This window comes from Candoia aspera, chromosome 1 (genome assembly GCF_035149785.1).
Source record: "Candoia aspera isolate rCanAsp1 chromosome 1, rCanAsp1.hap2, whole genome shotgun sequence".
Classification (NCBI taxonomy): Eukaryota; Metazoa; Chordata; class Lepidosauria; order Squamata; family Boidae; genus Candoia; species Candoia aspera.
This window is the reverse complement of record NC_086153.1, coordinates 255,752,439-255,824,527: the sequence shown is the minus strand read 5'-3', so window position 1 is coordinate 255,824,527 and position 72,089 is coordinate 255,752,439.

Below are 72,089 nucleotides of genomic sequence, written 5' to 3'. Positions count from 1 at the left end.
TCGTGCTGGCTCTCATGCTGCCCAAGGAGTTTTTTTTTTTCTTCCAGAAACAAATGATACAGGTATCCAAACTGAGTTCACCATATATGGGGTGCCTCTGAGTCAGTGTTGACTCCTGGCGACTGTCTGGACTAATCCCTGCAAATTTCTTGGCAAGGTTTTTCAGAAATGGTTTGCCCTTGCCTTCTTCCAGGGCTGAGAGAGAGTGACTGGCCCAGGGTCACCCAGCTGGCTTTGTGCTTAAGGCAGGACTAGAATAGTCTCCCAGTTTCTAGCCTGATGCCTTAACCACTACACCAAACTGGCTCTCCATCACCATATATAAGGAATGCTTTAGTTCTTGTACATTACAGTAGGCACCTCACCCCTCCCCTGTCAGTCCAAATGGCAGTCCATATGGCAGCAAAAATAATTTAAAAATCCCTAACCCCATTTGTATCGCAAGCATATTGGAAGAACACAAGTATCCTAGATGTTTCGTATCATCATCATTGTTAACATCATATGAAATATTGCAGAAATATCTAGTATTAGAGCTAAGCCACAAAATTATTTAAAGCTGAACAAATATTTTTTTAGTACTTTTTGAAAGATGGTAACTTGTGGGCTTGCCGTATGGCTCCCTCACAACATCATGTTATCACAGTGGAATGTAGAGAAGATGTAGAGGGCAAGGATGAAAAGAAAGAGAAGAATATAAATATCTATTCTGAAAGGATGTTCAGAACATCAATTTTTATGTCTAGTGTTTCCTGAACATTAAACTGCCAAAAGCTTCAAATAGATAATGGGAAAACAGGTACTCTGCTGTGTGTTGTTATAAATCCTCCAGAACCTAGAATCAGTCTAGTCACTGATGGATTACAAATAATCAAACCCAACAGAGCTGTTATAGAGCCACAATATATTAGTTCAACTTTGAATGAAAGATTAATGCAAAGAAAAATACTATCTAGGTTCAGCTAATACTCTGACCCCATCATTTATGTTAGCTGATGCTTAGCCTTTTTCCCACTCTAAGCATTTGATCTGAATATTTAACAATTGTGCTGACTTTTTTTTTCTGCCAATGTAGTTCTAAAGGCAAGATATGGACAATCCATATACTAAGAATGAGACCTGGACCTCTCATGAATCTTTTATAAGTCACCAACTCAGGCACCATTATAAAGGACCAATTTTCTTGTATAGAAAGGTATACAAGCACACTACTAGCAATTTTCCACAATGCATTTTAAGGATGGCCATGGACATCATATCAATAAAATAGAAGGGATTTCTCAATTATTGGTCCACTTGACATGATCAAAATGGGCTATCCATCAACAAATATGCAACCTATAAAATCCCCCCTGCCTAGTAATTGTAGTGTTTTGGATGATAGTTTTCATAATCACATTTTAAATGTGTATGGAAATCCCACCACATGTTAACTTGGAGTGTAAAAAAGGCAGGGATAATGTCCTAGAGATGTAGGCAGGGTAGTTTTTCTTTATGAAAGCAAGACTTTAGTCAATGTCAGGAGGAAATAGTAATCTCAAAATTCAGGCAACTGGACATGATTGCCAAACAACAGATCCAAAGCAAAAAAGAAACAAGAAAGCAAGGCTGAAATGTATGGGAGGACAGTGCTCCCATTTGCCAGCTTTTGGGCTCAATTAAAGCATTCTACTTCAAGGAGGTCACTTGTCAAACGTTTGCACAAAACCTTGCCAGTAGAACAGGAAGAAGCCAGGAACTGGTATGATGGAAAGAGCCCAGGATCACTATTGACTGATTGGGAAGGTGCTCAAGTCACTTCCCATACATATCTGGAAACACATTTGGCAATACCTTCTAATCTGATCCAAGTCAAATCCAACTATTTTCCAAAGCACTAAATTATCAGAACCAAAACTGGTGTCAATGCACATCTCTAATTTTGATGCCTCGTCATTTGCTGTATGAATCCTGATGGGCTGAGATTTTGCACATGAATAATCCTAGCAAACAGAGTGATGATTATAATATGACACTGAAGCAATGACAGAAGTAATAACCAATGGTTATATATAAGACAGAAGCAAGTGTGTACAGTAATATGAAGTGTGTCTTGTTCTGAAAACATTTTTCCTTGAAATCACCTCCTTTGACTCTGCTAGAATGTCAAAATACAAGAACATTTAGTACATCACTAGAATTAGTGGGCAAGGAGGCATACTGAACGGGATCATGGAGATCTGCTTGAAATAGGGAAAGAGTAAAGAAGAACTAAATACATCTGTTTAGGCAGGTGTGAAAAGCTCCAAGGAAATATCCAAAACTACCTCAAGGAAATCATGATTCATTGCATTAACCTTGTGTAAAACTTCAGTTTAATTATTGTCAGTTGCTAAATAATTAATATAACCTGAGTAAAAGCCACCTACATTCTATAAGCAATGACTTACCAGAAGTATGCCCTGAGGAGGTGTATATCTGTTTGATGGAAAGGAATGCTCCTTTCATCTTAGCCTAATGTAACAGAAGGTACAGAGATACAGACTAGATACAGAGGCCACCAGGTGACTCACTGAACTGGGAAAAGTTGTGATCTTTCTGTCACTGCAAACTTATTTATTGTAGTGCATGTTTCATCAGAAACCAAAACATGTAAGCCTCAGACTTTTGAGCAGCAATGGAAACATGCAATGCCATTCCCAAAGCACAGTGACTAATGTTTCCAGTGAGATCTCAGCATTCCCTTGATAGATCAGGTGCTAATGTATGCTGACATTCCAACCCACAGCACACAAAATTAATACCAGTGTGGTAAGTCTAAGAAAGTACATTGCCAAGATGTAAATACTTAATAGAAGAAAGTCCACAAATTCTGAAACCTTTTCTGATCATAATGATTTGTGTTTTTTTTTTAAAAAGACTTGCTCAGATGTATGAGTTTCCAAGATTCTCAGATGTATGAGATTTGGGGTTAGATGTTTCTTTCCTGCTGTTGGTAGTTTTGGCTATTTTTTTTAGTATGATTTAATGACAAAAGCTCAAATTGTTAATATAAAAACATTTTTGCAAACATGTACTGTATATGCATAGACTACCTCAATCCCACTGAAACTGATGTTTGATTTCAGTCATTCTCCTATAGAGCATTAACTCCAGGGGATTCAGAATAAATCCCATCTCTTATTGCAGTTCATTCCAAAATTTGAAGGCTCTGAGATCTCTAACAGCGTTTTTGGAGGATAAACTAGAAATGATAGTAGAGAAACATTTGTACCTCTCCACTCCTCTCTGATGTTTTATTTCATTTTTTTTCTTCCATTGTGAAAAAGATGGGAATATATTTCAAACAGTTCTAAATATTTTTTACCAGTTTGGAGGCATAGCAGAGGTGCAGGATATCTTAGGATCAAGCCCATCCTCTCCCCATCCTCTCTCTCTCACCCCAGATATTCCCAACATCAAAAATCCAGATTTTCCTCCCCTTCTCCAAAATCAAAGTCCTCTGATCCTGGAGTTACCCCTCCAAAGTTGGAGCTCTCTTTACTTTCTACTGGATACAGAAATATTGGCCTCTGAAATGTCCTTGGAAATAAAACATTGCAGCCCAAATTAATTAAAGTAATACTTCTCTCTACTTTAAAGGAAATAGAGACATCTTTTATTTTACTTTTCTTTTTTTCTCTACAGGGTATGAAGTAAATTATAAACCCTACCCTAATCTAAATGTTGCAAATATTCTTTTTTAATACTTAAAATAATCTCTATCCTTTATATAATTTGCAGGGAGTGCAAAGCAGCAAAGATGCTATTTGAATTCAAGATTTGAAGATGGAAGATTTGATTCAAACTTGAGATTTGAAAGCCACCAGATTTAATTTGTTCAAAACAATTTTCAGCCAGAGTTGAAAGTTGAATGGAAAAGCATCAATATGCCTACAGCTGCTTCATATTGTGCCCAAATTGACAGTGGTATGGAAGTGGTTTGCCATTGCTTTCTTCTCAGTTTTTTTCTAATTCCCCAACCTGGACTATAGCTTTTGGATTTCCTAGAGGTTTCCCATCAAAGCACTATTCTATTCCAATTCTGTTTTGCTTCTCAAGATCAACCATGGTTGGTTAGCTACTGCCATTTAGCTGGCAGGGGAGGAAAAAAAATCTAACAGTTAGGTGAATGACAGTTCTTAAAAACCGTGTCTTTGGTTGAATAATGTCATATTTGACTGTAGGCTTCAATGCTGGCTGTGAAATTCAGTCCAAAGGCCAAAGTATGGTGGTAGTTATAACTGCTACACTCATTTTCTTGTCTCTCCTATGTCATTAGAATTACTCTTAGCTTTTTTTTTAATCGACACCTACTTTCCTTCAAAAGCTAACAGTCCTCTTAACCCCAGAAATCCATCTCAGTCACGTTCTTAAATGGACAAAAGGTTCAGCTGTGTTGCACAGGACTACAATTGGCAATTGCCAAAGAATAAATGGCACTGAGTTTATACTAACTTTTGCTAGTAGTTTTCCTTTTCCTTCCAATATGTAGAGGAAAGAAAATTATAAAGCAATTTTGTTTGTTTATCAACTGATTGGGATGTGGTGAATGGATTAATTACTGAAAGTGTGAGGGGATGCAATTAGAGAGTCTTCAAATTGCTAATTGGAAGTTAGCATAATTGCTAATTAGTGTAATTGCCTTTGGAGCCAAAGGAAAGAAAAACCAAGAGGCTAAAGACTGATTTCAGTATTGTGTCTTGCTTCATGGGGATGTTTCACAAAGATTCAATGCATATATACCCAAATGGGAAAAAATATATTTTTAAAAAATGATAAAGTTTTAGAAAAAAAAATTGATCAAGAACCTCTCTTCCTGAATTATTCATCTCTCAGGACAAAATATGTAATAAAGGAACTGATGGTGTTCTTCTTGACAAGTCAGAAAACTGTAGGGTGGACAGAACCAATATTACTATTGGATAGATCCAAAGGTAGTTGCAGAGCCATGCAAGCAACTTCTCATTAGTGGCTTTGCATCAGTCAGGAGGGAACACTCCAGTGAGGCAGAGGTTTCTGTGTGTACAAAAATATAATGTGTGTGTTGGTTGTAAAGAGATTCCTCAGTAATATACTAGCAGCTTCTTCAGAATAGCAGGGATGGCTACAGTGCTTTAACAAAAGTTAGATATATGCAGGCATAAGCATGACATTTACACAAAAAATGTTTTAAAAAAGTTGCCTAGGTTTGCACTTGGAAGAAATAAAGTCAGCCTCCAGAGTTCAAAAACTATTTTGGTTTTATGCAATTGCGGGAGTAGAGGGCTTAGCATTTTTTACCAATTGTCCACACATCCCTGGCAATAATTGTCCCATTACATCATAGAGGCCCTGCAGCCCAAAGAGACTTTTCAAGAAGAACTACAAACTAGATTTAACTAATTTTAATCTCAACAACAATGACCAAGCAAATTTGCTCTGCAAAGTTTTGGCTCTCAGTTTCTTTATGGTGCTGTGATGCCTGCATTTCATCTGATGATGTAACTGAAGGACTTGTATGGATTTCTTTATATATCTCTCTTCCTAATTTCCATTTTCTTTCCTCTTATTTCTAAAGAACTCTGTATCCTTGATGGATTACACAAAGCTAAACAGGACAAGTTACCAGACCTCAAAATGGGAAGATTGAGATAGATAAATGTCTTGAGTGTGATAAAAGGTTGAAATGTCCTCCTATGATTAAACTACCTAATCTAAGTGCAGTGCCATTTTATTTGTTCTTGTCTGTCTTCTGGGTATTGACACACACATTTGCAGTACAAAGTCCAAACAAACATTGTTTTCCCCTGTCATTATCGTATTTACAGGAACATTGGGAGGAAAAAGGAAGCATGATTCATCAACCAATTAGGCTAGCCAAAATATCCCAAGGCATGGATTGGGTCACTGCCACTGTCCAAGAAGCTGCGTAGGTAGACTTTCTTTAAAGAGATCCACTTGCAGCTTATTAGCAATTGATCATTGGTACACATACAATGTTCAATTTGTTATAGAAGATTTGGATTTATTTCTTCCCCTGAAAATGGTTGCTTCTGTCAGTTACATCTGCCTACAGTGCATACTCTGGCCTTAATATTACGTTTCACCAAAGAAGGAGCACCAAAACCTGATATCCAAGCATCCGTACCATGATTGAACATGGTTTTGTCTTTCCTAGGAGGGAAAAAAATGGCACCAAGCCAGAGAACTCTGGCTTTAGCAAAACACTACATTAATTATTGTGCTTTTATTCCTCCTCACTAATTCAAATGCAAATTGGAAAAAATGGGCCTGTTCTTCCTAACCATCCCCATAATTATATGAGAGGTATACCCCCAGCTAACACCACATTAATGGCTTTAATTGCTTTTCTACTTGAAGTGAACATCCAGAATGTTGCCTCTTCCCTCATTATCACTGCCATATTGCAGTATTTGATTATATATTGATTAAAGTGCAAAATATAACCCAACACACACAAATGGACACACATACATTAAAAAGGAAGACAATTTCAAATTATTGTTCTTTAGGAATACTTACCTATTTAGATATGTAATATGTTCCATATTATTTGCACAGTAAGTCTTTCAACAAGGGAAAACACAGATAAATATCCTTTCTGCTCATGTGAAAAACTATAGCTGTATCTGTGAAATATCTGAGACAACTTGCTCTGTGGATCCTACTGTTCAGAAAACTTAGCCTCTCTGATAAAGCTGTAGTCCAAATCTTCCACAGCCAGCTTTGCAAAGAAAGACCAAATCACGTTCTCTGTCATTGGATTATTTTACATTTGCTGCATAATGAGTAGAATTATGGTATACTTTATTGTTTCAATAAAAGATGGAAAGCATAGCTAATAAAGGTTTTGGCTTAAAAATACAATATAAATAACATTGGATATAGTATTCGAGAACATTTTAAAAATCTAGAAATGTTTCAGGTATTCCCACAATATATAAAGCCATGCCCCAACACTCCAACAAATCCTTCAGTGGAAAGAGGTGATCCCCAGATGGTAAGACCGTACAGAAGTAAGCACCATCTATCTATCATCTATCTACAGTATCTATCTATCTATCTATCTATCTATCTATCTATCTATCTATCTATCTATCTATCTATTGTCTTATTTAATAATTCCTTCATTTTTGAATAGATTAGTTTTAAAGATTTCTACATTGCTTTCCAAGTTGGATTTGTAATTAATAGTTCAAAATAATTACACAGACTTTTTAAAGAAACTGCTTTATTTCCCACTTACAATGCAGTATTTTAAAACATTTATCCTGGATAAGAACCTTTTGAACCAACCACAGATAAAACGATGAAATGAAAGCCCCTGTTCACTGCAGGAATCCACACTGAAGCAACGACATCTGGCTATCCAACATCTGTTTTAACACATCCAGTGAAAAGGAGCTTACCACCTGAGTATTGGTTCCACTCTTACAGTTAGGTTCTTTTTTCTAATGTTCAGTCAGAATCTGCCCCTCTTTAAATGTTCTCTGTGTAGTGGTCTAGAATGAAGGAGAATAGGTCCTTTCAGGTGTCTGAATAGAGATATCATATCCTCCCTCCCTCATCTTTTCTTAAGGCCAGTGTTTTTCATCCTTAGCAACTTTAAGATTTGTGGACTTCAACTCCCAGAATTCCCTAGCCAGCAAGCTATATTGCTAGGTTGCCGAATTGCTAGTATGGGCCAGCAACCATAGGTTTCTACCATATGGCCAGGCCTGAGTACAGATTACCACATGTTCACATAATCTGTACCCTTTAGCTTTCTCTGTAATTGCTGTCCTACCACTTTTTCCACAATCTTCCACAAAAAGAGGAAGTGATCCTGCTGTTCACCCTCAGGCCTCCACCCTCAACGCCTGGGCTGCTACTGCTGAATACCAGGTCAGTGTGTAACAAAGCTGCCATCATTCATAATTTGATCCTGAATGAGGGTGCTGACCTGGTTTGCCGTTTCCCATCCTTTTCTTTGTCTGAGTCTGTTTTTGTTGTTTGTTTGTTTCTGTTTAACTGTTTTTTATATTGTTTTGGCATATTGTGAGCTACCCAGAGTCATTTGGAGTCAGGTGACATAAAATCAGATAAATTTGTAGGAAAACTATCAGCTCACATTTTTTTTTACAAGTCCCTGTGATTCCTAGGGAGTAACTTCCCTCAGTAAAAGTTAGCTGAAAGTAACCATGCCAGTGCAAAAATTATATGCATGTGGTGAAATAGAATCCCTTAGTCAGTTGTGATTCACATCCTACTTTTATTCACTGAATACATTTCTGCATGTACTAAGATTAGATTAGGTGAAGTGAAAGTATAAGCAGAAATGATACATTGCATGGGAGATTTCCACATCTGCTTGTCTATTTTAAGATTTTCCTCAGCTGCATTTTCCCTCCAAAAATACAGACTGTTAAGAGTTGTGGAATGTCTGGTTCTGGGTTGTGTTATGTTTCAAAATTACAGATACAGGATGGCTATTAGTCATCTAGTATCAGTTGTTAACTACCTTAAAAATGAGATGTGAAGTGTTGAGAAATAAATATTGGCATCTCATATCACAACATTTTATCCGGCAGTTGCATAAGTCAATTAATCCTCAACTGGTCAGTTTCTTGCTGTAAATAGATAAATTATAGAGTTGATCCATTCCACAGAAGGTAGCAAGCCTTCTATATTTACTTTGTAACATGTTGTTTTCTTTCATATGTAATATGCATTCTTTAAAGCCTTGAAATTGCTATGGCAATGGGTTATCCTATACTTTGTGAAGAAGACCAATTGATATAAAAAGAAGCAAGCAAAAGTACATCTTCATTCAATTATATAATATGCACCTTTTGCTTAAGTATTGATTATTATGGATGATGCATATTATGTTTTAAAAAACAACGGTTTTCATAATTCTAAAATGAATGCGATATCCATGGTATGATCATAGTTTAGCTTTTCCATTAGGCTGAGAGAGATGATTCCCTCTGGCAGCAGATGATAGAAAAGAGGGCTCATGGCTGTTCCTTTAAGACCCTTTACCATTTTCTTTTGCTGCAGAATAGAGCTTGGTTACTACACAGCCTGTCTTGCTCCCTCTAAGCTAGGCGATGATCCTTAGTATGGGCCACTGTCCCCTGTCCTATACTGCATCTTCAAATTCAGCTAGCTTCTACACTTAGAAATGTAGCTCACCATCTTATACTGGTGCAGCTAGGATGAGCGTATCAGAGTAAATTTTCCCATGAATCTCATGCATTCAGAATTTTGCAGTCTTTCCTGAAACAATTCTGATTTTTCTGTTCGCTAGAGTGTAACATGCAACTATCACCCCAATCAAATGTTCCCAGAACATTTGTATCAAACTCTCATCCATCTTCAACCAACCCATGTCAGCAGACTGTGAGTTGCCAGCAGGGAGGGGGAGTTTGACTGGAGTGTGAATTATTTTGTTTGGGTTAGATTCTTCTGCCCCAAGGTTAACGGCCATCATACCGTCTGAGCCAACTGCTGGTATGGGGAGGTGCATACCTTTGAAGAGAGTAATGGGGGGAATAGAGGCTTTTGTAATTTTGAATTGCAGAATGTGCAGGAAATGCCATTCACAACTTTTACCTTGTATCGAACACTATGCTTCATTAAACAGTGAAATGAGCCAAGGCCTATGGACTGTCATTGAGTGAATGCTTAAGCATTCTGGTCATTACATAAAGTTGTGAAACCTTCACCTAGAGACTCTACCTGGTGACTTAATACCCAGTTGAGAGTTGAGGAAAATGTCCAAAAAATTGAGACCGAGGCCCAAGAAGTCCTCACCCTCAGAAGACACCAACAAAACCATCCTTTACATCAAAGTAGTAGAGGAGATGGAGGAGCTGATAGAAGATACCGGGAGCAATGTGGTCAAGGAGAGCCTGGAGGCTGTGACAGATTATGCCACCGAGCTAGAGACTGTGCTTATCACCCTGGATCTGGTCCATGAACCTCAGACACTGGAGACGAAGGGGACATGCCTGGATTCAGGACCAGCTGCAACAGCTGAGGGTGGAGGTGAAGCTGGGATTCCCCATCCCATTGAGGCCCAGGTAAGGGTCCTGAGTCCCAGTTCCCAGGGGTCCATGAGTGAGAAGGGGACTATACCCAAGAAAGTCCAGGGTTTGGAAGGAAGAATGTCAGCTATGGAAGAGATGATGCAGCACATGTTGAAGGCAATTGACTACTTGGTATTCCATCAAGATGAAGGGTCGGCCACACAATCCAGGAAAACCTTGCCTGACCTAAGCATGGGGCACCAACCCGCAACACTGCCCAGACTACCTCCCTCACTGCCTGGGGCCCAAAGGAGCGGAGGCCAGTCAGTGACCTGGGATGATCCAGGAGCCAGACACATAAGTCTAGCCCCTGAAAGGAGCATGCCAAGAGATCTCCAACTTAAATTTAATGGAGATCCTCAGCAATTGTCATTCTTCATGATGAATGTGTTGATCTACATGAGAGCATTTGGGGGCTTCTTCCCAACTGAGTATTCCAAGGTAAGCCAAGTGGGGGCTAAACTAAGGGGTGCTGAGGTGGATTGGTTTGTGTAACTCCATGATGCCATGGCCCCTGAACTACACAGCCTGAAGAAATTTATGAGGGCCATGAGAGAGAGGTTTGAGGACCCATTAGATAAGCTCAGAGAGAAGATGGCATTGCAGCAGCTGAGGCAAAGGGAGAAAAGTGTAGCTGAGTATGCCAAGGCTCTGGTGAGCAAAATACCTGACTGGTCTGAAGCTACTAAAGTGGATTACTTTAAAAGGGGGCCGCAACCCAAAATCCTACAATGGGCCCTCAGCCAAGGTGATCCACTCATGCTAAGAGAATGGATCTGTTTGGCAGGAGAGGTAGAAAATACTCAGTATCAGTTCTGCAGATAGCTGCGAGCCCAAGCTGCTGGCAGAAACACTGTGGCCCCCAGCCAGATGTCATTGGCCCTGAGGAAACCATTCAGATCCAGGGAAGAAGCCAAGGACCAAGGCTGGAAGAGGGGGAGCTGCTACAAGTGGGAGGGACACCCATCGACACTTGGAGTGCCCGTGAGGAGGAGTTGGGGCAGTGGAGAAACCTTGTGGAAAATCAGCCAAGTCCCCTCCAGTGAAGTGCAAAGGGTCAGTGGCTGCTGCTATGGCATGCAAGGGACCAGCACCCAAAATCCCTGAGGACTTCGGAAGAGACTCTGAGGAGGACTTCCCACAGAGAATCCTGGGTGCAAAACTCCCCCCTGTCAGGAAGAAGACAACAAGGACCCAATGGTGAGTGATGACTGTTCCACTTTACTCAATCAGGTTGAGCTAAAAAATACCTAAGAACCTGGCACAAAGCCAATTTAACTGCTATGCTAGATTCGGGGTGCACCAAATGCTTAATCCACCCAGTTCTCATCAATACCCTGAATCTCAAAGTGAAAAAACTCTAACAATCCATAGTTTTTACTCAGGTGAATGGAACTGTGACTGATGGGGGACCCTTAGAGTTCCGTACTGAAACTGTCGCCATGCGTATAGGTGGCCACACAGAGACTTCGCAATTCATAGTGGCCCCTATTGCAAATTATTCAATTATTCTGGGTCTCCCATGGTTGAAAAGCAGGAAACCACAAGTACAATGGGAGACCGGTGGGTTGAAATTCACTAATGGGGCTTACACTACTTCAGAGCAGGAGGTTAAGCACCCCCCAAGCCAGTTCGCCTTCAGCAAAGGATCGTTACCTTGTCGTGGTGCTGGAGCTTGAGCACCTCAATTATGCCATGAGCTAAACCGTGAAGGGCCACCCAAGACGGGAAGGTCATGACAGAGAGGTCAGACTAAATGCAATCCCTGGGGAAGGTAATGGCAACCCACCCCAGTATTCTTGCTGTGAAAACTCAATGGATCAGTACAACCAGAGATATGTCGGTATACCATCGGAAGATGAGACCCCCAGGTCGGAAGATGGTCAAAATGCTACTGGGGAGGAACAGAGGATGAGCTCAACTAGCCCCAGACGTGATGACGCAGCTAGCTCAAAGCCGAAAGGATGGCTAGCGGCCGATGGTGCTGGTGGTGAATGGCGAATCTGATGTTCTAAGGATCAACACACCATTGGAACCTGGAATGTAAGATCTATGAGCCAGGGCAAATTGGATGTGGTTATTGGTGAGATGTCAAGATTAAAGATAGACATTCTGGGCGTCAGTGAACTGAAATGGACTGGAATGGGCCACTTCACATCAAATGACCACCAGATCTACTACTGTGGACAAGAGGACCACAGAAGAAATGGAGTAGCCTTCATAATTAATAGTAAAGTGGCTAAAGCAGTGCTTGGATACAACCCAAAAAACGACAGAATGATCTCAATTTGAATTCAGGGCAAGCCATCTAACATCACAGTGATCCAAATATACGCCCCAACCACAGATGCTGAAGAAGCTGAACTGGAGCAGTTCTATGAGGATCTGCAGCACCTACTGGACAACACACCTAAAAGAGATGTTATTTTCATCACCGGAGACTGGAATGCTAAGGTGGGCAGTCAAATGACACCTCGAATTACAGGTAAGTATGGCCTGGGAGAACAAAACGAAGCAGGACATACGCTGATAGAATTTTGCCAAGACAATTCACTCTGCATAACAAATACTCTCTTCCAACAACCTAAGAGACAGCTTTATACATGGACTTCACCAGATGGACAACACCGAAATCAGATTGATTACATCCTTTGCAGCCAAAGGTGGCGGACATCTGTACAGTCGGTAAAAAAAGGCCTGGAGCTGACTGTAGTTCAGATCACGAACTTCTTCTTGCACAATTTAGGATCAGACTAAAGAGATTAGGGAAGACCCACAGATCAGCTAGATATGAGCTCACTAATATTCCTAAGGAATATGCAGTGGAGGTGAAGAATCGATTTAAGGGACTAGACTTAGTAGATAGGGTCCCGGAAGAACTATGGACAGAAGTTGGCAGCATTGTTCAGGAGGCGACAACAAAATACATCCCAAAGAAAGAGAATACCAAGAAGGCAAAATGGCTGTCTGCTGAGACACTAGAAGTAGCCCAAGAAAGAAGGAAAGCAAAAGGCGACAGTGATAGGGGGAGATATGCCCAATTAAATGCAAAATTCCAGAGGTTATAAGGAATTATTTTTAAACAAGCAATGCGCGGAAGTGGAAGAAGACAATAGAATAGGAAGGACAAGAGACCTCTTCCAGAAAATTAGAAACATTGGAGGTAAATTCCAGGCAAAAATGGGTATGATCAAAAACAAAGATGGCAAGGACCTAACAGAAGAAGAAGAGATCAAGAAATGGTGGCAAGAATATACAGAAGACCTGTATAGGAAGGATAACAATATCAGGGATAGCTTTGACGGTGTGGTCAGTGAGCTAGAGCCAGACATCCTGAAGAGTGAGGTTGAGTGGGCCTTAAGAAGCATTGCTAATAACAAGGCAGCAGGAGACGACGGCATCCCAGCTGAACTGTTCAAAATCTTGCAAGATGATGCTGTCAAGGTAATGCATGCTGTATGCCAGCAAATTTGGAAAACACAGGAATGGCCATCAGATTGGAAAAAAATCAACTTACATCCCCATACCAAAAAAGGGAAACACTAAAGAATGTTCAAACTATCGAACAGTGGCACTCATTTCACATGCCAGTAAGGTAATGCTCAAGATCCTGCAAGGTAGACTTCAGCAGTTCATGGAGCGATAATTGCCAGATGTACAAGCTGGGTTTAGAAAAGGCAGAGGAACTAGAGACCAAATTGCCAATATCCACTGGATAATGGAAAAAGCCAGGGAGTTTCAGAAAAACATCTATTTCTGTTTTATTGACTATTCTAAAGCCTTTGACTGTGTGGACCATAACAAATTGTGGCAAGTTCTTAGTGGTATGGGGATACCAAGTCATCTTGTCTGCCTCCTGAAGAATCTGTATAACGACCAAGTAGCAACAGTAAGAACAGACCACGGAACAACGGACTGGTTTAAGATTGGGAAAGGAGTACGGCAGGGCTGTATACTCTCACCCTACCTATTCAACTTGTATGCAGAACACATCATGCGACAAGCTGGCCTTGAGGAATCCAAGGCTGGAGTTAAAATCTCTGGAAGAAACATTAACAATCTCAGATATGCAGATGATACCACTTTGATGGCTGAAAGTGAAGAGGAACTGAGGAGCCTTATGATGAAGGTGAAAGAAGAAAGTGCAAAAGCTGGCTTGCAGCTAAACCTCAAAAAAACCAAGATTATGGCAACCAGCTTGATCGATAACTGGCAAATAGAGGGAGAAAATGTAGAAGCAGTGAAAGACTTTGTATTCCTAGGTGCAAAGATTACTACAGATGCTGACTGCAGTCAGGAAATCAGAAGACGCTTAATCCTTGGGAGAAGAGCAATGACCAATCTCGATAAAATAGTTAAGAGCAGAGACATCACACTGACAACAAAGACCCGCATAGTTAAAGCAATGGTGTTCCCCGTAGTAACATATGGCTGCGAGAGCTGGACCATAAGGAAGGCTGAGAGAAGGAAGATCGATGCTTTTGAACTGTGGTGTTGGAGGAAAATTCTGAGAGTGCCTTGGACTGCAAGAAGATCCAACCAGTCCATCCTCCAGGAAATAAAGCCAGACTGCTCACTTGAGGGAATGATATTAAAGGCAAAACTGAAATACTTTGGCCACATAATAAGAAGACAGGACAGCCTGGAGAAGATGCTGATGCTAGGGAGAGTGGAAGGCAAAAGGAAGAGGGGCCGACCAAAGGCAAGGTGGATGGATGATATTCTAGAGGTGACGGACCCGTCCCTGGGGGAGCTGGGGGTGTTGCCGACCCGACTCTGGCGTGGGCTGGTCCATGAAGTCACGAAGAGTCGGAAGCGACTAAACGAATAAACAACAAACAAAGCCAGTTCGCTGGGATCCTGATTAAGCCATGCCAGATGCTAGCCACTGAAGCTGAATCTTTGATCCCCAGCCAGTATCGAGACTTTTCTGCTGTTTTCAATGAAAAGGAATCAGATCAGTTGCCTCCCCATAGAAAAACTGACTGTGCCATTGAAATTGACCCTAAAGCCAAATTGCCAAAGCCAGAAATGTATGCCATGTCAGAAACGGAAAAGAAAGAGTTGAGAGAGTTCATAGATAAGAACCTAGCCAGGGGATTTACTGACCCAGCAAACTCACCGATAGCTGCCCCTGTGTTATTCAGAGCAAAAAAAGATGGCACCCTGAGGCTCTGCACCAATTACAGAGGCCTCAACGCCTTTCCTGTAACCGATTAATACCCTCTCCCACTGATGAAAGACATACTGTCACATCTGGCAAAGGGAAGGATTTTCACTAAATTAGACCTATGGGAGGCTTACTTTAGAATCCAGATTAGAGAGGGAGATGAATGGAAAACTACCTTCAACTGTCCCTTGGCTTCTTATCAGTACAAATTTCTCCTGTTTGGATTGGCTGGGGCTCCAGGCATCTTTATGCAGTACATCAATGAAGCCTTACACGACCACCTGTACAAAGGGGTCCTAGTCTACCTGGATGATATCCTAATCCATACAGAAATGGAGGAGGAGGAGCATGTCCACCTAGTTAGACATGTGCTGCAAAAGCTGAAAAATGCCCAGTTATATGCTAAACTGTCAAAGTGTGAATTCCACAAAACTCAGTTGGACTATTTGGGCTACTGTATTTCCACCAAGGGAGTGGAAATGGATCCTTCAAAAATCCAAGACATCCTAGAGTGGGAACCCCTGCAAACCAGGCACCAACTCCAAAGTTTCCTACGGTTCACCAATTTCTACCGCCAATTCATTCTCCAATTTGTGCAAATTGCCTTGCCACTGACTGATCTATTAAAGGCAAGGGGGAAGGGGAAAACGCATAAGGTAACCAGACCCAGGGCATGCTTTGTTTGGACTCCTGAATGCTAAACTGCTTTTGAAAATCTGAAAGCCCTTTTCATGGCTGAGCCCATTTTAAGACACCCTGATCCAGAACTCCCATTTATCATACAAGCAGATGCATCTGATCAAGCAATTGTACATGTATTAATTCAGAAAGATTTGAACCAGGCCCCTCGCCCCTGTTCATATTTGTCCTGCAAATTTACCAAGGTGGAAAGGCACTGGCATGTATGGGAGAAGGAGGCATTCACTGTAAAAACAGCACTGACAAATTGGCAATACCTGCTGGAAGGTGCCAAACATCCCTTTGAGGTGTGGACCAATCATAAAAATCTACAGGCACTGTGCACGCCTAGAAAATTAAATGGGAAACAATTGCGCTGGGCTCAATTTTTCAGCTGCTTTAATTTTACCTTAAATTTCTTCCTAGGGAAGAAGAATTTTTTGGCAGATGCCCTTTTGCATTTACCCAACGAAATAGCAAACAAACTGAGGTGGTAGACACTGTTTTCTCTGAAAAACAATTGGGTCTGGCTTGTGTAACATGCAGACAAGCAGCAGCCCCAAAAGTGAAAGTACAATCAGACTTAAAAGAGGAACTGCTCCAGGTGCTTGCTAACAATTTCTGGCTACAATGTAACAAACCCAATTTAACAGAAAACAACGGGCTCTGGTATTGCAATGAGAGACTTTACGTTCCAGAAAGTCTGTGCCAAAAAATCTTGCAATGATCCCATGACAGCAAAACTGCTGGCCATTTTGCCTTCACTAAAACCCTGCATCTAGTGAGGTGCCAATTTTGGTAGCCCACTTTGAGAACTGATGTAAAAAATTATGTCACCACTTGTCACCATGCCAGCATACCATCCAAGCCATCTGCTGGCACAGGGAGGTGCATCCCTTTGAGGGTAGTAAGGGGGTAATTAGAGGCTTTTGTAATTTTAAACTGCAGAACACGCGGGAAATGCCATTCGCAACTTTTACCTTGTATCGAACGCTACGCTTCATTAAACAGTGAAATGAGCCAAGGCCTGTGGACTGTCATTGAGTGAATGATTGAGCATTCTGGTCATTATACACCAACCTGTGGATTCTTATTTTTATATGCACCCAAAAGAACCTGATTCCAATACATACTTTCTGACATAATTTTTAGCCCTTTCATGTATTAATTATACATTTTCACTTCCTTGTATGCATTTGTCAACTCTGCTCCATAAAATCAGACCACAGACATATAACATCAAATATTTTCCTTTCTTCAATTATTCAGTTTCTTTATCATTCACTCTTCTTGCATTCTAAATTGCAGTCTTCCATATGCTGTGGATGTCACCAGATGGCCTATAAATATTGACCTCTGCTGCCCATCATAGCTTTGCACAATTGAGGCTTTTACACAATTGCTTCTAGCAAGTTAGAGACAGTATAGATTAGATTATTAACTTCTAGTGTTTGTCCAGAGTTTTCAGTCCATATCTGGTAGTCCTGTTCACAGGAAGAACTGGATACTTCCTTTCAGACAGTTAAAGTATGTTAGCATTCTAGCATTCTAGCACCTGGAACATGGGCTGCAGCTTTCCTATTGGTATTGTGATCATGGGAACTCAGTCATCAGTGCTTCAGGTTAACAACAATATTGCAAAATCATTGGGAATTAAACAGATGTAAATTGTTCTGAAGGAAAAAGAAAAAGTGAAACACAAACAGGGACTTGGTAGTCATAGTACTCTACTGCCATCATTATTACAGTAATGATGGCAGTAGCAGCAGTATGTTGTTTTTCATTGGAGTTGAATGACTTATTTATTTATTTATATTTATTTATATTTCAAATTTCTATCACTGCCCATCTCTCCCAAAAAGGGGACTCTGGGCAGTCTGGACTTGTATTTTGTTTTCTTTCATTAGCTGTCCTGAGTGTTCTATGAACAGAAAGACACTTCGTTATTGATAAAACAGAATAAATTGTTTATAGGATACTCACACAGGCATGTGATATATGAGAAAAATATAGATATGGTTCAGCTGCATGGATTAGAAGATCAGATAGGCAATAGAATATTCTCTCAAATAATAAATCTTTCTGAGGTTACAAAGTGAACCTAGTACCATTCCTAGCACATCATGGGGCAACAATCAGGCCTCAAATGAATCTTCCCATGGGCTCCAGTTGACTTAGTTCAGCAGCTGCTATTTAAATTTCCAGAATGTTCGAGAATAACAGTACATGGGAGCTTCAAAGAAATTGATGAAAGCCAGTATGGTGCAGTGGTTAAGGTGTTGGAATAGGAGCTGGGAGACCCATGTTCAAGTCTACCATCTGCTTTGAAAGCTCAGTGGTTGACTTTGGGCCAATTACTCTCTCTCAGCACAAGCTACCTCACCGAGTAATTGCTGTGGGGGAAAATGAAAGGGAGAAATACTAAGCTGCATTGAACTCCTAAATGAAAGGTGAGATATAAATCTAAAATAATAAATTAAAATGCCAGCACCCTATTCCTTGACCTGGAATTTATTCCCCACTCTTATATCAGCTAAAAAAATTGGGGGCATTAACTGCCTCTTGCCCCCCTCCAGAAAATTCATTTTTTTCTACACAATACAGTAATTATTTGTGAACTGAGGAGTAGGTTGATGACCTTAAATTTCCTGATCAAAATTGGAGCTGTTCAAAACAAAGCCATGAGCAAAAGGTGCAAATGTTTATAGACATTGCTGCTGAAAACAGGGACATCTCTAAAGTTTTGCTCAGAGATTAGCTGGTGTATATCAGGGGCATTTTCCTGGTGAATCTACCTGCCTAAGTAGTTACTCCTTCCCTTCACCTCTTTTTCACCTAGCTTTCACATTTCTCATTCCTTCCTTTCCCATCTTTAACCTGTTTTTTTTTCCCCTCCTGCTTTGCTGTGTCTGCTAGAGGAAGAGTATTTGTATGCTTCTGTATATGGAGGTGGTATGTGTGACACAGAATAGTTGGTTTATGAAGTTAAAATACAATTAATATGGCAAATAGACACCCTCTTATATAAACAATCAATTTGAATTAGTGGGTTTTTAATTCAGTTTTCCTGGCCCTACTGATTTCCTGGCCCCTACTGTACCATATTTAGCCATTTATTGTGGGTGAGGGACTGGAGTTGGCAACTCTACATTGAGAAGGTAAGGAAGCTGGGCTACATTTGGCAACATTTTTCTATCTATTTTTCTTTTGGAGGGATTGTCATAAATTCAGGGTCACCTTGAGCTTCTACTTGTTTAGCATAACTTTACTAATCAAGGAACTTGGGAACTTTCCATGCATAATATACCACCACCGTAATTACAGTACAAATCATGTTTAACTGTGCAATTAACCAATAATTTGAACTCAAGCCAAGTTCATGAACAGCAGCTACAGAGTATTAAAGAAAGAACTCATTGAAGTCAGATTTCTACTTTCAATGTAAAAGAACATTGTCTAAGACATGGACCACCTCCATTGTCTAAGACATGGTCCACAATTCATCCAGTACTGCTACAGGGCAGCAAAGAAGGCAAGTGGTTGAATGAAAAAGAAGCCAGAAGTAAGGAAGGTTATTTGTCTACAATTAAAATCTGAAGTTGAAGCAGAACTTTGGGTCCATGCTGCTCATCTCATATTTAAAGAGTGTTATGGCTGTTTGGGATACATATTTTCTACACTAGGAAATATGAAATTCAGTAACATAATTCATAGCAATAAATTTAGGTGCTCAATGTTAAACCACAAAAGAAGGTTGAATATGCTAAAGCCACAAAATGTGATACATGCAGCATTTTTATGTCACTCAGAGTAGGGCTAAATGGACTACATGAGCTAGACTTTCTCTTAACAGTGTGATATGGATGAGAATTTTGTTTGCTCTTTATAAGACCTGATTTTAAAAAGTCACCATTTCTAAATAAACAGAACAAAATCAACCTGGACTTAAAATAAAGGTATATGGGGAAAAATTGAGAGGTTCCAGTCCAAAGAGACAAAGCCCTGTACTACCATCACCTAAGAGGCTTCTGTGACTTGTAAACATGGCTACATACTTACAAGTTGCCATCAATCCTTCAAGTCTTGTTTTTCTCAGGTCCTGTTGTTCCTTCTTTCCTGAAGTTGAAATAACAGAGTGTTAAACCTCTACAGGTTTACACATTTTGTTTTATTTTTAAATCATTCCTAACCCCCCCAAAAATGAAGGAACTGTGCAAAATCCCAGCCCTGCCTTCTCTATCATCACATCACCACAATGGTACCTGCAGCCCTTGGAGACAATAAACAAACAAACAAATCTATCTGCCCCCATCCACCACTTTTAAGTCCAAAAACTAGAAAAATTGTCAGCTCTAAGACTGTATAGAGAGAGCTGGTTTGGTGTAGTTGTTAAGACACCAGGCTAGAAACCAGCAGAACATGAGTTCTAGTCCCACCTTAGGCATGAAGCCGAAGCCAGCTTGGTGACCTTGGGCCAGTCACTCTCTCTTAACCCTAGGAAGGAGGCAATGGCAAACCACTTCTGAAATCTTGCCAAGAAAACTGCAGGGACTAGTCCAGGCAGTCGCCAGGAGTCAACACTGACTCAAAGGCACCAAAAAAAGAAAAGAAAAGAAAAGAAAGGAAAAGAAAAAAGACTGGATACGGTCATAAATGGATGCACCAGTGATATGAAAGTATAAGGCAATCACATATAACTAGAAGATAAAAAAATCCTGGATAGTATATTGCTTCTAGGAAAAAATCTTGCCATCTAAAAACTCAGTTTGTTGCTCTCCAGCTGTACCTGGAGAGACCTATGACTGAACTTAACAGTTTTGGCATGCAAGACACTGTATCTCTAGTTCTGCTAACAGTGGTTGGTGTCCCAAATGCATACCAACCAACGTTCATTGGTTTCCCAAATGTATATCAACTATGCATATCATGGATGCTAAATGATCCAAACATTTCCAAAACAAAGGGGAGATAGAGGCACCTGAAACTTCACCAAATTTTCTTTTGTGTTCATTTTAATGTTTTTCTCTTTTCAAACTCCAATAACTTTGTGAGTCATGCTCACAACAGTAGTCTTCTAACTCCTTTGATGCTTTTTCCCTCCCCTTCAGGCTGTCATCAGAAAAGTAGAGAAGAAACTCACTTCGTTTTCATAGCTGAGCCAGTAAATCTACTTGGGATAAAGAAATATGAAGGTAGTAGTAGCCAGCCAAACCATTTTTAAAGATGGTTAATCCTAATTTTACCCTAAGGGTTAAAGGCAACAAAAGTAATATCAAAATATATCATTCTTTCCAGTCGTCTGTACAATATAATATCTTGTGGGGCAAAAAGAAATTGCGGAGGTCCAGAGAGATGGAGGTGCCTGTCACATTCAATTTACATTGTGATTAGCAGATGGGGGCAGTTTAGAGAATAAAAAGATTGAACACTCAGTTGTAACTAGTATTCAGCAGCCAGAGCATTTCAGAAGTACGAAGCAGAGAGGCTGATAAAGGGAAAATACAAAAAAGAAGATTCAGCCCCACTGACCAGTCATATTCACTATTGTTTCCTGCTCTTACTTGGAAGGCTAATTAAAACTGCATAAACATAATTGCACAGATTGGGGCAGAAATTTGCACATGCATGATAAAAGTGAAAAAATACCATTCAAACTTCAGATGCTTCTTTCAGAAAACTCTGGTTTAATGTAACACTTACTATATAACATGCTTTGAATATACTGAAATATGTGTGTCTCTCCCACCTCCCCCCACCCCCAACAATCAAGTATTTTTTTAAGGACCTTTTTCAAACTGATGTCTAATGGGGGAGATAGGTAGGTAGGTAGGTAGGTGGATGGATGGATGGATGGATGGATGGATGGATGGATAGATAGATAGATAGATAGATAGATAGATAGATAGATAGATAGATAGATAGATAGATAGATAGATAGATAGATAGATATGGGGGCATATTTCTAAGCCTACTTGCATAGAACTTTTAAATGTTACCCCTCTGATTGGTTTTCCCTCCTAGACACTTCTCTAAGAACAAATGTCTTTTGGCATTTGGCTTTGTTGCCATGTTCCATGATTTGTCCACAGAAAATTAATGTTTATTACACTGCTTTCCCTATGCCATGTGTCTGAGAGAACTGGCTAAATATCCCCAGGAGTATTGTTCACAGTGATCTACAATGGTGGAGCAAGAGGAGAGTAATCATTGTCCATTTCTCAAGAGACAAGTTACCTTTCTGAGCAACCAGTCACTGCCTGGAGCCCTGGGCCAGGGGCTATAATCTGGCTATACTGGCTACTGACCAGTATGCTACCTACTGCCAATATTCATACTGACTAAATTGCAGGAAAAGGGAATTAATTCTAGGTAGCAGTTTATAATATAGTTGATGCTGAAGGCAAATGACAGCTGGAGCTTCTATTAGTTTTAATAAATGCTAATATTTATTGCCAAAGAAAACACTTTGTGATATTGTGTCCAGTTACAAGTTCAGTTCATTTCTGTTTCTTGCAGCTTCTTTGCTTCTTTTTTGGAACGTTGTAGCTGCTGCAGTTGACCCTCCTGTTACTGTTTCTTTCCATACCTAACATCCTGCTTTCCATAAAATTCATCCTGCTGATTTTTCCTGTAACATTAATATAAAGATCTTAAAGCATACTCCCCTCTTTAGAATGATTTGGGTATGTGTGTGTATGTGTGCCTTCGAGTCAGTATTGGCTTTGATGCAGGTCCCTGCAGTTTTCTTGACAAGATTTTCAGAAGTGGTTTGCGTTCTTCCTAGGGCTGAGAGAGAGTGCACCCAGCTGACTTCATGCCCAAGGCTGGACTAGAACTCACAGTCTCCCAGTTTCTAGCCTGGCGTCTTAACCACTACACCAAACTGGCTCTCTCTTTATGCACTAGGACTGTACCAAAGGCTTCCTTGCTTTAACAGTGCTTCAAGCATAGCATCCCTTTGAAGGTGCCTTGGGAAGTGATGTGGTCCTCTGCTTCTAAAAAGCAAAGTGATGCCGTCATCTCAATGAGGCAAAAGGCTTTCCCGTAAGGATGAAGCATCTTGTAGATACAAAGGGCAGTCTCCTTTCATAGGTCCTGTGGTGGTGGGGATGTGTGGTAGCAAACATTTGAGAAATAAATAAATAAATGAAATATAGTTTGGCCATCCTTCCATCATAAGCCCCAATGGACAAGATTGGATGTTTCTTGCACTGTAGCACTCAGAAGGAGGAGATGTGCATGAATAAAAATATCTATTACTCTCATCTGACCGGGAACTTGGCAATCTCAGAAAAATATAGTTTGTGACCAAGTTCTTAGTATGTACATTTTCCCTCATTTTACTGATCTACACAAGGAATCTTTTTTTTAACCTATCAGATAGATAGATAGATAGATAGATAGATAGATAGATAGATAGATAGATAGATAGATAGATAGATAGAGGCTCCACTACTACTGTGACTGACAGTACATGCATCTCTGTTAAGAATTTAGCTATTCAATACTACTTAAAAGTCAGATTTTTTGCTTAATGACTGAATTTTAATTCCATATCTGTTTCAAATTTCTCTGATGGCAAAGCCTTTCATTTCAGTCTTAAAAATACTTTCTTTTTAATTACCCTTCACATGCATAACATATTTTGATATGAAGTATTCTTGGGTTTCTCTTATTTGATCTGCCACAAGTATTGTTCCTCCTCCGTCCACTTTTACTGTCATGCTACCACCCTGGCCAAGGGATGGCCAATAGAACAAGCCATGGAGCTTCATGTAAGAATTGTACCACATCAGTACATTGAAAATAATACACATACCAACTCACCACCACTACCACCAAAAATCAAGTGGGGTGAATACTAAGGAAGAGACATCATATGAATATTTTATCCCAGAACCTTTAAAAGGTTTTAAAAGAACTTTGTCATTTTTCCTAATGTTGCAAGCTCATATTATCTATAATATAACACAACAAAATATAAATATAAATAATATCAAATATACTTGTTTTATAGAAGAATAATTTCTGTGGATTATAATATATGTTTATCTCTTATTTCAACTTGTAGTAAACTAGCATCTTACCTATATTGGGAAGAGGCTCTCCTACCTTATTCTGTTGAGTAGAATCTTGGATTTGTCCTTAGAGAGCACCATTAGTAACCAATTCTGCTGGTATCTTGTTATTGCTGACACTGGATATGTCTACTTTTAGGACTGATGTCCTTTCTTAAATATGGTCAGATGTAAAGATTCCATTTTATTATACAGCTATTGGTAGCTTTTTAAATTTTTGCTTTATTAAACTCATATGCCTTAAAGTCTATGAAGTATTGAAGTAATGATTCATTTTTTAATTACAAAAACTTCTGATTGAAAGCAGATTGAAAATAATCCCTGTACTTATATTTAGGAACCTGAAATAAACATAGCAAAAATTGGATGAGTTAAAGATAAATTCTAACAAAAATAAGTGAATGCCACCACGTATTTATTTATCATGTTTATATACCACCGCAATCAAGGGAAGGAAGATAAATATGTTTTCTGTTTCCGAAGTCCATCCTCCATTCTCAATCTCTCAGTTGTCCAAGGAGGGCTTAGGGAAAATGTCCAGAAACTTAGGCTTAGAGCCTTTTTGTAATCATAAGTCTATGGCTTCTGATTGTGCAAAGCACTGCTGACTATTTTCAAATGATACTGTTATAGGTTTCCTATAGACTTTCTCTGTCAACAGAGACAGGTGATTTATTGGAGGGATGGTGTTGGAATTTAACTTTGCACATGCTAGTTTTGTATACCTGTAAAGCTACGTAAAGGCAGTAGATGTAGAAATAGTTCTGCACATTTACCTTCTGACCTTGTCTAAAAGAGTTGGGACTTTCATTATTTCATTCCTGTCAGTTTAGTGTTCTCACTCTTCTAACTCTGACCTGTGAGGTTCAGATTTTTAACTGATGGGCTCTCTGTCCAGAATAGAGGAAAACATACTGTGCTTTCAGCTGTAGATTGACTAAAGTAACACAAGACTTATTTTTTAAAATATTTTTTTTAAAATCCTGCCTTTATTATTTTTATAAATAATTCAAGACAGGGAACATACCTCATACTCCTTCCTCCTCCTATTTTCCCCACAACAACACCCTGTGAGGTGAGTTGGGCTGAGAGAGAGCGACTGGCCCAAGGTCACCCAGCCGGCTTTCATGCCTAAGGCAGGACTAGAACTCACAGACTCCTGGTTTCTAGCTTGGTGCCTTTACCACTAGACCAATCACTATCATGTTATTTGCTAAATGAAGTTTATCTTTATTTCCTTCCATGGAAGCACCGGTCTTTAGAATACTTTTAACTGTACATAGAGTGACTCCACACATTCTTTCCCTTGTATAAAGTTATCTGCTATTCAACAGATGTGACTAAGCACACGCCTTACCTGTCCTTCATAGGTAAAGAAAGTCTCTAGCTTGAGTTCTCCCTCAATTATGAATCTCTAGTAGCCTTGCAGGCTCTTGTTATAGTGTTATGATGTTCACTCTCAAATCCTTCTGCCAAATGAGACTTTAGAGTTGATGATATGAATTACAAAGTGCCTTGGACAAATACATTTATAATCAATGTGCCATGACAAATGCTAGTAGGGTGCATGTCAGTTCTTTGTTAACACCATAACATTAGTACTAATGCAGTATTTGTATTAATAAAATTGTATATTTAGTTACATTACACTATTAATTGCATTAATTACATTAATTCTAACACTGAATGCTTGAGGATAGCTTATATAGACAAAGTAAATATGAGTTCTTAATAGAATTTTGGAACAGGCTTGATTGTACCTATAAGGCAAACACAGAGCAACTTTCTAAACATATCAGAAATATATACTCCAAACCTATGCTTGCACATCCATTCTATTATGCTTACTCCTTAGTAATTGTATAGGTTTGCAATATAGTATTACTACATAAATAACTGCGAACTGTGTCTATGATAACGCATGAGTAACTACTACACTTAACTGCATCATGGAACAATTAGTTGGAAATCCAACAGGAAAGAGGCAAACCTTGACTGAATCCTAAATTAATATGGTGCTAAGTGGACTTGAAAACAATGACCACAACAAGAACAAGACTGTCTCTGAGTGATCCTCTTAGTTGACCATGATGTATGCTTAATGCTAATTGAACAGCTTTGCTGCAGTTTGCTTTAAGGAGAGCAGTTAGTTTCAGAATCTAAGAGCTGGCATTTTGAAGACATATGAACAAGCCCTCTAGGGAGAGGTAAAAGCATATCTATTCATACTGAATACCACTATTTCATAGCAATATTGCTTTACATTTATGGTTTTAAGACCCAGTAAAATATATTATATGTGGATGGCAGCTCTGGCACAAAAAAATATTTCGAAATCTGTGCATGTATGTGCTTTGAAGAACAACTTAGTTCACCCTGAATACAGAGACTATGATTTCTCAACCACGGATGATGTACTATACATCTGATGAAGTGGACTCTAGTCCAGGAGAGCTTATGTTTAATAAATCTGTTAGTTTTGAAGATGACAAAAGGCTCTTTGTTGTTTTTGTTCCACCAAAAAGACATGGATGAATTTCTAGACATTGGCATTCTAAATGGATTCAGGAAACTGATCAGAAAGCAAACAAGCTGGGCAAATTAAACAGACTGATTTACAGAAAAGGGTTTTCACAGATGAACATGATGATGAGCATCCTGAGGAGCAATATTTCTGGAGTAATAAAAACTTGGTGATGTTAATATTTCAAAGAACTTCTGAAGGTCATATCATAAGTAGGAAAATAACGAGTTTATAACCATGTTTGCCGAAAAGGATAATTTCATCATCATCATCATCATCAACATCATTTTTGTTTTCACCAAAATTACATACTTGGCTTCATTAAAAAAGGATCCTAATATTCCGGTTGTGTAGTCTGAATTGCTAAATTATAGGGCTTGGAACAGAAATGGAAGCAAGGTGCAAACTAAGGGTTAAAAAAAGGAATTGAAAATTGAAAATTTTGCATGTTGAATCAGACCTCTAGAGTAAACATGTTGGTTCAGTGTAGAAGTTATAGATGTAAGTAATAGTTTTCCTAACAGTGGTTTATTAAATAAGCCACACTTAGCTGGATTCACATATGGTCAGTCATAATCCATGCTTTACAGACCATACTGATGAGATTCCCCTAACACAATGAACCATGTTTTAAAAGAGTTGAAAACTGCATTCAATCTTCTAATAAACAAAATTTCTCCCTTTTTCTACAAATGTTTAAAAATGTCTACCAGTATAATTTCAGATCACAATTTGGATTTCATATGCCTGTTACGAGTCCCCTTCTATACCACTTCACAAAACATTATTTTGTAGCTGGTTTTGTGTTCTGCTCTGGGATGACCCATTAGTCTTTTTGCTTGCTAAATGTACAAAGTTTAGTGCTTACAATGGTCCTGGAATTTTTATTATTTAATGAAGCGAATGACATTTATAAAGTTCCCCATGAATTGTTCAAAATAAATCAACAAAGTTAGAGAATTTATAAAAAATAATTAATCTGCAGAGATGGTTGTCTTTTGAGAATCATCTAATGCTACCTATTTGGAATTGTCACTTCAGCAACCATTAGTGAAGATTTTCCACTTCGTGATATGTCCAATTAGTATTTTTCCTTTAGACAAGGTAGCCTAATTATTTTTAAGTAAGCAAAAAAGGACAAACATAGAAGAGTCATATAAATGAAATCTATTCCAATTCAAATCTTTTTATGTATTGCATACAGTATATGCAATCCTCATAGCTCAATGGTTGTAATTATTTTCAATTTTCCTAATTATATAGTTCATCAATTTAGGTAAATGTATTTCTATTGCAAAACTGTCCCCTTTTTTACAAATTTAAAAAGAGAATAAAATGTGCTTTACAATTATCCAGTGGGGTACACAGAAAAAATGTTCTATTTTAAAATAATGCTGATGAACATGCATTGTTTAATAGCCACAACCTAATTTCTTTGTCTAATTAGGACTAAACCTTTCTTTAATGGGATGAGATTTTAGAGACCTACAAAAGGTAGTATATACAATATTGCTTCCAGCTATAAATTAGGTTATGCAAGCTGAATTTTCTGTCTCATCTCCATCATAGAGACATGTACTATATAGAAGGAACATTTTTATTTTTTCAGTTTACGTCAAATGAAATAAGTAGATGAGTTAACTATTGGTTCTCCTAACCGTAAGTAAAGTCAGTATTTAAAGAGTTTGAAGAATGGAATAGCACTTGATCAGTTCAGATATAAATTACTTTGCACATTTGAATCTATTAATCTTTTATAAATTACCATGCACTGACAGTAAAATAACTATCACTGTACTGAAGAAAGAATATGATACAATATTTAAGAGCATAATAATATATGCTTTGAAGTCCTAAGGCCCATCTAGCTCAGCATTCAGTACCACAGTAGCTAGAAGTCTGTTATTCAATCATTTTCTAATTATTTTTATAGTAACAATTAGTAAAGATCAAAATGTGAAGTCAAAATGTAACAGCCAAGTAATATATTTCAGATATTGATAGTTTTTCATGGAAGAAATGATGACAGTAAAAATCCCTATCATGTTGACAAGAGCAGAGAAGATAAACAGCTTACGGTGGAGGGAAATCAGATAATTGGACTGGCTCTGGGTCAAGTTATTGATACAAATAAAGTGGAAGCTGTACAGCAGCAGCAGCATCTGTGGAAACTGTTGCAAGTGTCAGTTGATGCCACTTTAAATTCTACAGTCTGCTTCAATTTAATGCCATCTTAGTAAAGTTATGTGAATGGTAAGAATCTGTACTAAACCAATGATTTATTTGTCTATGTAGAAATCAGATATGAAGCATAGAAAGAGCCCAAAGCACTGAATGAGCATGCACAAAGGACTACAATATCTGGATTGTAAAAAATCTGGACACTGATTAGATGGCAGAAAAGAGTTATTTTTTTTTCTGTATCTGTTTGCTGCCATCTAGTGGTCATTCATATTTTGCACCCCATAGAAATCCACATTCTCAGGCTAAGTGGAGGTTTGTCAATACAGACCAAGTGAGCACCAATCTGCATATGAACAATGACAGATGCAGATCTGCATAGGAAACATGAACACATATGTTGCTTATATATTAGAGTATTCCAAACACAAGCAGATCTCTCTCTCTCTCTCTCTTGCTATAGGGGAAAATAAAAGAATAATGGCCCTAAGTGATTAGGAAATATAATTTTATGTTACTATAGTCTTCATAGTCAATATTCACATAACAAGAAAAATCACATGGGGGTGTTGTGTCAAAAAATTCAAGGTGGCAGTTTCAACTGTGCAAGCAAAGCCTCACCCCTTTTTAATGTGTGTGACTCACATAAAAAGGGGTGGGCTTCAACTGTGCAATTGTGGCACCCTCTTAATTTTTTGACCCCCTACAGATGGCCATCAAGCCCTGGATTGCTTAATCATGGTTTATTGACTAAATCACACTTGATTGGGCTTGCATAACACTGTAAGGCATAGCTTGCATACTAAACCAAAAGTAAACAAACCATTTTGTGGCTTATAATGTTGTGTGAAGACTATCTTAATAACAAACCTGAACTGATTCCTCCTGGGCTGAACAATTGGTTTTTTTCTGGTCAGAAAAGTTACAAGGGTTCCTCTCACAGTGTTTGTGGTAGTTCCTTTGTTCCCCTGTGCTCCTCCTATCTTGCCCTCTGATCCTGATCATTCTTCAGAATAAACTCTTGGCTCATTCCAAAGGACTGCCCATAGCCCAGATCTGAGAACAAGATCTGGACTGACTAAGAAGCAGTGACAGTGTGCACATATTGTAGTATGGTGTTTCATTTGTTTTGGCTTACTATGCCCTGTAACCCACCTATTGTACTTTATAAACAATGGTTAGAGTGTGATAGGGGAACCCAGCCATTTGTGGCTTGTTCAACAAATTGTGTCTTGAAAATACTGTGGCCAACCAGTATGTCCTTTTCCAGGAAGGATTTTTAGGCCCCTGCCTGCCTGCCTGCCTGCCTGCCTGCTTGCCTGCCTGCCTGCCTGCCTGCCTGCTTTCCTTCCTTCCTTCCTTCCTTCCTTCCAAGAAATAGCTCTTTTATTCTATAGGAAGTACTTTATTATGCTGGCAGAAAGGGGAGTTAAATCCTTCTTTCTCATCCTTGCAGCCACATCCTCTAGAACAGACTTGACAGCATGTTTTGAGGGAGAGAACCAGTGACACAAGCCTGGATTTTCTCTAGAAATTTACAATAACATAGTAAAAGGTAAAATCTAAATAAAGGAATGGGAAAGTGCAAATCATTTTAGGAAATATTGGTAAATAAGGTCAACTTGGGGGGAAAAAAACGTGTTTTGGTTCCCTAACCTAAATGTAAATGTGGAAAATTTTTAGCATCCTTTTGATTTTTTTTTTTTTGTCTCAATAGACAGGAATATTCATTAAAGCAGAAGGGTGTTGCTTAAAATGAATCATCTTTTTAGCTCATGGAATTCAGGAGATTAGCAAATTCTGGAAATCGTTGAGCTGAGACTCAATTTAATCAATGCTTTATGAGGTATCTCTAATTAAATGTCAAAAATAAGCAAGGCAATATATATATTCTCCTTCTTAGAATTATTTTAGGCATAATTATGGGAGTGATACATTAAAAAAATTAAATTAGTACAGTGCTCTACTGGCATTTTATATTTGGAAATTAAAAGAATTGTAACCATGGACTCCTTTTGAGGATTAAAAATATAAACAATCAAATTTATTTTCCAAAGCAATATTTTATAAGTATATAACTCTGTCCTTACTCTCAGTTTATTATCTACTTTTTGGTATGGCAATAGACCAGAGCCTTTTCTAGAGAAACGATTTATTCTCTACAGCATACATCCAGTATAAATCTGCTCGGAAGTAAGGCATGTTAACTTTGTCAGTGCTTACTCATGCAGCAATGATATAGGATTACAATTGGAGGGTTGATTTTTATTTTTGTCACTCAGAGGAATTAATACAGAATTCACTGATAGGTCACTACAGTATTTCTGTTACTTAAACAGAACTCAGCGAAAATAATCTTGCTTCAGCTACGTGGCATAGTGCCTATAGTATATCATGTTTGATAGTTTTTGCTTAGTGTTGTCTGAGAACCAAAACCACTATGGCTTTCTTCAATGAACCATGGTTCAGAACATGCTAGCTTGGCATGATGCACCCATTTAACCTGTGCATATCATCTTATGAACTGGTCATACCCTTAGTAGATAGTTTGGAGTGATTAGATTAAAATCATTCCAAAATTGTTCATGTTACTTTTGAGATACCTTTGCAATTGAATCTAAAATTGTAAAGTTGGAAGGGACCACAACAATCATCTAGGCCAGTGTTTCTCAACCTCAGCAACTTTAAAATGTGTGGACTTCAACTCCAGAATTCTCCCCAACCAGCATCCTGGGAGAAAGGGGCCATAAAAGAAAGTTGTTGGTAGAGTAAAATCAAGGGGATATGGTGAATAGAAATCAGATGCTTTTTCAACAGAGGTATTTATGTGATGACTTGTATAAGGTGTGAAGGTTTTCCATAGGGCTTCCCAAAATAATCCATTTAACCTCTTAACGAACTGTAGAGATCAAAGATCTGAACATATGGAAACCATAAAACTAGGGTTTAAAAAGTTAAATCTTCTTTATTTAAGGTATTCCTCAGCCACTCATTCTAAATCATATAAATAGTTTCAGTAGTGCTATACCTTTTCCCTGGATCACGTGGCTTCTCTCTGTACCACTATGGAATCCTGGAAAAAGGGTGTCTGCTCTAAAGAGTTTCAGATAGATGCTCCATTCACACTCCTACATGCTTGGAAGAACCTTTTTGAAATCAAATCCTAAAGCACTTCATGGCTTTATTAAATTGTAGTCAATGGGAACAATTCTGTGCGACTTCTCTATACAACATGGAAGCTTCACTCTCATTTGTTCTTTAAGTGACAACCCCATCACCTAAAATTCTGCTGCACATTCCCACTCCTGTTAAGGGGATTTTGTTTCTACACTGCAGTGGTATTAAAACCACACAGTTCTATATTATCATATTCCTACTGTTTTCTTTTTGTAGCTAAACATTTGAACATCAGAAATGTCTATGTAAATAGTATGATCTAGATTCTGTGTTCCACAAACAAAAGGGTTTCTTCCATCCAGGAGACCCGGGTTCATCTCCACCTTTGGCCATTTACTCAGTGATTACAAGCCACTCACTCTCTTTCTGTCCAATATACTTCACAGGTTGCTGTTGTGTTGATAAAATGAAGGGAGATGCCCAAGAAAGCCACCAGATATAAATCTAACAAATAATACCTAATAGTACTTTTTATTATTGAAGAAGAAGAAGGAATCTGCAATTTCTTTTACTTCTTCTGTCTATTATCAATGGGGGTAAAATTATAAATATTTATAGGATAACAGCCAAACATAATAATACTTCTAAACAGTCCTTTTATAATCATCATAATAATTTATCCAAAATAAAAGAGACTGATGTCATAATAGCCCAGTATAATTTATGTTTCAAAAACTAAATCAAGGGTAGTTCCAAAATGTTAGTTGTAAATTCCAGGTCTTTCTAATTTTTCAACCATGTACTTACATGGAAATAAATTCATTCATTCATTCATTCAGCATAGCCGCCCATCTCATTAAGTGATTCTGGGTGGCGAACAATTTTTTTTAAAAAAGAAACAACTAAAATAATACAAAATTAAAAATACATAGCAGCTGGGAATAAAGCACCCATCATAATGACCAAATTAACCACAAAACAGGTACCTGCATACACTCAGGGCCCCAGGCCAGGTCTTTAAGAATTTATGAAGAATCAGCAGGTTGGGGCCATCCTGACCTCTGGAGGGAGAATGTTCCATAAGCCAAGAGCTACAGCAAAAAAGGGACATCTTCTAGGCCCTGCCAACTGGCATTCCTTAGCTGACAGGACCCGAAGCATGCCCCTCCTGCCTGACCAGATGGGATGGGTAGAAACAATTGGGAAGAGATAATCCCTCAAGCAACCCAGTACCAAGCCATGAAGGGCTTTAAAGGTGGCAACCAGCACCCTGAGTTGCACCCAGAAGCACACTGGCAACCAGTGCAGCTCGCTGATGTAATGGAATGCTTTTTGAGGTTTCATATATCCATACCAATAAGCTGCCATGTATAAGTCATTTTTCTTCAGCTTAATACATACAGTATACAGTTTCCAGGCAAAAAAAAAGAGAAAGTGGAAAGATAAATAAAAATTACTTCGTATTACCTCAAAGCCCTTTATTAGATCACAAAAATATTACAATTGATGTCAATGAAAAATGTGACTTGTAATTGACCAACATTGCTTTTTGGTAGCAGCAAGTTGAAAATATGAAGGTCATTAACATTTGCCTGCAGAATGTTAGTTCTGAAAGGATAACAAGTTCCTCCTCGCTCTGATATTTAAACCCTGTTTGTCAAACTCATTGTGGAACTTGCAAACTTAACAGGCCAATACTGGTGAAGTGTGATTTGGAGTTTTTAAATTATAGTTGTTTTGTTAAATATTGCATTGTTTTCATTAACCTGATACTGCTAGTTTACTAAACAGCATACTCCCATTCCTTTTCTATGACAATATAATTGCTTAAGAATCTAAACATTTTGCATTTTCCAAAGACTATTCAAGCAGATGACATTGAGCTATACTTCAGCTAAAATGCAATTAATTCGAGCTTTTCTGAAATTGCTAAGAACCTTCAAAACTCAATCAATGCAGAAAGGAACTTGCAATTTCATCCATCAGGTTTGGATGCTAGGCAAGGAATCCAGGTTTCTCAGACTGACAGGCATTTTTTACAATTCCAGTCCTAATTCTGTCACTTTTTACAGTTCATTTCAACATGAATGTCCTTCTTAATCAATAAGATAAACTGGTTTATAAAAATGTCATCATACAGCATGCCTTGACATTTCTATAACAGGTGATGAGTCTGTGATGTGAATGATTGTCTGTCCTTCCTTGGATTTGATTTAGTAGAATTTAGCAGAACTTCAAAAGATGTCATGGTGGCATTTGTTTTGGGATATCTGATTGCTGTGACCTAATGACTAGAGTGTTGAGCTATAGGAGAACATCCATGTTTATTTGATAGATTTATATCCATGGGCATTTGTGGGAGATAAGGGGGGCAAGTGGCAACATATACATTGTGACATTGCAATGCACCCTATATGTACCCACATGCAATATTGCAATGCAAGTACAAAAGGGAAGACACATCATCATTTTGGCATCATTATGGTTAGATATGTACATTTATATTTATATCCCTTCTTGTCTCCAATATCTCAAGATTGCTTATATGGGGATTTTCCTTTGTTTTATCCTCCCTGTGAGATAGGCTAGTCTAAGAATAAATGGCCCCAAATCACCTGGTCACCCATGGCTGAGGAATGACTTGAATTCAGGTCTTCCTAGTCCAATACCTTAACCACTCATCAGAGTACTTTGGGATAGTCAACATCTTATATAACCTACCTCACATGTTTGTTGTTAGGATAAAATTGCCCTAAGTTCTTTCAAGGAAAAAGGACACATAAATGTATAAAAAAACAGAAGGGAATTGTCTTAATGAGAGAGACTTCCTTCATCCTGCTTCACTTACAGCAATGATGGAATGTTCAACTCTCATAGTTGAAATGGATTGGATGGTTATTTCTTGAATTAAAAATATTGACATTCCATATGAGTTTCTCAAATGCTGTTGTACATACTCTATAAAGGGGTTTCTACCAGACAGCCTCATTCTGTCTTTGGTGAATGCTTAATAGTTAATGAATTACAGTTGTATGCATGACCTCTGTCAAGAATTTAGTTTTCTGAGTATCTTGAAAATGTAGGTGGCCATTTAATTGGGTTACAACCACAATAGTAGGTGGCCATTTAATTGGGTTACAATCCCCAATAATGTTGTATCTACAAAATTCAGAGTAAATTATATGTAAGCAAGGCTGAGGATTCTGCAGTCTTCTAAATGTTGCTAAGACACAGTTCCCATCACCCTTCCTCATTCAGAACACTTGCTGAAGTTGTTGGGAATTGTAATTCAGCAGCACCTGAAGGGTCATGGTTCCTGATCTCTGGTTTAAGGTATTATTGATCTCTTGCCACAGAGAAATTATTCTGATCTCTCTATTTATGCTCTAGGCTGTTGACTTGTGCATACAGATCTAGGAGGAAGCCTCAATGAGCACAGTAGGGCTACCTTCTGAATAAGGATGCTATTAGCACAGTACCAAGTTGACGGTGAGATTTAAGATACTTCTTTTGTCATTCAGTTGTGAGGTTGATCCATCATCTTCCACCAAAGTGCCATTTGTAGATCAAAAAAATGTGTCCACTCCTAAAAGGAGTTTTCAAAATATAATTTACATAATACCTACACAAATCTCCTTTTCAAAATTATCTGTGAAGAATTTCAGAATAAAAGTCTAATGCAACAAAGAGATAGAGAAACATCCCCAGAAATATTCCTGCACAGCTCTTTGTCCAATTCAATACAAAATGGGCAGAGAATTTCCTGTTGAGCATGTCTGGGTTTTTACCTTAGCTGCAGGTTAGAAGTAGAAAAGAAGTAAATAAGTAATAATACCCTGAATTGAAAATTAGCTCTGGAAGCCTCATTAAATCCTTAACTGCTCTAGGCTTTTTTCCCTCACCTGCCACCCACTGATGACCTATGAATCACAAACAATTTCAGCTTCATCTCAAACCTTTATTAAATTATTTTGAACCCTAAAGCCCTTTGTGATAAGAAAAACAACAGATCAGATAAGATTGTATTTTCTAAAATGATAAGCAAATTTTGAGAGAGCAGATACCTTAATTATCTTGGAGCACACATATATAATTAATGCTTGTGTGTGTGTATGGAGAGAGAAAGAGAGAGAGAAAGGAAGAGGAAGATTACCTTCTCCATAATCCAGAATATTGTCTGCAAAATCCATTGTGCTCCAATATGACGTAATAATTTTGGTAATGTTGCATATGAATATATTTTAAAGGGTTTAAAGACAAAACAGTAATGAGAACTAGGCTAAGATAAGAACAAATAATTTTCCTGTTCACTTTAAAGAGTTACTAGACTTTTTTTCCTTCTGTTTTCAACTCTAATCTCATGACATAAAAGTGCATTCGTGTCTCCCAGCCCCAGGCTGTGGTGCGATCACATAGCTTTCAGTGCGTACAAGACAGGAAGCAGGCACTTGAGCATTCCAAAGGGCAGGGAAGTGGTTGCGAGGCAAACAAAAGCTGAAGGTGTGAAACTGATTAGTCTTGTCTCTTTCCAGCCAGAAAGCATAGTCACAGTCATATGATTTCCCATTTAGTGACCGCTTTGCTTAGCGGCAGAGTCCCCAGTCCCAATTAGGGTCACTAAGTGAGGACTACCTGTACTGACATTTGTATAAAAACAGCTGTGTTCATCCTTTGTTGCCATTTGAAAAAGGTTATCCAGGAAGGTCAGTCAAATGACATGTACATTATCTTTGATCAAATGTAAATGTATGTTCATACTGTTAAAACATTTGTTTGCTATTAGGATATCTAATCAACTGACATTAAAAACATAAATGAAAGAAGTATTTCTAAATGAAATGAAAGAAAGCATTTTAAATATTTTTAAACAGTAAGGAGTATCTAAATAATGTCCCCACTGGTTTACATCTGTCCTTCCTCCTGATGAAACTCGACTCTTAGAAGTATTCATGGGGTGGGGGAAGGCAAAGACGTATATAGCAAGGAAGCAGGGAACTAAAGCATTTAAAGCTAATAAATTCAAAGGACCCATGGCAGAGAGAAAATATTGACAATGTAGGAATTAAGGTAAAAGGTGAAGGTGAAAGGTGAAAGGTCCCCTGTGCAATCACTGAGTCATGTCTGATCTTGGGGACGCTGCTTTCGCAACATTTTCTTGGCAGACTATATTGCAGGGTGGTTTCCCATTGCCTTCCCAAGTTGTCACCTTCCTCAGCAAGCTGGGTACTCATTTTACTGACCTTGGAAGGATGGAAGGCTGAGTCAATCTGAGCCAGCTACCAGAGAATCCAGCTTCCGTTGGGATTGAACTCGGGTCGCAGGGAGAGTTTTGGTTGCAATACTGCCGCCAACCACTCTGCGCCACACGAGGCTCTTAAGGTAAAAGGTGGGAGCAATATATGAGCATGAGTTTAACATTTGAATTCAAAATCTAAATCACATGTTTAGTTTGACAAAGGAGCTACTGAATGTCTTATCCTTTAATGTGCTTTATGGTATATGCAAAATGTGTATATACTGAGTGGTAGCACAGAAGGAATTCTTTTTTTTTATTATTATTATTTATTGAAAGCTTAACAGTATAGAGAATGACAGGGTTTGTAGTTTTGCAAGGCAGGAAAATAAATGGTGGGATTCCTGGTGGTTTCAGTATGAGTTTTTGAGTTTTTTAAAGCTGAACTTAGGAAGAATGAATGTGCTCTTATCAGCTGATTAAAAACATTCAATCAAAGTTCATAGAAACATAGAAACAGAATATATAAGGTTTGGAAGAAGCTTGGAGAACATGTAGGTCAACATGCTGCCCAGAGCAGGCATCCCCTAGGACAGTATCCCTGACAGATGACCACCCAGCCTTTGTTAAACATCTCCAGCACAGGAGAGTCCATCTCATCCCAAGGCAGCCTGTTCCATTGTTGAATAGTTCTTACCATAATTTTTCCTGATGTCCAGCCAAACCCATATTTCCTTGTAATTTAAACCCATTTTTGCTACTCTTGCCATGTGGAACAACTCTGAACAATTCTGCCCCATAATCTAGTAATCTATGGCAGTCCATCAGATACTTCAAGGCAGCTATTATTCTCCCTACAGTCTTTTCTTTTCCATACCAAACATACAGTACCAATTGCCTCCAACCATTTCCTTCCATGACCCTTATTCTCTTGGTTGCTATCCTCAACATGATCCAGTCTGTCAATGTCCTTCCTAAAACATAGCACCCAGGACTAGATACAATATTCCAGAAGTTGTCTGATCAATGCAGATAACTTCTCTTGATCCTGACACTATACTTCTGGTGATGCAGCATAAGGCTGCATTGATTTATTTTGTTTGTTTGTTTTTAGCTGCATTACACTGTTGACTGAAGTTCAAATTGGGATTCAGATTTTTGTATATATTGCTGCTTAGTGTGATCCTTTGCTCCCATATCTCTAACTCATTTTTCTATCTAAATGTAAGACTTTGCATTTGCACCACATTTTTGTTCCAGCTTGTGAAGATCCTTTAAGATGTTCCTATCTTTGTAACTACTGCAAAAATTATTTTTAACTCCTCGTTCAAGTAATTTATAAATAAGTTGAAAGACAGCTTGATGAGGAGCAATTGACATATACCGATTGGGTACAATTATTCAGCCAGCTCTGTATCCATTTAATAGTCCAGCCCATATTTTGCCATCTTCTGTTCTAGAATCTCATGGGAAATTTTGTTGAATGCTTTGTTCAAGTTAAGATAGATTCTATCCACCACATTCCTGTGGTCAGCTAAACAGGTGCCTCTATCAAAAAAAGTTGATCAGGCTGGTTTGATATGATATATCCTTGATAAGGTCATGCTGGTTCCTTCCAAATAATGCATTCTATTCCAAATGTTTACAAACTGATTGCTTAATAAGTTATTCAACATTTTTTAAATTTTATTATTTTTATCCCGCCTTTATTACTTTTATAAATAACTCAAGGTGGGGAACATACCTAATACTCCCTCCTCCTCCTGTTTTCCCCACAACACCAATCCTGTGAGATGAGTTGGGCTGAGAGAGAGTGACTGGCCCAAGGTCACCCAGCCGGCTTTCATGCCTAAGGCGGGACTAGAACTCACAGTCTCCTGGTTTCTAGCCCAGTACCTTAACTGGTATTGACATCAAACTGACCAGTCTGTAGTTACCTAAACCAACTTTTCTCGTCTTTTGAAGATATGCCCTTTTCCAGTTCTTTGGCATTACACCCATATTCCATGATTTCTCAAAGATTCCACAAAAGGGGTCCATGATGATAGCTGTAAACTCCTTCAAGACTCATAATATAATGTTGATATGGATGCAAGTGATCTGGTCCTGGAGGCTTAAACTCCTTCTTTGAATGAATAGAAGCCTTTTAAGCATAAACGGAATATTTTAAACAAATTACAGATTTTAGTTTTCAGTTTTCTTCATATGACTATACTATTTAAAATTTAAGTTATTAAATTATTACTTCATTTGATTAAACTTATGCCACACATTTATGGCTTGTATATTTGTATAAAACATATAGAATCGTTCTTATATACTTCAATATTTGAATAATTTTCCATTTGGAAATGCACACACAGACCATAGTGGGTCTGCTTTCATATTGAAATTATTCTTGCCATATACTGTATAGCAACACAAAAGGCAATATATACCCCTATTTTGATACATAAAGAAACTGACCATTAGAAATAGGTGATTTTTCAAACTTGGGGGTATAGATATTCAGTAGTTTTACTCTGTAAAATTTCCAGTATTTTTCCTCTTTGTTTCATGTTTTGATTTTATATAATGATGAGTCATTTTGTATGACAAATGAATTCCTGCCAGCTTTACCTGTAGTGCCATTTTCACTTTAAATGGATTGACATGAAAAGTGAAAAAAATATTGAATTATTTGCAAGAACTCAGTGTTGGTAGACTTCCAGCATCAGTAGGTCCAAATTCTAATTGTACCAGAAAATAAAATGTGGATATGTTAGTAGAAATGTCTTGTGTTAATTTTGAAGTGTTAAGAAAAACACACATTTGGGGTTTTTAGTTGTGAAATCAAGGAGCAATACCTTTATCCTCAGAACACACACATACAATTAAACTACATGAAATATAATCAGGATGATGATGATGATGATGATGATGATGATGATGATGATGATTCATATTTGACACTCCAGAAACTATTATAATTTGCTGAAATTAATTGCAGCAATTACTCTCTAATTTTAGGTTAGAAATAAATCCTCTTATGTGTTTTGTCAGAATTTGTGTGAATCAAAAATGGGTAGAGAGATAAACTGGCCATGTTGGTTGCATGTCTCTGTAACCTTCCCTCTCAGACATTGCTTAATGCTAAATAACATGATCTGAAATGAGTTTCTCAGGGCTTCCAGGTAGGGGTCTAATGGCAAACTAGAGCAGAAGCAGGAATAGAATTGTGGCAGAGATTGGTGGCCAGATGGCAAATTCTGGTCAGCAGAGTCTCTCTGGACAAGGAGAGACTGTGAGATCCCTGACCTGCACTCCAGAGCACTGCTCTTTGTGAGGAAACCACAGGAATCTTGGTTTTTGTGGTCAACTTGTGAGTTGAGCAGCTGGGAGTCAAGGGATTTCAATCGTGCTCACAATAGCAATGCAGCCTGTAATGGCCATAGGTTTGCAAAAGCCTTACTTTCTTAATCACAATCGGATATAATCAGTTTGAAGTTAAAGAGATATCTTCAGATTGGCAGGATAAGGAAAAAACCACTTGGTGAGTCAACTGTCGTTCTGTATCAAAGAAAGTGAAAAAAAATGTTTTAAAGAATTTTAAATTACTAGAAAATCTTAACAAGGATTGGATGTAAGAAAGTTTAAATGGATAAAGGGGTCAGTAATTTTGACAGATTATTTTTTGGTGAAAGTGTTTTTGAAAATATTGTAACTAAAGAGACAAATGGACTAGACTTTTGTGGGAATGTTGTTTGTTTAATATAAAATAATGCAGACAATTGGTGGATTTTACAAAACAAAGAAGATAAAGTTAACAGACTGAGACAGACTGTATGACTATAGCTATGCAGAGTCAAATGAGACTAAAGTATTAAGGTCATGGAAAGGCAAAACAGAAAAAAAAGTGGGGGGACCTGCTTTCCCCCCCCCCCCCCGATTGAGACACTTTCACTTTTGGATTACAATATTAGAATGGCAACCACCAGAAAAGTGGCAAAAGTGGAAGAAGGGAGGAGAGAATCATTACAACAACCTACCGAAAGGGGGATCTCCCTAGAGATGCTGCAGAAAATGTTTGAGGAATTGGGCAAGAAGGTATTTGAATCAGTTAATGCTAACTTGGCAGCTTTTGAAGAGAGAATTGAAGACTTGTAAAGATGAAAGAGGAAGTGAAAGAATAAGTTAACAAGACTGAAGAACCTGTAGAAAAAATGACTGGAGATGTAAAAGAAATTAATGATAAAGTGGAAATTTTGGAAACATGATGGAAGTTATTAACAGAAAGATGGAAAAAGATTTAGATAATTTGGTACTGTTAGAAATGAGAAAGAATTCTGCTTGAGATTCAGAGTGATTTCAGAGGGTTTTGGTGAAGATATCAGAGAAAAGGTTTTTGAAGCCTCATCAAACTTTTTGGAATGGGATGAAGAGAATACAGAGGCAGAAATTGACAAAGTTTATAGAATAAACACAAGATTTGTGAAACTAGGAAATGTTCCAAGGGATATCCTTGTGCATTTTGTCAGGAAGAAGACTAGAGACCAAGTTCTGCAGCAGCATTTTAATAGTAGGCTGAAGATTGATAATACAGATGCAATTTTGCTTAGAGAAATTCCTATTAGAATACTGCACAAGAGAAAAGAGTACTTCTTTTTGACTGATAGACTTAAACAGAAAAAAAAAATCCATTTTGATGGGACATATTGGAAGGAATAAGTTTTACTTTTAAACAGCAGAGGTTTCAACTGAATTATGTGCAGAAAGCAAGATAATTCTTGGAAAAATTCAAAGAAGAAATGGAGGAAATACAAATGGATGTGACAGTGACAGGTGGGTCTACACAAAAGTCTCAACAGGTACAACAGGAAATTGAAAAGGATGTTACTGCACTAGATGCTACAGGTGTTGATTTTTCTAAAATTTTGGCCTAGCTAATGGATTACAAATGCTTAACCTAGAATATAAATGGAACAAATGCTCCTCAAAAGAGGAAAAAAATATCCTTATTTGAAAAAAATTAAAACAAGAAATAATTTGCCTACAAGAAGCACAAATTAGAAAAAGGGATGCAAAGTATTTGATTCACAAAAAATTGGGTGAAGAATTATTTCAGCAGGTGCAAAAAAAGAAAAAAGAAATGCAGTTACAACCTTTACAAAATACGATGAATTCCATTTTACAGAGGGGAAGATGGCAGATAACTGGAAAGAGGCTAATATAGCATTAATACCTAAAGAGGGCCAAGATTTGACTTTAACAAGAAACTATTGGCCAATATCATTATTGAATAATGACTATAAGTTGTTTACAATGATTTTGGCTAAGACGTTGAAAATAATTTTGCAAGAATTTATTCATGAAGACCAATGTGCGTTTCTACCTAAAAGAGAGTTAATAGATATTAGAAATGTGTTGGACATTTTGGAATATTTGGGTAACATAATGAAAAACAAGCTGCATTGATTTTCTTAGATGCAGAGAAGGCCTGTGACAATTTGGACTGGGCTTTCCTATTTAAAGTTCTGGAAGATATGAACTTTGGAGAGAATGCTATTAAATGGTTAGGATCAATTTACACCTCACAGAAAGCACAAATAATTGTTAATGGAGAACTAACAAAACCCTGTGAGATACAAAAAGGGACAAGTCAAGGATGCCCATTGTTTCAGTTCCGGTTCATTTTAGTACTTGAAATATTGAACAGAGATGTAAGACAAGATGAGAGAATTGCAGGAGTAATGAACAAAAGAGAAACTTTTGGGCATTTGCTGATGAGTTGGTGCTGGTTTTGGAGGAACCGTTAATGGAAATAGAAACATTAATGGGAAAATTAAAAGAATGTGATATGCTAGCAGGTTTTAAGATTAATAATCAGAAGTTGAAGATGGTAACAAAAAATATGAAAATAGAGGATCATTCAGAACTGATAGAGAAACTGGCTTTAAGATTGAGAAGAAAGTAAAATATTTGGGTATCACTATGACAAATATGAATTGTATGTTATTTCAAAACAATTATGTTAAGATATGAAATGAAATTAAAAAGGCCATGCTAAGATGGGAGAAACTGCAATTGCCACTGTTGGAAAGAATTTCTGTGATAAAGATGAATGTTCTGCCTAGAAAAATATTTCTGTTTCAGACAATACCTGTTTTGACAACTAATGTACCATTTAAACAATGGTAGAAAGATATACTGTATCTAAGTTTGTACGGCAAGGGAAAAAGCCATGAGTTAAATATAAGGAGTTACAAGATACAAAGAAAAGAGGAGGATTGGGTTTACTTGATCTGAAATTGTATTTTGCAGCTTGTTTGGTTTGGATGAAAGAATGGATGCTGCTGAGAAATAAAAGACTTTTAGAGTTAGAAGAACATGACCTGACATTTGGATGGCATGGATCCTTGAGATAAGATAAAGTCAAAGTTAATGTAGATTTCAAAAATCATTATGTTAGATGTGCCATAATGAGAATATGGAATAGATACAAACCCAGGCTGTGCCTGAAAACACCTTTATGGCTCTCAGCACAAGAAGCATTTTATAGACAAGAAATAATAGGCAAAGATATTTAACGTATTGTGAGATACTGGAATCTTATCAAGGGGCATATAAAATAAAAATCAAGAGAACAACTGATGACGAAAAGACACAGTTGTCAATGGTTTTCTTACATACAGTTATCAGAAGATTTAAAACAGATAAAGTAATTCATGGTATTGAACAATGTAAGACAGAATTTCAAACAGAATTGTATACAAATAATGAACATGTAATTGCTAAAATTTATAAACTGTTATTGAAATTTGAAACAGAAGAACAGCACTTTTAGCCTTTTCTTTTATTTCTCCCTTTATTTCTTCTTCTTTGTTCTATTTTAGTTTGTATTAGTTCTTATTATTGTTGTTAAAACTTTCATAGATAGATAGATAGATAGATAGATAGATAGATAGATAGATAGATAGATAGATAGATAGATAGTGTCCCCATTCATTCAACTGATTATGAGTAGAACTCCTTGTGGCAAACCCTGAAAATAAAAGAAGCTCCACAATCATAAGATTTTATTTGTATTCCATTGGATATGAGTAGAAATTGGTTTCAAACTGCCTCTCAGGAATACGCATAAAGAATGTTTTTTAAAAAAATCTATAACTAGAGAGAATCTGCTCCAATTTGTTTCAGAAAACCATAATAGTATATGGATCATCACATCAAAGATTTGTTTTGAAAAATCCAGTTTTCTGATTATACTCCATATGGCTTATCTTTGGGAATGAGCCACTATACACAACTGTCAAATCAAAAGTTAGAAGTATGTCTACTTGCCTTACTTTATCAACTTTAAGATGAGAGTTTTATACTCCCACAGGATATTTTCTGATGCAATGGACTCTGCTCAGCAGAGAGTTTCATCACCGTGTTAGCACAGCCTGTTGCAATCAGGCTTGGACAAAGGTTGGAAATCTAACAAGGCCCAACAGTGATGCAGGTGTGGCAAGTGACAGCATGGCCTTGTTCTTATCACCACTATAGCCATCTTATGTCTGAGGACTGGAAGAAGACTATAGCCGATTTTTGTACCTATGTAGATGCAGATATTTTTTGCAAAGATATATTACAATTTATGATAAAAGTAAGCAATAACAGGGGATTGGGGGCCTACATTCTTAGTTCAACATATTATGGACCATCTTAATTATTGGCCTTCGAAATGTAATAGGTAATCACCCAAATCTCCTAGTGAGGTTTATTTCTTATCTTCACACTTTGATAGATTTTCCTACACTACAATATTCTCTTCTACATGGATTTTTTTTTTACAAGATCCTTGACTAAGCATAACTGCACAGGCCAATATGCACATACCTGTTAATATGTTGTCAGTGGCCTCTTTTTAGTTGCACCTTTCATAGTCTTCAGAAAAGCAGTGGGGAACAGAAGGAATCAGAAGGTAAGTTGTCAAAATTTTTCTGAGAAGAATTGTGGAGAGAAGGTTAAAAGATACCAAGCCTCTTTTTCCCCCTATTTTCTGTTTCTAAGAAGAAAAGAGATTCCTCATTCCTCTTTACTTTATTCTTCAAGGAACTGTAGGAATAAGAGCCAGTTTGGTGTAGTGATTAAGATGCTGGACTAGAAACAAGGAGACAGTAAATTCTAGCCTTCCCTTTAGGCATGAAAGCCGGCTGGGTGACTTTGGCCCAGTCACTCATTCTCTCTCTCAGCCCAACCTACCTCACAGGATTGTTGCTGGGGGAAAAAGGAGGGGTGACCATTATATACCCCACCTTGAGTTGTACAAAACAAAGGTGGGATGTAAAATCTAATCATGTGTAGATTTCAGTCTGATTGCAAAATTAGTTCAGGTTCTGACAAGAGTGACTGGCAGCTTTATTTCTCTTCTAGCAGCATCAAGCCAAGAGAGCAAAAGGCGTTGTAGGAGAAAGAAAGGGAATACTTTGGGATCTGGGCTGTTAGTCACTGGTTTGCAATATTTAACATTTTACCCTCAAGGGAACACAGTACTCAGTAGGTTAAAAAAAATACCATCCTTATTTGATCCCTTTACACCTCCCTTTCAGATTTTTATTGAATTTGTTATTTGGCTGTTGCATTTCTGCCCAAAGACATCCCAGGAAGCCTTTGAAAATGATGCATTTCCCCATCGTCATGAAAATAAATTCCAAGGTGATTGAAAACAATGTAAAAGTATGCAGAAAGTTGAAAACAAACCGTCAGTAAAAACATTCTATTATTGAGGATAAAACTGCTGAAAACATGCTCTGGGTTGTAAGATGAAATCTGTAAATGGCTGGTTGATATGGAAAGCAATTCATCAAATACTTGGCTCCTGATTTGCTTCAGGGCTTGAAGATAAACACCAACACCTTGCATTGATGTAAGCAATCAATGAGTCTCTCTTAAACACGACAGATCTAATGTGCATAACTCCTAATTCTGCCCCTTTTATTATGAAATAACTGAACACAACATTGAAACTGTAGAGGGCAGAGGGAATGGCCTTGAAGGAGAAGAGGAAGAGATGCTACCAAGGCAATGCTCAGATAAGCAGTGTCTGAGCCTGTTCCAAGAAACGAATTTGAAAAAAAGTCTCAGACAGGCCCCTCATTAGTTCATAAATATAAAGTAAGGGAGAAGGGAAGCACAATCAGACTTGCAAGATTCTGTTGCTATAGCTGTTTCAATTGAAGTACTCCTCACCTATATGTAGGCTGACCATATTTCCTTGAGACAAAAACAGGACATTGGGATGGCAAAACAGGATGGGGTTAAAAACGGGACATTGGGATGGCAAAACGGGGCAGGGCTGGGCCACGGGCTGGATCAGCAGGCAGGAACTTATCCAGTTTTCTCAGGTTTGGGATCTTTGAATTCCTTTGTTTGCAAGAAGCAAGGCTGGGCTGGAGAGTCTAGTGAACGGTTGTCCCTGACAAGCCGTTCCTCCTCTGGCTGTGCTTTTACGTTCTTTTCTTCCCACCGTTTCAAGGCAGGAGCCAATTGGCTCGCCTTTTGATCACCACCTATCAGCTGATCCTGTTGTTTTCTTTTTAGGTTTCCCTCCAGGATGCGTTCTGCGGCTTTTTTCCCACCATTTCTGCTGAGCTGCCCTCCTTCCACTCAAAGTCAGACTGCATTCTGACAGGTTCGCGGGAACTTTCAAATTCTTAAGTAAGGTTTTAAAGAAAACGGGACAAAATTGACATTTATATTAAAATGACGGGACAGTCTGGAAATGTTAAAAAAACAGGACTACGGTCAGCCTACCTATATGGCATTGGCTTCTTAGTCTGGTCTACCTTGTAGAGCTGACAAAAACAAGAAGACCTTTGGTAATGTGGGAATAAGTCCAGTACAAGCCTCCTGCTCTGGCAGGAGTGTCCTCAAGCAATGAACCTCTGGGAGAAAGAGGGAGGTGGCAATTGTTATTTGCTTTCCCCTATAGTCCACAGCAAAAAAAAAAAAAGTGCAAAAGCTGGCTTGCAACTAAACCTCAAAAAAACCAAGATTATGGCAACCAGCTTGATCGATAACTGGCAAATAGAGGGAGAAAATGTAGAAGCAGTGAAAGACTTTGTATTTCTAGGTGCGAAGATTACTGCAGATGCTGACTGCAGTCAGGAAATCAGAAGACGCTTAATCCTTGGGAGAAGAGCAATGACAAATCTCAATAAAATAGTTAAGAGCAGAGACATCACACTGACAACAAAGGCCCGCATAGTTAAAGCAATGGTGTTCTTTACTTTGGCCACATAATGAGAAGACAGGACACCCTGGAGAAGATGCTGATGCTAGGGAGAGTGGAAGGCAAAAGGAAGAGGGGCCGACCAAGGGCAAGATGGATGGATGATATTCTAGAGGTGACGGACTCGTCCCTGGGGGAGCTGGGGGTGTTGACGACCGACAGGAAGCTCTGGCGTGAGCTGGTCCATGACGTCATGAAGGGTCGGAAGCGACTAAACGAATAAACAACAACATAGTCCACAGCATCACTTTCTTCAGAGTTCCATCATGTCTTCTAATCATTTGGATCAAGTTTTCAGGGGGACATAGAAGTCTGCAGAGGGAATAAAGAATCAGCAAAGATAGATTCCACCACCATCTGCTGCCCACACTTTGGGAGTACTTTGAGAAGATCTCTTCTCAGGGACACTTCTCGGTATAAGAAAAAAGACTGGCTCCAATCTGTACTCTTTGCAAAAACCAAATAGCTTAAAACAACATCACTTAAAACTAGAGCAAAAACAACAGGTTGAAAGCCAAACTCTGCAAACAGCAGGAAATACTGGAAAATGCATACAGGTAGTCCTTGGATTATGATGACAATTGGGACCAAAATTTCCATGTCGTAAAGCATAACATCACATGACTGCATTGCTTAGCGATGGCAATTCCGGCAGTCCCTATTGCCATCGTTAAGTGAAGATCATGGATCCTTAAGGGAGGATCTCATGTGACTGGGACCTGCAACTTCCTGTTGGCTTCCAACAGGCAAAGTCAATGGGGAAGGTGTCAGGAAGTTTCAAGTCCCAGTCACAACAAGCCTTTCCTTAGGTGGCTAACAAGGACGCTTGCAGGTGGGCAAGTGCTACAGATTGTAGGCAGGTGGTGGGGAGGGTGCTGCAGCATGGCACAAGTGCAGCTGGGTGTGTGGGTGGGTGCTGCAGTACAGCACGTGTGTGTTGGAGTGCTGTGGTGTGAACGCAGTGTGGTGTGGGTGGGTGCTGTGGCCTGGTGAGAGTGTGGGCGGATGGGGGATGGGTGCTATGACTCAGAGTTAGTGCAGCTGGGTGGGCAATGCCTGCCCAGGTCCTGCACTTGCCCTGCTGCCTGGGGGCTTCTTGGGAGAAAAAGTGGCAGGAGCAGGAGTGACTTACTGGAGTGAGTTGTGACCTCCTGCTAGCTTCCCCATTGACTTTGCTTGTGGGAAGCTTGCAGGGAAGGTCGCAAATGGCAATCAGGTGACTGTGGGATGCTACAACTGTTGTAAGTGTGAGCCAGTTGCCAAACATCTGAATCATGATCACATGACCACCATGGGGACACTGCAGTGGCTGCAACTTTGTGGATTGGTTGTAAGTCCCCCTTGTTCAGCCCCATCATAACTTTGAACAGTCGCTGAATGAGTGGTTGTAACTCAAGGACTACCTGTAATGTCCACAATATCTAAATAGTTTTTTTAAAAGCATGCAAGGGAAAGGGATTTTTTAAATTAGTACCAAAATGAAAGGCTCTATCACAATACCTGTTATCTGATGTCACAAAACAGCTGGATCTCAAACAGAATGTTGAGCACCATCTGAAATAGCAAGCAGTTTGTTCATACTGGAAACAGATTGTCCCTGAGACAAACTGAACTTATCATGCAAGATTTGTAAACCTAAGATCAGCTTTAAACTGAGCCCAGAAATAAGCAGCCAGTGTAAAAAAATTGAAGGATTGTCATTTTAGTTTTCCTCCTTCTGTTTCTTTTAAGATTTTGTCATTAGCTACATCATATCACTTTCAGTTGTTAAATATTGATAAAATCTGGTATTTTCTATGCTCTTTTGATTCCATCCATCTTTTTGTTCATTCTTTTCTTTGGTTTTGTTAGATGATTGTAACAAATGGTTACATAAACTTCCCTGAGCTCACCGTGAACATCTTGTTTATATTTTGCATTCTGCCACCTACTTTGTTTGCATGCAGAAATGATCCAATCATGTTTCTTCACTTCTGATTTCTCCCAACTGACTAATTTTTTCTTTTCACATTCCGTTTAAGACTCTGCCACTTTGCTTCAAATACATTCATGCTCTACTTCCTGCTTATCTCTCTCATCTTTTTGTTCTTCTATTTTGTTGTTCTTTGTGACTTGTAGAGCTTATCTGCATTGCCCAGTTATCCCATCATGAGAATGGGCCAGAATCCATTTTTGGAGGACAAAAATAGACAATGTTACTCTTGATTATTTATTTATTTTTATTGCTCACATTTGTATGACCTCCCATCTCACACAAGGCGACTCTAGGCAGTGTAAAACAATGAGGTAAAAATCAGTGAATAAATAAAAAAACAATCATTATAAAATGATAAAATGATTATTAAAAGAATATTATCACAAAATTATAAAACCTGTGGAGAGAGCAAGAATGTCAGTCATAATGGAGCCATCTAAGAATATCTCCTGTTCCCAAAGACCCCCAGGCCTGACAACATAACCAAGTCTTGAGGGACTTCCTAAATGATAGCAGGGAAGAGGCTAGCCTAATTTCAGGGGAGAGAATGTTCCACAAGGAGGGAACCACGGCAGAGAAGGCCCGCCTCCTGGGACCCACTAAATATAAGTCCCTGTCAGATGCAACCCATAACATGCCTTCCCTGCTTGACCTAATGGGACGGGCGGATGTAATCAGGAAGAGGCGGTCCCTCAGCTAACCTGGCCCCACACCATGAAGGCCTTTAAAGTTCAAAACCAGCACACTGAATTGGAGCCAGAAGCAAACTGGCAGCAGATGCAGCTCGCAAAGCAGAGGTGTAATATATGCCGTTCTAGGGGCACACCTAATAGCCCGCGCTGCTGTGTTCTGTACCAGTTTCCGAATACTCTTCAAGGGCAGCCCCATATAGAGCAAGTTACAATAGTCCAATCTGAAGGTGACTAAGGCATGAGTGGTAGTGAGCAGAGCCTCATTAATCCTTTATTCACTGTCAAAATGACCTCCAGGCATGTTTTTCTGCTGAAATACCTTTTCAGTGTTATGTCACCTTGAGCACTCCTGTCTGTTTCAGTTCTTTCAGTCTAGTCTCAGCAGTTCACTGGCTACTTGCAGAAGTAAGAATTCTCCCTCAACCGAGTCATGATTACTATAATCAGGGCTACCTGCACCAGGAATAACAACAACATGGTTATAATATTTGCCTAGTAAAAGAAAACCTTGAAATTTGGCAGAAATTATTATTGTTGTTATTATTGTTATTTTCCTGAGCTACCTACTTTCCCTTGTGCTTTTTTTAAAAGTTCTAATTAAGTTCATCAGTGTGTTTCATCACATTTGCAATAACCTGAGGTTACCCCTGGATTCCAAAAAGCCAACAGATTTGGAGCTATTTAGGAACTGAGGGTGACTGGGAGAATGATGAAGTGGTGTACCACTGAACTTATTTATTTGTTTTTTTTTAAGAAAGGTCTTTGAATTTCTTTGAATTTCTTTATTTGTTTTGTAAGAAAAAAAGTCTTTTGAATTTCCTTCTGGCTTTGGAATAAACTTGCTTGCATCTTACTTCTCAGAGAAGGATTGATACATATTTTGAAGTCCATTTTTCAGCCATTAACACTTGGTCCTATCTCTTTTGCCTTGGCCATGTTCAATATAGAAGCACTCTTGATTCAGGCAGTGGTGAGGTCGAGACCTGGAGAACTTTATTGATGTAATCAAAGTGTTGGTTGGTGTTGCCAGTGACGGACATAAATTACAACCCATTGAGACTGCTTTAGCTCCCCAAAGTTTAAAACAGTGTATGTCCTGAGCATTGTCTTTGCAGCAGATCTGAGATAATTGTGCATCAAATCATCTATGACTTTTACTGCCAAGTAACATGAAAAAGTCTCTGGAGAAAATCTCTTCAGGAATTGGATGCTCATTTACCAGCTGTCTTGTCTTCTGAATCATCTTGCTAAGCTAGGAAGAGTCGCTACCTGCATTGCTTTAAATGAAACCTCTGGACATATTAACACATCCAGTATGGACACTCAGGGACACAGGGGGCAGAAAGAGAAAAATAGGTTAACTTTTCTTGAAAATAACTATACCTAGAAAGGGAGGAAGCCTACAGTTGGATTAGAAGAAAAGTCACGTGGAAGGACATATACGGAGAACAGGGTGAGATTTTGTAACATTTCAATATATGTTTTCAATAAATCTGAGTGGTAAAGCTTTTAGTAGGCTGTATCATTTCAGGCTTCAGTGAGTGATAGATGAGGGGCAGTTTGCAGTAGGGAATTCCATGACTGGAAAAAAAAAAAGTCTTGCATTAAAAAGAAAAAGCGGCTGTATTTTTTCCTTTGTTATTTTTTGTTGTTGTGGGAATTAAAAAAGGAAAAACAGGGAGAATGTAAGTTTTCCTTTTTAGCCTAAAATGGTACAACCCAGAAAACTCTATTGGACTTGATTTTACTGAATGTAGAAACAGCTGTAGGCCCGGTCAATGACTCAGCAAAGCTCTTGTACTCTTGGCTTGAGTGTTTTCCATTTGTGTTCTCTAATGTTACTGACATGCTGGTTTAAGCGATGCCATCCTCATCGCTTTACAATATTTTGCATTTCTGTTCTTATTTGCATGGCTTTGGGGTTTTTAAAATTATTTTTTTATTGGAGCATTTGTTAAAATGTATGAACATCATTGGTTGGAACCAAATTTACCAGGTATATTATTGTAAGTGCAATATTTCTGGCAAATTGATTTAATTCTGGGGTCCTTTCACTTAGCCAACTTTGGCTGAAAACAAAATGGTTCACACTGTCAGATCTGGAATTTGGGGAGATCACCAAGAAATACTGTGCTGTAAGCTAAACGGGAAAGTTGAAAAAAACATCCCAGGAAAAAAAAAGCTTCTACCTTATTGCCAAGAAAGTTATATGAACATGTCTGTAAAGTCATCAGGAGGTGATCTGAACTGAAAGAGGTCTCACTTTAAGTATAATCGGGCAAAGATAATGGCACTTAAAGATCTACACACCAATGGCAAGAATAAACTAAGTCCTGCAGGAGGAAGCAATAACAGGAATATTCACTTTCTGCCTGTACCAGACTGATTGATATTTTGCAAATTAGAACACACACACACACACACACACACACACACAAGAAGTTCCTTAGATCAATTAATAGGGAAAAAAAATAAATTTTATTTATTTATTTATTCATTCAATTTCTATAGCCGCCCATCTCAGCAAGTGACTCTGACAATTGCAAATAGCATTAGAAAGGTTTTAAAAAATAACATATCTGACATATTATGCTCACAATCTTATGTCAAGGGAGGAGAGTAACTTTAGAAGTAAATGTGGGCAGTGTGGAATTAGGCTAAGACCGCAAAGACCCAGGGTCAGGCCCACCCTCAGCCATGGAAACTCACTGGCTTACTATCTCTCAGACTAACCTATCTCACAGGGTTGTTACTGCAGGGGTAAGGTTGGAAGAGGCAGGTCTATGCAGGTTGTCGTTTGTTCCTGGATGAAAGGAGGGATAGAATCAAATGAACTGTGGATTTAATATGCATGGAACATTTCCCTTAATTCTAAATTCCAGTTTTTAATTTGAAATGTGTGGAGAGAAGCTACAATTTTTGCATGTTAAGAGAAACCACTGTGGATTTTCTCAGAGATGGTGTTGCTTTTTTTTAGCTCTTTGTGTTTAAGACTCCTGTGCCGAGGGCTCAAGGAGTGAATTTGGACTAGCCATTGATTACAGTTCCTCGGCCATAAAATAGGCCCGGTAGCCTCTTAATCCATGTTCTTCAGTGTGGGGTCTCCTGTATGTTTTGGACTTCAACTCTCTCCCATAATTCCTTGTCCATGCTGACTGGGGATTAGAAGAGTTGAATTTCAACACTTCAGGAGCACAGTAGGGTCTGTAAACTGCTGTACATTATACAGTATAAACAAACATAATTTACAGATGTGTAATACAGGCATTGATGTCCCAATATTTTTCTTATCTAGAACTTCTGGTTGCATGAACTGTTAGGTGCTAATTTCTAACTGAGTCATTTGAGTCCGGACTGTAATATCAACAGGAGCAGATTCATCTTCTATTCCTGCCCATCCACAAAAGTGTTCCTGTTTTTAATTGTGAAATATTGGTCTGAAATTATATAGACACTTTTGGGAATATTTTTGGACAATCATCTACAAAGATGAGAAATGTATAATCATGAATTTTTATTTGGAAGGCAAGAACATGACTCATATTTTAGAAATCATTTTAGATCTACAGAAAACACTTTGTATTGCTCATGGCAGCAGACTTTTCAGAAAATGATGGTGCAACTTATTGTGAGCTAATTATCAGGGATTTTTTTTCAACTATGCACATCAATGCAGTATTAATTTGGGGAAGGGGATTGTGTCAAACTTCCTAAGCACAGATTAATTAAATCCAGTAATAGCAATCCCATGATAGAGAAAGAGAGAAAAAAAAATAACAGTTTACTGATGGAAGTAAGATTCTTCCTAAGGCATCATTTTTTTCTGATGCAATTGTAAAGCTAGATAAAAACAGGATACAAGGAGGAGATCTGTTGTATTATTGTGGCTAGTTTGAGGCTTCCGCCTCAGGGACTTCTACAAGCAATGCTATCCATTCAGGGATGAATCAGTATCATTAGGAAGAATATTACAGAAAGCCAGATCTAACATTATTCTTGTCTGTGTTCATGGAAAATGGAATTCTGGAGAAAGTAGTTAGTGGAACTACCTAGATTCTTATGTGTTTATGTGCTTGTTTGTATAAGGAAGTTAAATTCTAGATAAATGTAAACAAAAGCCACAGAGTATGAATGGATATTAATGAGAGCTACTCCCCCACCTCATCTAATGAGCCAAAGGATGATGACAGACTCTGCTGTGTGTCCAGTCTATGGATAACTTAAGTTATGCACATGCATATTCACTGGAGAAATGCAAAACTATTCACAGTATTTACTTTCAACCAATTGCTATTATTAGTGACACTACAATATGGTAAACAATAAAACTGTGAGAAACACATTGGGTTGATGTCAAATCTTAGAGGGGATATTTTTCACTGGACCTGTTGCTTTGCTGAAACATCACCAAAGCTATATTTATTTATTATTATTAATTAATCAAATTTATCACCGCCCATCTCCCAAAAGGGACTCTGGGCAGTTTACAATAAAAGATAGATAAAAATATAAAACTATGAAATCCTATAATACAGATATAATAAATATAATAAAAACCTTGATGGTTAAAAGTTCTTTATGATTTGCAGGCAGAACTGGGTCCTTCTAAGAAACTAACCATCCCCAGAAATGGCTACTCTCCCTCCCGCCCCAGGCATAATTACAAAACCAGGTCTTCAGCTGTTCCCTAAAGTCCAGGAGGGAGGGAGCTAATCTCACTTCCAGGGGAAGGTTATTCCAAAGGGCGGGTGCTATTGCAGAGAAGGCCCGCCTCCTGGACCCCGCCAGATGGAATTCTCTTGCAGACGGGGTCCGTAGCATGCCCTCTCTACATGACCAGGTGGGACGGGCTGATGTGATGGGGAGGAGACGGTCCTTTAGGTAGCCTGGACCCGTGCCATGTAGGGCTTTAAAAGTGATAACCAACACCTTGAATTGGACCCGGAAGCATACTGGCAACCAATGCAGCTCGCGGAGCAAAGGAGTGACATGTGTTGATCTTGGGAGACCCAAGATCGCCCGCGCAGCTGCGTTTTGCACCAGCTGTAGCTTCCGGATATTCTTCAAGGGTAGCCCCATGTAGAGCACATTGCAGTAGTCTATATGGGAGATAACCAGGGCATGAGTGACCATTCGAAGGGACTCTCGCTCCAGTAATGTCCTAACAGCCAGGAAACACACTGAGACAAGGAACTGGTCTCTAATATTTATTGCTAGTATTTAACAGGAATCCTAACAAACTGAAGAAGCATGGGAAAACCCAGACATATAAACCCCAAGGGTTAAGGCGGTCCCGATCTGTGTCTCTTTGAATGGCTGACCAATTCCTCAGTGCTACGCATGCGCTTGACAGTCTGGATGGGAGCCCCCTGCTCGCCATCCTTACTCATGACATCTAAGGGGTGTAACTGGCGCACAACACGAAGTTGCACAAAGGCCCTCCTAGCCACAGCTGCCACCTGCTCTTCAAGCAGGAGCCGTGAGTCCAGGAGGACCCCAAGTTACTCACCGGGTCTGTCTGGGGCAGTGCAACCCCATCCAGAACTAAAGATGACAATTTCCCAGAAATCGAGGAGCCATTAATCCACAGCCACTCCATCTTCCCCGGGTTCAGCCGCAATCTGTTGTCCCCTATCCAGGCCCCCACAGCCCCCAGGCACTCGGAAAGGGTGGCCACAGCATCACTTACTTCACCCGAGATGGAGATGTATAATTGGGTATCATCTGCATATTGATGATACCTCACCCCGTAGTGACCGATGATCTCACCCAGTGGTTTCATGTAGATGTTAAAAAGGAGCGGAGAGAGTACCGAACCCTGCGGCACCCCACAAAGGAGGGGCCACGGGCTGGATCTCTTGCTCCCTATCAACACCGACTGGGACCAACCCTGGAGGAAGGAGGTGAACCGGCGCAGAACTATGCCGCCCACCCCCAACTCCCTAAGTCAGTCCAGAAGGATACCATGGTCGATGGTATCGAAAGCCGCTGAGAGGTCAAGAAGAGCAAGGATGGATGCACTGCCTCCATCTCGCTCCCACCAGAGGTCATCCATAAGTGTGACCAATGCCGTTTCCGTCCCATAACTGGGCCTGGAACCTGACTGAAAGGGATCTAGATAATCCATTTCCTCCAGGACCCTCTGGAGCTGCAAAGCCACCACTTTCTCAATCACCTTCCCCAAAAAGGGAACAGAATTGAGAAGGGGCAAAAAGTATGCACTTGAAATCCCCAAGTAAATGGTGAATTTGCTTCTTTTGTGGCTGTTTCACATGCTTCATAACCCTGGAATAATCAAGATATATTGGAAGACAAGAGTTGACTAGTGACTCAACAACTAAGGATGCTATGAAGAATTTCATAAGCATCTATTTTGAAAGACTCCCAGTCTTCATAAGGCTTCAAATTATAGCTTGGTTTTAACCTCAATTTAAGAACTAAATTCCTTCTCTCTTCCACTGGCAGGCCCTCCTGCACCCAAAGAAAGCTCCCTTCCAATTTCATACTCAGTACCTTCTTCCTTCTTTTATTAATCAGGCTATGGTAGGAGTGCTGGTCTGTCATCTTGGTATCATCACAATAGTAGTAAAAGCAACTGAAATAGGGGATGAGACAGATTTGTTTCACTTCCCAAGTTTAGAAAGGTTTGGTAGACTTTGGATTTAAAGCCAACCCAAGGAACACTACTGCTGATTTTTTTTTTTACACTAAAGGCAGAGACAAGTAACTATATGAAGAAAAATAAATATCGTACTATGGGCTACTGTTTATTTTTATTATATAAATACATGACTGATTGATTGATTTCTATGCCACTATATCAAAATCATAAAAAGGAAGGCTTTAAACATAAAATAGTATCAAACATAAAACAATGGCTGAGTTTCCATATGCTTTAGCCTTGTTACTTTTAAGCCATTAAACATTCAAGTCAAGGTGGCATCAGAGCCATGTGTTAATTTCTTTCCTCCAGAATAATAGCTATGGTAGTTTGATAACCCATTCTTCATCACTCCTCTGTCTTACGAATTTCACTATTGTTCCTTATTTCTCACTTGCTAACTGTCAATGGACCTGCCAGACCAACTACAGATCTAGCTAATTACTGAAATCATGGAACAACAGACAATAAAAGTGATTTTGAAATAACCCAAATTCTGGCCAGATATAACTGGTTTATCTTATCTTTTGAAAAGGTTGTTATGTATCAAAAGCTGTACTCAAAAAGAGGAATAGATGTCATTATACTAAAGTAAGCATAGTTGTGCATGATTAGTTAAACTGCATGAAACTGTATAATCACCACTGACAGACTCATAAATCTTACTAATCTATTATTTGTTCTAATTAATAAGTAAGAATAAGTGCTAGTGACCAAGTTCAAATGCAATGTTAAGCCAGTCAGTCTAAATTTTATAAGTGAGCGTAACAATGCAGACCTGTCTGCTTTTCCTTAGAAATTCTCTTCCACGTATTAATATGAACAGGGTTCATATTATATAGTTGTAGAAATGGAAAATCATGCCAGCACATAACATTTCGTTATTTGAGGCAGAGTCGATTCTTGGAAGCAAGAAAATACTTTCCAGTAAAATAATTCACATTAAATAGGGTTAATATGTGCCAGTACAATATTTCAAATTTTGTAAAGGGAAGGGAAGATCTTTCAGCTAAAAATAAATGGAACCTTAACCCTATTTTAAAGCAATCAAAACAGGTCTTAGCACTTTCTGTAAAAGCAGCCATTGTACTACAATATTTTCTATTGTAATGCAAATTTGCATATTTTGTACAATGCCATGATGCAAGTACAAAAGGGAATATCACATTTTGGCCTCATTGTGGCTCTATGTAGTTGGTAATCAACCATCTCCTACAGAGAGTAAATCTTTATTTTCTTTTCCTGCTCTCATCTGCTGATGTTTGTGAACTTCAGGCTAGAAGGCAGGAGTCATGACAATGAGGCCAGTTTCGCCAAATTAAGATCAATGGAGAAGCAAAGGCAAGGAGACAGATATTTCACTAGAAGCAGAGACATGGGGCAAAAGAAAAATCTTGGAGTCAGATTTCTAAGGTCACATCCAAGCACACTGTCTTTGGAGTCCAGCTGGCATGTTGAAGATGTGTCAACATTTTCCTTCTACTCATCTAAAACTTTATTTGCTAGACTTCTCAAAGATAATGAATAGCTAATATCTTCAATAACAAGGATGCAATCCATCTGGCTCTGGAAATTTGAATTAATTCAAGGTCAGTAAGAGTTTCCTCTTTATTTTGTTGTCAAACAGGAATCCTGTTCCTTCAACCAGTGGAATACATATCTTCTTCTCAGAGAACACTGAGCCAAAATGGGAGCTGAGAATTTCCAATTTTGTCATCTGTTGCCCTTTCTTCACAGGGCAGCTGATATACTGGGTTTTTTTTTTCCATTCTTTTATTCTGAACATATCTGAGGAAGCCATGATATGTTCAAAGTCCTACTTAATCCAGCATCTTGTTTCCCACAGTAGCCAAGCAGAGTTCCATGGGGAAATCTTCAAAGAAAACATGGGGGGCAGCTCCTTATTAATATGTATTCAGGAATGTTGTTTCCATTTTTGGAGATAAAGTAGTGCCAACCTGGCTAATAGTTAAAATTTGATGGAACATCAGTGAAAGGTTTTTAGATATTATAGTAAGACTGGGTGTTTATAATGATGTGGAGGGTTTGTAATCTGTTGTGTCTATTCACAATTTAAGTGGAATGAAGGTTAAGCACATGATTCATGCATGTACTGTAAATGATCTTACAGAGCAGTTGCTACAGAGCCAAGTTTAAGGCATTTGTAATGTCATGCAAAGTCCTCCCCAGTTGAGGACCTGGATATTTGATAGACCACCTGCTCCCTTATGTACCTCTCTGTCAGCTAAGATATACTCAGAGCACTCTTTTTAGCTTTCTGCATTTACAGAGAATTCACTAAGGGAAGACCCAAGAGAGAACATTCTTGATACAAGCAGACTTTCTTTGGAATTCCCTCCTCACTCACTTTTGATTGATGCCAAGCCTCTTAAGCTTTTAAGCTTCTGGCACCAGCTGAATGAACCTGTTCACCTATGTTTTTAGTTAAATCATTACTTTGGTATCTTTGTGATCTGATCTGGTCTTAACCCAAGCTTTAGAGTTTTAGAGTGTATGTAAACATTAATATTTTTAGAGCTTATATTGATTTGGGGGGGAAGAGTTACATTATTGTCAACTTATGGGAAATGGTGGCGATTAAGCTCAGCTTTGGGATTTCTTTCAGTGATCATGTGACATAGATAAAAGCAAATAAATAAAAAAATCCAATCTGTCCTATGTGCCTTCTTCCCAGTTGCAAGTATATTTTCCAACCTTGCCAAATGTCTCGTGGAGACGATGGCATAGGAATCTGGTGATCACCACATTCTCTTTTCCATGTAAAGACTGCTCACTCCAACCCACTTGTATGATGGGCTTGTAGAAATAGGAATTTCATGTGGGAACATTGCTCACACAGGGGGAGGTAGGAGTATAATGCATGTATGGAGGATAATAGACAAGAATATGCCAAACCAGTGCCAACTTTTCCATGAATTTATTTATTTATTTATTTATTTATTTATTTATTTATCTATCTATCTATCAAATTTGTCACCGCCCATCTCCTCCCACCGCCGGGACTCTGGGCGGTTTACAATAAAATAATTACTAAAACAATAAATACATAAAATGCCTTATAAAATTACATATCATTAATAATATAAATAAGAGTAAAGTCCAGTTGGCTGTGATCTTGTTCAGTCTTTGCATGGAAGGGGTACTTCAAGGCACTAGCCGACCCCAGGAATGACTGTTCTCCTCCCCACCCCAGGCCAGGTGGCAGAGCCAGGTCTTCAAGTATCTCCAAAGGCCAGGAGTGATCTTCTGGGGGCAAGATGTTCCAGAGGGCAGATGCTACTGCAGAGAAGGCCCACCTCCTGGACCCCACCAGAGGGAATTCCCTTACTGACAGGGTCCTCAGCATGTCCTCTCTGCAAGATCAGGTGGGGCTGGTTGATGTAACGGGAAAGAGGCGGTCCCTCAGGTAGCCTGGCTCCATGCCATGTAGGGCTTTAAAAGTGATAACCAATACCTTGAATTGGACTCAGAAGCAAATGTGTTATATGCGCCCTTCTGGGGGCGCCAAAAATGGCCCATGCGGCTGCATTCTGGACCAGCTGAAGCTTCCAGATATTCTTCAAGGGTAGCCCCACGTAGAGCCAGAAATATCAGAAAACTCAATGACAGACTTGTGGGTGATAGTGATGGTGGTCAAGAATCCCCACCATACCTGCATTCCTTCAGTCCACCAAACAGCCATTTGGCCAATGGGAAGGAACACAGTTCACTCAAGGAAAACTTCATATTGGAATAGTTATATCCAAATTCCATCCCCCCTAAGAAGAGTCCTGCCCTCCAAATCTGCCAAACTGCTGCTGTATCATTGCTAAATTATCAAAAATACACACGCTGCATAGGAATGCTGGGAAGCACAATTCAGCAACATCTGGAGTGCTACAGGTTACTGCAAAGTGAAGTTGGGGAAATTTAGGCAAATTCACCTATGTCGCAATATCATTAACTCAGTGATATTTCAATATAGGTAACCATGCCTAAACTTGATGTGGACAGAATAATGAACAGAGAAAGCTAATGATACCATTTTTAGCAGCAGCTGTATGTCTTTTATTCTACATGGAACATTTTAATATTCTTTTATCCAATAGCCAACAGAATTATGTTCAGTTTTTTAAAAAGTATATTGCCTACCTGGTGTCTTTTTCTACTGGGATCAATGACACTGAAAGAAAGAAAAAAAAAAAAACCCTCTCAAACATTCACCTATAATTTTAGCCAAATGCCACAGCTTCTTTCAATGCATAAATGACATTAAGAGAAAGGGGAAAAAAATCCATGTTCCTATGTATCAAATACTTAACAGGCACATTGTGTGTTCCTTTAGAAGTTCTTCATGAGAGTTTAATAAATGAGTCATGTTTGATGGATTTTCATATTCACTCATACCTCAGATGATCCTGTGGATTTCATAACTGAAAAAAATGTTTATGAAATGACCAGAATTGCCTTTCTTCATGGTTTTTTAAAACTATGAGTGTGATTTTTCAATGATTCTGTGTTCAATAATACATTCATGCCAATAACTATTTGGTTTCTAAACAATAACTATTGTCATGGTAACGAGATGGTTCTGGAAAACAAAATGGTCCCTTGTACAACATTAATTATGCAAAACCAAATTCTGAAGGAGGGCTGTACAGTTGTACAGGTTCCTTGCTTTGCATACCAAATCAGAGGCCTAATAACCAAGCATTTACAGACTTGAATTATTGATACTGCAAGGGCCAAGTTTGAATGAAAGAAAATGATGCATCTTAAAACCCTGTGTGCCTGTGATTTGTTTTTGTAATAATACACATTGACATATACAAAGAGCTTTTCTACTTAATGAGTGACAAAGTTCCCTTAAAGGTCACCAATGAATGTTGGTAGGACTTCTTAAAATGTGGATTTTTAATATAGATTTTTTATTTTTTTCATTTATTTTAAAACTTTTCTCCCTACAGAATCCAAATAAAGAGCTTCTGAAAGACCAGAACCTGTCCTTTTTATAATTTTGCAAAATACTTATCCTACTAGAGGTAGATGACAAAGAGAACAGTGGAGGTTGAAGCATTTCTCTTCTATGCCGTTCATTGCCTTTCAAACTTTCAAAACAATAAAAAAGGAAGGTAACACACATGGCCATTTATTACCTGTGGAAAATGGAAAAGAGGAAAAGCAAGGATGGAAGCATAATAATCTCAGATGAGACTTTAAATGTATGGTGTCACTATGGCAACACATTAAATAAATGAGTTTTTTTGGAAATATCAGGTGTAGGTGACCTTGATGATGGCTTAAGATTGTCTAATAATTTCATATACGTTTTTAATCAGGGGTAACTACAGCAAGAGCAGTTTCTTTTTAAAAAACAGAGTGACCAAAATGATTTAATGCATGTTTTTGTTTATAAACTTTCTAATGTGTTATTTTTTCGGATAACTTCCCTTCTTTACAACAAACTGTAAAAATAAGGGTAAAACAACAGCAAATAATATTATAGCTCTAAAAGCAAAATAAGAACCTGTAACATCCTGGGCTCATAGGACCCAGGATAGATTTCAACTTTTCCCTTGCTGAATCCAGGGCACTTCTGTTTGGACTCCAAAAGGAGACCATGGAAGTAGTTGTTTTAGAGAAGTGATAATATATCAGGGCTGCTCTTAGCTTGCATTGAGTTCACTGTGTGATTTCATAAATATTGTTCTATTTTAGTCCCATTGATGTCTTATAATTGCTGATACCAACAAGATACTAAACCAAACTCAGAAAAAAAAAAACATTAGCATCCTGGGGGGAAAGAATCAACATCTTTTCTGAAATCTGTAATAATCACTGCATACTTTGCTATCCAATGAAAGCTGTTAGGATTGCTCTTTAACAGCAATTAGCAGTTTAGCCAGCAGTGTCCATAGAGGGTGTCCAAAGAGGGAAGATGGAGCCCTGGCTGTGCAATTGAAGCTCTGCCCCTTTTCTACACACATTAACATCACACATATACAAAGGACAGCAGCTTTGTTTCTTGATTCTCTCATGGGCTCTGCTGACTCTTCCCAGCTGGATGTTGAACAAATGCCATTTCTGGGTATTTCTGAGGCAGTTTCAGGTACATTTTATACACCTGTGGTCCAGAGTTCTCTAACCAGGAAATAATAGGTGACAAGAGCTACTTGGTCCCCTTGTAGTGTGAATAATACATTTGGGACCCATGAGCACCTTGCACTGCTTCTTGCTAGCTGATAATCCTTCCCGAACCATTCCTTATTTCATTGTGAAAAACTAATAATGTGCAGTAGTCCATTTTCCATGCAAGTTTTCTTGCCTTGAGAAAGCAGCTTCATTTTTTCCACCTCAACCTTACCACATTTCTTTTAATTTTTGTTGTTGTTTTAAGTCTTCAAATCTTTCCCTTGTTTTCCAGCTTCCTTTGCTTGAGAGAGCTCTCCTGAAGTCTTCCCTTGGGATCTGTTTATGGCATCTGAAGCCAGGGAGGCTGCAGACCACTCAAGAAATGCTTGTACAGTGATAGACAGATTGTTCACTCCCCCTTTCGCCATGTTATAACTTAGGCAATATAAATGATATGATTATTATTTCACTAAAGTGATTTATTTTCTCTCAAACTGAGGATAATTGGGGATGGGGAAACATGCAAAGCATTTTCCTCTTTACTATTGCTTTGCCAGTTGATTCTATAGGAGTCTCTATAAACCATGATCCAAGTACAAGCTCTAGCATCCTGGGGAAGTAATAACTTTCTGAGTTTTCTTGCCTGTTCACAGATGATTAAAGCTGGGTGCTGCTTTCCTTTCTCTTTTGGTAAAGGAGATGGCATTACCCAGGATGGCAGGACTTTAAAAGTAGCTAATAGCATTATTTTCTTTTGCTTGACAATTGAGGTCCTTGGATCTCACCACAAGTTGTGGCATGAGTCACTGCAAACATTTGTCTTGCAGAAAGTTGCAGCATGAGTCACAATGAAGTTATGATCCTGTAGCATTTAACTTTACTATTGTGCATCTCTGATGAATGATTGATCTGGGAAGATGATAAACAAGTAATCCTCACACAAGTATGCTGAAGATTGGACCACTGATTTATGCAGTGAGCATTGGAGTAGAACCCTTCATAAGCAAATGAAACTATTTCTGGAGGATTTTGGAGTCCCGAGAAAGGAATTGGGTTAGGGATTTGCCCCAGACCTCCACACTACCTATCATAATATTCTTAAGAACCCCTACTTTTAAGAATGTTACAGAAAAATCCTTGAGGTTGCAGAAGAAATTGGAGGAAATTATTTCCCCTGTTCCTGCTTCCAGAGCCAACTGAACTTTGCCAAATGTAGTTCTGGAATTTTTGCTCAATGTATGAAAACACTATGCTGAAATATGGGAATAGAGTCTTCTGGAAGACAGCACAAACATGCAGTATACTGTAAATGTTGCAAACCACTCAAAATAGAATTTGAAAATAATGCAGCAAAAACAAAACAATGTGTATCTGGTTCTGTATCAGACATTGCTGGAAAAAAAAATCAGCTAGGAATAGGACACATGAAATGTCTCTTCAAGTGCATGAGTTTTGAGCACAATAGTTCCTTAAAGTACCCTTTCCATCTCATTGTTTCTTCAAGTAGATTGTTCCCTCCTGGCTGGCTGGCTGTTACAGCTGCCCAACCAACTCCTTCCATCCTCTCTTCCCAGCTGGATTCTGTTCAGGTCTTAGCAGCAAGATATTATGGGTAAGAGATAGATGCCATAGTAGCATAGGGAGCCAGTGAAAATTTCCACTCTGAAGATCCTCTCAACACACTGAGGCTGGGAAACTAGGGAGCCAAGAGTGAGGATCGATAGGCATGGGGGTCTGTAGTGATTGAGCATGGTCTGCCCTTGATTAGCCACTCTTCCTTCTCCAGCATCTAGGGAGGCTGCTTCACTCTACTGGAAGTCAGAGCTGCTGGTGCCACTGAGGCTCCAGTATATATCAACTGCACTGAGAATTAATTATATTTCCTTCATACATAATACTTAGGGAAAGTTTCTTTTTCTTCTAAATGAAAATTTGATAGAGATTTCTCTGCCAGTTAAAAATGCTTCCCAGTTTTACTTTAGTCCTGAGCCAAATCCATTCAAGGCAGAAAGGCTTTCCTCTATCTTAATTTTTCAGCTGCCCTAGACTGTTCCAAAGTGTTAATGGCCAGGTGATAAAGTTGTAATGGGAACTAAATGCTGTAATTAGAGCCTTCTTCCTGTAGACAGTAACAGACCTCTCAGTTGAAGTAAGTGAAGAGAACCTGATGGCTGCTATATCCAATGTTCTTTTATAAAAAAGAATGTGTTAAAAGGAAACTGCTCAGATTGGTTAGAATATAAAGCAGTAACAGTATGTCTGAGACTACAGCCATGGGAAGGAATTGCTTAAGCTTCTTGTTTTAACTTTTTGGGTTACCAGTGTTGAAGGAAGGAGTAAAATGTATTATGCCTAGATTAGAGAAGAGTCTGAATTGCAGAGGCTTTAATAACTAAGATCTCACTTATAGGGTATAGCTAGGGTGAGCATATTTGTGCTCCAGAAATCTGGACAATGCTAGACATTAGCAAGTAAGAGGTCTATGTATCTCTTTCCTGCCATTCAGTGGTCATCCAGATTTTTGCAGCCCAGATATGATTGTGTGAGATAGAATATCAGATCTGTGGCTCTTGTTCACCATAATATTTATTTATTTATCATATTTTTATCACCGCCCATCTCCCTCATACGGGAGACTCTGAGCAGTTATCATTTGCCTTTCCAGTTTAGATATTAATTTTATTCTAGAGCTTTTGGCATGTTTTCCTATATTTTCTTCCTGGAAAACAAGATTAACAAACACATGTTTCCTGCTAACCTACTGTACATGCAGCAAATTCTTAGGTTAAGGCTAAAGAAAAAGACAAAAAGGGGGAAAGGTTGATTGTTGTTTTACTAGGAAGCAGTGAATAGGATGAAATATACTTGGCAACCTTTTTAAAAAACGGACCAATGCTAGACTTTTCAAAGGCATCAAGAGGATTGTCCTGCAATGTTGCTTTAAAAACTTCTCTGGCTGAAGTTCGTAGTGAGGATGGCGGTAAACTCCGTTGCAAGTGATCAGGAAAGAATGATTTCAGAGTCAAGGTCAGAACCATCTGTGGACAGGATAGCTCAGGTTAGAGGAGAGGTTCAAATAATTGCTCAGCCCCCCCCCCCCCTCCAAAAACCTGTCTGGTTAATCTTGATCTGTCTTTGTATCTCCTAATGTATCACATTGATTTTTTTTTTTAATTAAGGACTGCATGGATTCAAAATTGTTCTACAGACCATGAACTACAAATATTTATTCCAGGCCATCACTGCATACCTACAGGTGCCACCTACTCCATAGATGCTGGATGGTTTATAGTACATGTATCTCTATATGCAGTGAAATATATAACCCTTGTGAGGCTATATTCTAGTAAGTAAGCAAGCACTTTTTGTTTCATTTTGGATGAGGTACCCAAGATAAAGGAAAAGCCATTAACTGAGGATGGATTTGAATTCCAGGAGGGGTAACACCACTCATCTTCAAAAAGTAGCAGAATTATCATATTACTGTTACAATTATTATTGTTATGAGCAAGAGAATCCTTATAATGAGATTCTGAAAAACTGCTAACTAGTCTTCTGAGCTGTCATGGGGGGAAAATATCTGTTATTTTTTGGATTGTTAAAATGGTTAAAAAAGAGAAAGAATAGAAAGGGGCTGTTTTCTCAATGGAGTATATAAGAAGTAGAATCAAGGATCTATGTTGGGACCATGGTTTTTAACTTGTTTATAAATAATCTTAACTTTGAGGTAAGCAGTTTGCTGGCCAAGTCTGCAGGTGATCTCCAAAAGAATTTTTAAAAAAATGGGTAAATGGTCAGCCAAATGGCAAATGCAAATCAATTTAAGTGTAAAGTGATCTAAACATTGAAGCAACCCCCCAGGCCAGACGCTATTTCACATATACACTGATTGGTCTGAGATATCTGTAACTAACCAAGAAAAAGTTATTGAGATCATAATGTATATCTCATCAAAGATGTCATCCTAATGTGCAGCAGTTGTGAAAAAGCAAATTCCAAGCTAGGAATCATGAAGAAAAAGGCTTAAAATAAAACTGCTAATTATAATGCCTTTATGCAAATCTATGGTCTGTCCATATTTAGAATACAGTGTATGGTTATGGTTGCTTCACTTGAAAAGAGGTATGATAAGGCTAGGGGAAAAAACCCCATAATTACAGGGGGCTAGAACACCTGCCTTATGAGAAAAGGCTAGAATATTAATGAGGCTATTTATCCTGAAAAAAGTGAGTGAGGGGGACTTGAAAGAAGTATACAATGTCATGTATGATATAGAAAAGGTGGACAGTTATTCTCCCTCAGTCAAAACAGGAGGACCAGGGGTCATCCCATGAAACTGCAACTGGGAGGAAAGTTATAAATAGACAAAAGAAATTACTTCTTCACTCAGCACATAATTAACCTGTGGAATTCATTGCTACAATACATGGTGATGGCCCCTATCTTGAATGGCTTTAAATGTATGAGGGCAGATCTATCAAGGACTCTTAGTTTTTAGACTCCATGTTACCTCCAGCATGCCTCAATACACCAGCTGCAAGGGAACAAACATAGGAGAGAGGTATGTTTCAACTTCCTGCTTATGAGCATCAGTGAAACTTCTGGTTGGCCACTCTGAGAAATAAAATTCTGGGCTAAGACAGGTCTTGGCCTGATCCATACTTATATTCTTGAACCTAACTCTTTCCATTGTAAAATGTTCAATCAGATTAACAACATTTTAAAAAATGAAAAGATAGGAAAAAAGCTAAAATAAAACAAAACCACATTAAAGTATAAACAAGTGTTAGAAACCTTCAAAATAGTTAGGTAATTACTGCACTTCAAAATCACATTGTGAACTTAGTTGTAATCATGTCCAAAGACAGGTGGGTTTTTTCTCTTATAAACTATACTCAATGTGCAGGTCATTTTCTTTTCCTGAATTAAATATTGCATGAAATATTTTACTTTTTTTCAGTAGAAGAATAAATTTACAGGGGATGGCATCACCTTGTGGAGGGACAGAATCATTTTGTGGTGATACTTGATAGCCATCAACAAAATCATTAACAGGAAGAAGTATAGGTCATTTATTAAGTAAATTTAATTAACTTTAAATGTGCATTAATTTTAAAATACCAGATTGAAAGAATAAAGCACAGAGGACAGGAGGGGAAAATGGACAGAAAATATACCCTTTTTTCTTCCATGAGCTGATAAGATATTGGTTTTGCTCTGTGTTATATTCTTGAGATGCAGAGTATCTACGTGTCATTACAAACTGCAACTGCTTCCTTGATAAAAAAGAAAGTGGGAGTTTTGACTTCCTTTGCCAAAGCTGTACTTTTTTTTAAATATACCCTTATCAACTCTTTATTTGTTTAGTGTTGTTGTTGTGTCAGTAAAAATGTGCACCTGTTTATTCTGGCACCAGGAACAGTTACATTTCTGTTCTACATAAATATTCCCACCTGTTTTACTTACTAAGTAATAAACATCCAATTCACTAGTTGTGGGTAATTAGCCATCCAGCTTAATCAGAAAAAGGTATTTTTCTCAGGACATCTGTGAACAAGGTTTCATATTGCCAGCAGATCTTTATCAGGAATGTTATTAAGACATACGTTCAAAAGGGAACACAAAGATGGAAAGGTGTCTGTGTGTGCATGTTTATGTGTGAGTGTGTGTGTATGAAACATACGAGAAGGCATTTGTAACTGACGTACAAAGTGAGCTATGGAGCCATAAGCCATCCTGAGGGACTGCAATGATATCCTGGTAACCATGAGAGCAAAACCCATGTGGACGGTAATGACGAAAGATGTGTGCATAGCTTAATATGCATTGCTCTCTTCTGATATATTTTTTTAAAAATATACTGAATAGCCCATATGACATTTCAAGAATATCAACCCTGTTCACTAAATGATGATGTAAAACATTTATGCTTTGTGAGACACAAAATAGCACAAGCTGCTTCTTTTCCTGAAGCCATTATTTTTCATTCCTAGCAAGTTGGCAGTGTCAGACCATGGACAAATATTAACTTATCACAGGTTGCAGAAGAAAGAGGGGAGTCAGTTTTTGCTTCCCCAAAGACTTCTGATAGACAGTCTTTTATTGGTGCACAAGGGATGCTGAACAATCAGTCTAACAGAGTCATCTTAGACCTTCTAGAGTGGACTTCCAGTGTCAGAGACATCAAAGAAAACAAATGCAAATAATCAGAGCAGAAGGAAGGGAAGGAGGAATGTTCTCCTCTATTCCTCCTTCCTCCAGGGTTCAAGACTGAATTTCTACCCCTATCAAGAAATACTTTTCTTTTTATATCAACTTCATGGCTGGCTACGGAGTTGGAAGACCATTGAAGCCTTTGGTTCCAAAGCATTCCACGAATTGTTCATGGCACATATCAGGGCTGTACCTATTATCACAAGGCAAGAAAGAGGCCTTTGAGGGCAGGCCTTCCAAAGTAGATTCTCACTGATCTCAGAGAAGGAAAACTAAAAAAGATCACATGGTCCTCCAAGGACTACAGTATAAAGGCTGTCTCTTACAATTACGCTGAGAATTATTCATCCAGCTGTTGGTTACCATCAGCCTTCTGCCATCTTCCTCAACTCCCTGCACCGACCTTGCTCATCTGTTCTCTCACAACCCACTTTGTACCACTTGTTTTACCTATTAGCAACAATGCTGCTTTTTCTCCTTTAGCCATTCCTTTACCTCTCCTCACTTGCCTGCACTGCCCACCTCCCCACATTGGCTTGTTCTCTGAGAGCCTACTTTGTACTCCCTGTGTATTTTTAGTTGGCCCCAGCCCACTCTGCAACCACTTCTGCCATCTCTATTCTTCTGTTGCCACAGTCACCTCCATAACTATTGCATCATTTACTTTTTTGAAATAAAATATTCCTGAATGTATAAGGAACTAACAGCAGACCTAATCAGGTGCTACTTTTCAGAGCATGAAGCTAATGAGAACCCTGGAACAGAAAGAGATTAGGCTTACTGATGCTCCAACACCCTCAATGTTCATCCACATAGGAAGCATGAATTCGGGTGCCAGCAAATTGTTTCCATGATTTTTTTTTCCTTTTCAAATGGTGTGCTTCAGCAAGAGCCTTGTCTTATTGGCAAGCACAGGATGATATCATTGCCATTGATACCTGAAGGCCATCTGAGGACCCTCCTCCACTGCAGACCCTGAACCACTCCCCCCACCCCAGTCTCACTCTGAGTGCATTTTTAAAATATTATTATTATTATTTTTCTCCTTGAGCACTTCAGAACTGCTCTGGAAGCCAGCTTTAATAAACATGCCTTATAGTCATTTGTAGCTGTTGTTATTGCTGTTTCCTTGATTCTGCTTTTAGTAAGCCAGAAATTGGAGCTTGTCTTCTACTATTTAGATTATTTAAACCACAAAAAGTGTGGGAAGCCAGGAATAAATACATCCATCTCCTTCCTTCCTTCCTTCCTTCCTTCCTTCCTTCCTTCCTTCCTTCCTTCCTTCCTTCCTTCCTTCCTTCTCAATCAGTCATCATCCTCTATCTGCCATAATTTTGACCAAGGGATTAATTTGTTTCCAGAAGAATTACAATAAATTCAAATCAGATATTCCTGTACACAGATGGTCTCTACACCAGGATTGGCCTAACATAAAATAGCAAGGAGTTCATCCAAGATAAAAATGGGGAAGGAAAGAGCAAAAGGAAACAAATAGAAAAAGAAGGAAATGGGGTGGCAGATTGAAGCCTTCACTGACATCATGAACATGCAAAAATATGCCACTTCACCCCTGAAGCATTTAGTGAGGCGGATTCAAGGAAACTGCCAAGCAGCTTGCTCTGCAGAGCTTTTCTCAGCAGTTCCATCTGTTAATGAGGAAGAGAAAGATCTGGCTGCATGAACTCCAAGAACTCGATGACACAGGGACTGTTCAGATGGCATGGAAATGGCTTGGAACTAAAGGGAAAGCAACAAGATCAGACCAGGAATATTAGTTGAAAGGGGAAAAGAGTCTGGAGACTTCATGTTAATTTGGACAAATAAGGCAATATGGAAGCAGAGATTTTTGTTCAGATATTATGACGAGGCATTATCAGTATTGGCTGTGGACATGAGGAATCAAGTCACCACTAGTCAGGTCAGTAGTGCAGTTAAGTTGTGGTAGATAGGAAATAAATAAAACATTCTCATTGATGAAGAACTGGAGGCTGTGCACTTTGTGCCAGTTTAAAAACCTCTGGATTATATCCCCAATGAAAGACTTGCTGAATAGCTCTGTGAATAATTCACCTTAAAGTCATGGCATTTTTACAATGGGAAGAACTGGAAACTTAGAGGTTTGGGATTATCTTCTCTGCCCATTCAGATATTATGAACCTGGAGCACTTGTGGGAGTATTGTGGCTACTCCCTGTCCCCTGCCAATGTTACTCTAAGGACACCATCTAATCTGCAGGCATTCACATGTTTAGTGTAAATTTCTGCAGGACAGCTGCTGTGTTGACTTCCATATAATGTCTGGCTGACACAGAAGTCAACATGAGTATAGTTATGAGCATCTGCCGCTCCAGCTGCCTTTGTCAAAATGATGAAAGCAGCATTGTACTGCAAATGTTGTCTCTTTCGGATGTACATGTGATGTCACAATACACATACAAAAGGGGCTGGCCTTACATCATAATGGCATAATGTTGCTTTTGTTGACTGACTGATTTGACCCTCCTCCCACCCCCTACACATACAGCCACTGCCTACAGCTGTACATGCATAGCCTTTCTTCCTGAAGACATTTATAAGGAATGTGTGAATGATGCAGGGAAGCCAATGTCATTTGAGTGAATCAGCGAGGTGGAACTTATCTAGAGCACCAGTGAAGCAACTACTCCATTTCAGATAAAGCCTGAATGGGACTTTCCTATTAACTGATTCTGGAAATCTGTGAGCATGTACATGTATAAGATCTTGCTCTCCTTCAACATGGCCTATTAGCAAAACCATTGTCTGCCCATCTGAGAAGCAGAAAATAATTAAGTAATTAGTAATTCCAATTATCTGTTATGATGCTGTAAAGTTTAAAACATGAGTTTGCAAGTGGGGGGTAAGGAAAATATTGCACACTCTGTTCCTAGCACATTTAAAAGGAACAAGGGGGACCAACATTCTTATGCATCCTTCTCATTCATCATCCAGTTTGTGCATTTTGCATTTGGGTATATGCCTTTATGATAGGGGACGTGGCGGCACTGCGGGTTAAACCGCTGAGCTGCTGAGCTTGCCGATCAGAAGGTCGGTGGTTCGAATCCGCGT